The following is a 70,303-nucleotide window of genomic DNA, read 5'->3' on the forward strand; positions in this document are numbered from 1 at the left end:
CTCGATCCGGCTTCTTAGTCTTCCTCGTTATCACAGGCCTTCTGTGATGTCTTTCTCCAGGGACCTGTCCCCCTGATAAGATGCCCCCAGTGCATAAGGTGAAATCCTTCACCAGTCTGGCTTCTAAGGAGCATCCCTCCTGTTCTCCTTCCAAGACAGACTTGGCAGTGACCTTCTCCAGCACCCTAACCCAAAGGCATGGATCCTTCTTGGACTTTCCTTAGGCTTGGCACTGTAAACACTGTGGCTTAGGTCAGGCGCACCTTGGTTCTCAAGGTGGCATCTGAGAAGGTCGGAAAGCAGAGGTAACTAGTCTCTGCCATCTGCACCAGATCTTGGCCTCTCATTTCACCCAGGTGGCCCAGCCCCGTGAGGCAGAATCCCCCAAATCCTCAGCTCCGGGTCCCTGGAACTGCCTGAATCGCCCTGGTAAGAACCTCCCCAGTCAACAAAAATCACAACCCCCAAACTTCAAAGTGCTTCCACCACCACAGCGGAGGTGGCTAATCACCAGCCCTGGGTGGCCAGGGCTCTTCTGCCCTTGTCCTGTTCAGAGATGGCTGCTGCTGCAACAACACAGGTCGGGGAGGGCCCTATGGAGGTCACGTGGCCCAGGCATGGAGCAGCTGGGCCTTGAGCACAGCTCTTAAGATCCGAGACCCCACAGTGACACACAGCTGTTTCAGACAACAGAGTCTGGTGGCAGCTGAGTGCCGAGGGCAAAACTAGGGAAAGAGGTGACACAAGCATAAGACAGGGAAGGAGTGGCTAGGGGGAGGAGGCAGGGGTGATGGAGGCTGAGAGAAGAGGCAGAAAGGGAGAGAGGGCAGAAGAGGTGGGTGCAGAGTCTATGAGAGAGAACAATAGAGGACTCTTGGGAAAGACCTGGTTAAAGTCTGGAAGAGAAATAAAGGAAGTCCCCCTACCAATACTAGGCCTCTGTGTCCCGCGGTAAGGGGTGGGGGTAAGGGGCAGGGGGGGAGGGGGTCCTACTGCCCCCATTTCACAGGTGAGAACACCGCGTGCCCGGGGGCCCACAGGATTCCGAGCCCTGTTAGAAGCCGAGAGGGTGGGCAGACTCCAGTCTTTCCGCACTGAAATAAAGGTGAGGGGAGACAGAAACCAGCATCCCACCGAGGGAGGAAGGGACAGAGGCAGTGATGGCGCACCAAGGGCCGCAGAGGGAGAAGGCCTGGCACGGTCTCGGCTCAGTTCCCCGGCTGGCAACCTCAGCTGATCAGGTGTCACCGAGTCGCCCACGCCTTCTCCTGCCCCCGCGGACCCATCCACTTGGGCGGCTCCGCAGCGCCCGGCCTCTGCTGTCCCTGGCGATGGGGAAGATCAGAGGTGGGGGGAGTGGGCTGGGGATGCGCTCGCGGCTCCTCCCTCCTCCCTCCAGGGCTCCTACATCCGCAGCGTCCTCCGCGCATCCTCCAGACCCGCCCCTCGCCCCCCCCCCCAATCCCGCGCTCTGATGGTACGCTCCTGCCCGCCTGCCTGGCCCGGCTGCAGTGGATGTTGCTAGACCCCACGCGGAGGAAAGGAGAGACACAGGCAGGCTGTGGTCACCCAAGCGGCCGCCCCTGCCTCAGGGACCCCTGCCCCGAGAGACGGCACCATGACCCAGGGAAAGGTAGGGGCATCTCCCCTGTCTGCACCGGTCTCCATCCGCCACCCTCGGGCTCCCTGTCATCCAGAGCAAGAGCATCCTCCCCCAGCTCTGCGCCCACAGCCCTCTGTGGCCCTTGTTGAAGTCAGGGTACCCAAGGGACCATTGCAAGGAAGGGGCCAGGACCTCTTCCCACCCACTAGGCTCCTCTCTCCTTCAGACCCTCCCCTGTCTTCCTCTGACCTCATGATTTGCTGTGTGTGTGTGTGTGTGTGTGTGTGTGTGTGTGTGTGTGTACTGGGAGAGCCACAAGGGGCAGTGCCAACAGGCCTGGCCCCTCTCGGGTTCAGCCCTCCACTTATCTTTCCCACCCTCCACAAAAACACTTCTCATGCAAGGCCAGGTCCTCTTAGTATCCCACCTCAGGACACATCCTCTGTGGATGGAGGTTACTATGGCAACCTTGCATCAGGATGCTCTCATTTTTGTTTTGTTTGGGGCTGGGCCACTGGGTTGCAAGCATCTTCCACCACCCCCCACCCCCCGTTATAGGCCTGAATTGTCCAGGAGGCTGGCCCGGATACTTGGCTGGCCTAATAGGGTTATGTAACGTCAACAGCCTGTTGATTACACAACCACCAGGGCCCAGGGCAAAGAAGGAGGGTCCTCTGGACCTCCGTTTGGGGTGTCAAGGATTGGGCAGAGAAACCCCAATCAACCCCCCTTCTGGTCTCCAGATAAACCTCCAAGCCAATGACATCTTCGCTGGGGCCCCAGGCCCCCCTCTCCCTGCTTTTCAGCTCACCAGGCTTCAAAATGATGTCACTGGGTGATGCCACTCTTGCTATTGGTCAGGCCTCACTGGGGAAGGCCGGATGGGGAGAGGGGCAGGGCCCTGGGGACTCCAAGTGCCTGATGGGGATTGGGAAGGGGAGTGTCGGGCTGATAAGGAGGGCCGGCTCTGGACAGCCTGGATTGGAAACAAGAATCCTTTTTCCCAGAGCTCTGTCTCAGGGCTGTCCCCCAAAGGGCTCCTGATGGGCCTGGGTCCTGCAGGCCAGGACTGATTGTGCCGGGCAGGGCTTCTGTGGTCTGGGTGATGAAAGAGGCTGGAGAGGGGAAGGAAGCTGAGGAGCCAGGGCTTCATCCCCCCAGCCTTGGCTCGGGGTCCTGTCCCCTAGAGGGCCTGAGGAGTGCTCACAGTGGGGGAAATGAAGATATTCATCCATAGTCCCCTCTCCCCACCCTCCCTGACACCCCGCCTCCTGTCACTTTACTGCTGTTGCTCATGTCTGGGTGAGTGACCCAGCTCGCAGGCTTTCCCGGGATGGAAAAGGCCTCTCTAGTTCAGTGGGTCCAAGGCTGAGTGGCCACCAGAGGTCTGGTCCTTTGCTGTATCTGGGCTCCTTCAGAATGGCCCCTTGCCCCTTGTCAACGGCCTCTGGGGTTTAAGGTATTCTTTTGGGAATGGGCTAAGCCCCCTGTGCAGGGTCTGCCCTTTCCTTGCTGTGTCTCTTTTTGTACCACCCACTTCACCCCCACCTTCGTTCTTTGTCTGTTCCGTTCAGGCCCTCGGCGCTCATAGCCTCTCACCCAAGCTAAAGGCGGGGGGTTAAGGGGGGTGTGTCCATAAGTGGGCACAGCGGACCTAGGGTGACAGCCGTCCATTGGCATCTCTCCGTCTGGCCTTCAGTTTCCTCCTTGGTAAAATGAAGGACTAGACCCGATGCCTTCTGCCATCCCCTTCAGCAGTGACATGTCATTTGGTTTTGGTTTGGGGAGAGGCCGAGGTTTGGGTCCAGTGAGGCCAGACCAGGGGAGCTCTTGCTTATCCTCCACTCCACTGCCCTCATTCCTCTTCCACTTCAGCTCCCAGCTCACGCCCTTCCCAGCCCCCAGTGTTATCTTCAGCCCAGGCAGAAGAGGCCAGTCCCAGGGACAGGTGCTCAGGCTTTGCAGCCCAGGAGACCACCTACTGGAGGAGGTCGTTTCTGGAGGAGCCCCTCCTCGCCCAGCTGGTGGATGACAAATTGCCCGCCTAAACAGCTGCTGCCTTTGCCCCGAGCCCAGAAGACCTGGATGGTACCCGACTACTGTTATGGAACATCCGGGTCAAAGAGCCTGTAGGAGAATCCTGGTCAAAAGAGGTGGATTGGGCAGAACAGAATTTATAAGGCTCACGGAAGCCATACCTTCTGGAGGACAGAAGTGATCATCCTTAAACCCTCACCCCAAATTATTCCTCTCCACCTCTTAAAATGAAACAGTCGTTTATCTTCACGCGTGAAGGGGGTCTGCTGTGAGCATTCTATTCTTTTAAGAACCACCTAGGTGGGCTCAGGGAGGAGCCCCGGGGGCATAGGGTTGTGCATTGGCCGCAAATCACAAGGTCAGCCATTCGAAACCACCAGCCCCTTTAAAAGCAGCGGTTGGATAGAGTACAGCGGAGAGGCGTGAGAGGGCAAATACAGCATCCTGGCACAAGGGAGAAGCCCGGGTCTGTTGTGGTTCTGAGTTGGACTGCTAACTGCCAAAATTGCAGTTTGAAACCACCAGCTGCCCCTCGAAAGAAAGAAAGAGAGAGAGAGAGAAAGAAAGAAAGAAAGAAAGAAAGAAAGAAAGAAAGAAAGAAAGAAAGAAAGAAAGAAAGAAAGAAAAGAAAGATGGGGCTTTCTACTTCTGTAAAGGGTCACAGTCTCAGAAATCCACGGGGCAGTTCAGCGTCGCTCGGAGTCAGCACGACTCGCTGGCAGTGACTGGTTTGTCTGTGCTTTGCTTTCACGGAGGCTCCAACCACCAGCGCAAGTGGGAAGATGAGAGAGAGCGCTCTTTGGAGGGCGGTGAGCTTACGCCAAGGGGGGAGAATGACTCAGAGAAGGAGGGCGAGAGGACTGTACGCCTCAGAGAATGTCATCATCTCATTGCAGCCTTCCACGCTTCTAACTGCCGACCGGGTCTGTTTTGTCGTGCACGCTCTCAACAACAAACTCACTGCATGTTTTAAAAACCAGGAGTGAAAAGATGGCCGGTGGAGGAGCCGCAGATTAAATGAGAGCATCTTCCACCCAATGACTATTTCGAGGGCCTACTCGGTGCCCAGCCCTTCCCTGGGAAACAGCAGACCCCAACAGGCCGGCTCCCTGCGCTTCCGGGGTAGTGACCCCCGGGAGTGGTGAGCTCTGCTGAGAATGTCCTCCTCCCTCAGTTGTACTGTGTGTGCTGGCCAGCTCCTGGGGCTCAGATCCTTCCTCTGTGAGATGGGGGGTTCCTGTCTGCACCCCTTTCTCCTAGCACACTCAGGAGGATCCAGGAAAGTCCCAGGCACTGAGGGGTGGGAAAGGAGGGCTTAGGAAGCCTCTCTTCCCACCCCCCCACCCCACCCCCAGGTGACCATCTCTCTCCTCCATTCCACAGCTCTCCGTGGCTACCAAGGCCCCCGGGACCGAGGGGGGGCAGCAGGCGAATGGAGAGAAGAAGGAGGCCCCAGCAGTGCCCTCGGCCCCACCATCCTATGAAGAGGCCACCTCTGGGGAGGGGCTGAAGGCGGGAGCCTTCCCCCCGGCCCCCGTGGCTGTGCCTCTCCACCCCAGCTGGGCCTATGTGGACCCCAGTAAGTCTCCCCATCAAGGTGAGGGGTGGGTTCTGGTGGGAAAGCTGGGCAGGAGGAAGTTTCCTGAGAGGAGAGGCACACTGTGCTGGTGGTTTGCGTACCCGTAGGAGACTCGGGGCGCGGAGGATTCTTCTGAGGACAGACAGAGAAGGCGTCCATGAAGAGGGGGGCAATGGCCGCTGTCAGCGTGTGCCCTCCGACGAGGAAGGGGGCACTTCTCCAAGTCACGGTGCAAGGGCAAGAGAAGGAGTTGAAAAACCAGGGCCCTGCAAAGACCCCTCCCACAAGAAAGGGATGCAGAGAAAGATGGGGTAGGGTGCACAGTAGACCAAGGAGAGGGCAGGGGGGGACGGTGACTGGCCCCAGCTTTGGCAGGGACCGGCACCCATCTGCAGGCCGGCTCTGGAGAGAACGTGTCCAGTGTATACACTGGCTGGTCTGAGATCTTGGGGCAGTCCAGTCTCTTTGGAGGCCCTGGGGTGGCTGAGGGCCGGGGAACTGGGAATGTGTTTCACGGGCCATTTTCCTGGTCTCTTCCCTTCCCCAAACCTTTGTGGGGGGCAGGAAGGCAAGACAAGAGGAAGGAGTGTGGATACCAGCTGGGGTGCTCACGGCAGACAGCCCTGGCTGGGGGCTTCTTGCAGACCAAGAACCCCCGTGGGTAGGAAGCTCTTGGGTTGAATTGAGCTGCCCGTGAGGCACTTTGTCTCAGGGCTGGGAACATACAGTTCCCCCAGCTTCTCCTGCCTCCCAGCCTCTCTCAGCAGCCCCCCAGCCCCCGCATCATCCTCTGCATCATCCTCCCCTATGAGGCCCCACCCCCACCCACTGCAAGGTTCTAGAAGGTGGCCCGGGGACAATGCCTCAGACCGAGCCTCTGCTCGCAGGAACTGGCCACCATGGTCCAAAAATCTCATCGGTCCAGCGCCTCTCCCCACCCCAGCGTACCCTACCGGATGATGAAGCCAGGTCTGGGGTGGGCGGGGTGGGGACCCTCAGCACTCCACCACCCAGCCCACAGACCGGCCCTTTTCTCCCCTTTCACAGCCTGGCCATGGGGCTTTGGGCAGGGGGGGAGCAGACAGAACAGGAAGGGGGAGTGTGTGGGGTCAATGGGTAAAAGGGTGAGGTCTCCCGACCCAGAGCTTGTTCTGGGTTCCCCTTCCTCACTTCCCGAATCTTGGTGGCCTGCAGGAATGTTTTCTGAGGAACTTTAGAGACAGGAAGGCTGCTTGCTTCAGTCAACAGTTGACAAAACACAATAATTCCTCAGTGTGGCCTGGCCGCCTGCTTCACCCTGCTCCTCAGGGCAGGCTCCTAGAGGAGGGGGCGTCCGGGCCAGTCCTGTCTGCAGGATAGTGAGTTACTAGCTGAAGGAAGAGGCAAGGCAATGAGTGTCCAAGGCTGAAGGAGCTGGGTCCCAGAGGCAAGAGAGCCAGCGGCTGGAAAAAATCGACTCCAGTCGGAAGAAATGGGAGGGTGGGAGGAACACAGGGCCGATAAGGCTCTGCTCACGGGAGGCCAGGAAGCTGTGGTAAAGAATTAGAAGCCGACCGAAGTGAGGAGCCACCCAAAAGCTCCTAGCAAAGCCGTGGCGGGGTCGGCTTTGCTCTTCTCAGAAGACTCAGATGGTCCAGAGAGCCAGTTGGCACTCTGAGCAGGTAAACGCTTGGGGTAATTTTTATGTGCCCTTCCCCTTGCCCTTCCCAGGCAGCTCCAGCTATGATGGAGGGTTCTCTGGCGGCTTGGAACGTTTCACCACCTTCAGTTGGGATGACCAGCGAGTCCGCCGTGTCTTCATCAGAAAGGTAGCCGTCTCTCCATCCCTGGGAGGGTGAGCCCGGCGGCACCCGGCTCCCTTCCTGTGGAATCCCCCTGACAGCACCTACCCATAAGCTGGCCCCTAGTGCTCACCCAGCACCCCGTGCCCTGGGCAGCCTGAGCACGTGGTGGCTCTCCTTCCTGGAAGAGCCCCCTTCTGTGGGATGGGCTGGAAGAGGGTCCTTTCTCCCCTTCCCTCGCCCCACCCCCACCCCCAGCTCCATTACAGCCACCCAGAGAAAGGGTAAGGGTGGTGTCTCAGGACAGAGTCTCCTGACTGCTCAGAGCTTTGCACGCTCAGAGGAGTCCCCTTCTGCCCGCCACCAGGTCTACACCATCCTGCTGGTCCAGCTGCTACTCACCTTCAGTGTGGTGGCTCTGTTCACCTTCTGGTGAGTCGGCAGTGTGGACGGGGCGGGGGTGGGGGTGCTGATGGGGTGTGTGTGTGTGTGTGTGTGTGTGTGTGTAGCATTAGACGTCTCATGCAGTGTTTGCCTAAAGAAAATTGTATGGAGACGCATCAGAAATTGGGCAGTGTCCCTCCTGCAAAGGGTCCGCCCCCCTGGCAGAGCCTCACAGAGTGAGAGTGCATGGCTCGGGCTCAGGGGTTCTGGGGGGTCTCTGCTCCTAGCCCACCAGCCCCACTCCAGCCTGGGATGGTGAAATGGGGCCCCCTGAACCCCCAGGACTACACGCTTCATCTCCAGTACTGTGAATGGTGTGGGGCAGGACAGTTATTGAGCCCCAAAGAGACCGAGGGAGATGTGTGACTCTCTCTCTTCCTTCTCTGCAGTGACCCCATCAAGCGCTATGTCCAGGTCAACCCAGGCTGGTACTGGGCATCCTAGTGAGTATGCACGGCCCTCAGGCTTCCTCCCAGGGACCACCAGGGCACAAGGGGGAGCTTTGCCAAGAGACACCCCCAAACCCATGGCATCCCCCAGTCCTGCAGGGAACTGTCCTCGCTGCTGCCCAGTTCTGCTGCCCGAGGACCCTTTAGGGATGTGAAGATTTGAGGGGAAGAGAGAAGGTGTTGCCTGAACCAGGAAGGAAGGGTGGGGCTGGAGCCTTGCATTGACCCTGAGGGGAAGAGGATACTGGGTCACGTTGGCCCACACTAATGACAATGTTGCTCCTCTTATTAATAGTATTGTTATTAATGTTTATGAATTACTAAGCAGAATAACTACCACTTAGGGAGGGCCTAAGAAGGGCTGAACACTGCTCTATGTGCTTGCTGGACAGCCTGCTATCCTGTCCTGTGCTCTACTGGTACGGATTGCTTCAGAAACCCGAGGCTCAGAGAGGCTGAGTCACTTGCCCACGGTCACACAGCTGCTAGTCAGTGGTGGAGCTGAGATCTGAAGCCAGGATTCAAGTTCAGGCCTGTGCTCTTAGTCTTTTCGTCACTCTGCTTAGTTGGCTTCCTTCTGCCAGGGGCCACTCGGCTCCTATTTGCCCTGTATGCTTTAAGGAACCTGACATAACTTGGGTGAAGAGGTTTGAAGGTAGGGGTGATTCAGACCACCTGCTGTGGGCAACCCTTGGGTCCATGCTGAATAATTCCAGGTGAGAACCACCTGGGGGCTCAGAGCAGAAGGTCTCTTCCTGGCCCTGTCCTGGGGCTGCTGGGAGGAAGAGTCAGGTGAGGGAAGGTAGGAGGGAGCCCTGTGGGCCGGAGCCCTATGCTCTGTCCTCTCGGGGTTTGGCACAGACCACAGGCCAGAAGGACGTGGGACAGCATCCCAGAGAGGGGATTGGTTTAAACAAAAGGATGGACGTGGGAATGGAGGGGGTACCACTGGTACTTTAGGATCTAGCTGGCCGAGGGCTGGGAAGCTGCATGAGGGGTGTCTTGGGGACTCCAGGCGTGCAGCGGGGCTGCAGTAGTGGAGGTCATGAATACCCTGCCGAAGCTCTCCAAGGCCTGCTCCTGGAGGGGAGCTCGAGGGAAGTGGGCCGTGGTTCTGGGCCACTGGAGCCCAGAGTGGTCCCAGCATATGCCTGCAGTCAGCACGAACCTTTGACTGACAGAAGGCCACCTCATCCTGGCGCCTCTCTCCAGCTCCTTGGAGGAGCCGGAGCTTGCCTGGTCAGGTTGAGAGGTTATAGACCACACACTTCCACCTGGGGCCTTTCTTAGGACAGGCACCAGACAGAGGGTTGTGCAGACCCGGCAGGGAGGGGTGCGCCTTAGGGAACTGAGAGGCCCGGTGTTAGAAAGTTAATGAGCCCCCAGGGACAGCAAGGGGAGCCTGCCCACATGCCAGGTTGGCATGGCTCCCAGCACGTCAGCACTGGCTGGCAGCCTCAAGCACACCATGAACTGGGGAGTGGAGTCTCCAGCCCCCCCCCCCCAGGCCTTCTGTGGGACAGGCTATGGGGCCCTGGGGCCTTGAGCAGAGAAGGTAGTTGGAGGACAGTCCAGCTCAGGAAGTGAGCAGAGCCCCCACCCCATGTGGTGGGGCAGGCAGGGGGTGGAGAGGCCTTGGTGTAACCCTGGTCTTTGAGGTGTGTGGGAATCCCCTCAGTAGGATGCTCTGTGACCCAGGGAACTGGTGCCAGAGGAACACAGCGTGGCTTTCCTGCACGAGGCCCTGCATTTGCGCACTGTGCATCTCTCCTCTGATCCTGAGCTAGCACTGCCCTCGGCAGACACTGTGCTTCCCTGCATTCACTTTACAAGGGAACGGAGGATCCCGGAGAAGCTGCTGCTGCTTCTTCAGCAGCAGGGGCCCCAATGAACCCTGACTGACCCAGAGGTTTCTGCTCCGAAGTGAGTGAGCGAGTGAGTGCACATGCCCTTGGTGGCCTGCTGCCTTCTCCTCTGGCCCAGGTCCTGGAGCAGGACAGGGTGGGGCAGGACACTTGGAAGGTGGCATTCACCTGAGCCTCACTGCCCTCCAACAGCCTGTGGCTCCAGCCCAGGTTCTGACGTGCAAGTCAGTCTCTCTCTGGTTCCATGACTCATTCTCTGCCCCCCTGGGATGGCAGCTTGCTCAAGGCCCAGCCATCTCCCTCAGCGGGTTTCCACCTGATGGTCTGATCATTCCCACTGAGCCAGGCTGGGACCCGCAGACTCCCTGCAGGGAAGGAGTGAGGCAGGGAGAGAGGGGAAAGCCAGGCTGCTGTGTGACCAGAGCTGGCAGAGGGGTGCCCCAGCTTCCCTGGGAAGCTGCCAGTTGGTCAGCCTCTAATTAGAATAACAGCTCCCAGGCCAGGCCCTTGGCACCAGCTGCCCCCCCCGCCATCCCCACCCAACACCACCACCTGGTAAATATGCACCCACAGCAGGCCTCCCAACAGCCCCGTGAGTTGAGTTGCTGCCACCATTCCTGTTTGACACAGGAAGAAACGGGCTCAACAATTAGGGTGGCTTGCCCAAGGTCACCCGGGAGTGGTGGTAGAGCTAGGGCTCACTGCTGCCTCGGCTGGCCTAGAGCCTTGTTCCTGGCCGGGCACCCCTGCCATCTTGCCCAGGTCTCCAGCCCCTCTGCCTCCTCCCTACCCCCACCCCTTGGTGGCCCTTGTCTGGAGGGCTCACGAAATCTGGACCAGGGGCAAAAGGAGTCCAAGGCCTTGCCCTCAGGAAGCTGTCAGCCTAGCCAGGGTGACAAGGTATTATTATTATTATTGTCATGATTGATGAAGTGACGTGCCAGTGACTCAAGTGAGTGCCGAGGAGAGCAGGCACCAGGGTGTTTCTCAGCTGGGGCCTAAGGTAATTTAATTCCACTGTCCCACACTGTGGGGGGGGGGTTGTCCCCCAGCACTAGATACCAGGGGAGACACCACCTCTCCCAAACACTGTGACAATAAACAATATCAACAACCAAACTCACTGCCATCGGGTCTGCCCGGTCTCATCACCACCCCTAGGACAGAGTGCAACTGCCCTGTGGGTTGCTGAGACTCTAACTCTCTTTGGAAGTAGAAAGCCCCGTCTTTCTCCCGAGGGGCTGCTGCTGGTGTCAAACTGCTGAGCTTGTGAATCACAACCCAACGAGTAACCCCTATGTCACCAGGGCGCCTACAGTGACAATAGCCCCTCGTTTTCTGAGCACCATTGATTGAAGAGACCGAGGAGTGGGAATGGGTCAGATAGTGGGATCTTGGATTTGGGGCAGAATGAGGGTGCATGTTTGTATTTGATGGAGGTTGTGGGTAAGTGCCCAGAGCAAGGTCCAAGAAGCCTTCCCAGATTAGCCCTAGGAGAGCAAGACTTACTGGGCCCCTATGGCCAGGACACCTCCTCTCTCCTCCCGCTACAGTAGTGGTGACCCTCTCCAGGAGGGAGGGGCTCCTCTGGGCCTCCCTGCTCAGCTAAAGCTTCAGTTCTGCTGGTACCATCTTCTCCCCACCCTCCAGACAGCTGGTCTGTCTTGGAGATAAGAGAGACCTCTAGATGCAGTCCTAATAATTAAAAACAAAAACCGACTGCAAAAGGTTTGGGCCGGGTTGGTTATCTTTGTTTTTGCTTTGTTTATTACTAGCCAGGAGTTAGAATTCTTTTTTTTTTTTTTAACCAGGGATCAGGCCTCAGGTGAGATCTTGGGGATACAAATGGATGTTGCAGGCTGGCCTTCCTCAGATGTCCCGTGTGGGTGGGGAGTCAGATGAGCAGGCCTGCAGGGTATGGGGGTGTGGGCTTCAAGGAGCCCCCCCCCCTCCAGCCCAGGCATCGGTGTCTTGGCCAGCCTGTCTGCATCCTGCCCGGACAGGAGTATCAGAGGGTGGGAGGCCCATTAAGAGAAAGGGGTGCTGTGAGGAGAGGGCAGAATGGAGGGGTAGAGAGTGGTCAGAAGCAGGCTGGGGAGGGGGCAAAGCTGGTCACTTCAGGAATTCTAAGCAGGGGAGTGGTGAGATCAGTCTGCAGCTCAGAAGGCAGAAGGCAGGCCTGGACGCAGGGAGATCCAGTAGATTCCGGCCATGTTCTAGGTTAGTGGATCTCAACCTGTGGGGCCCGACCCCTTTGGAGGTCGAACGACCCTTTCACAGGGGTCGCCCGATTCATAACAGTAGCAACATGGTAGTGATGAAGTAGCAACGAAAATAAGTATGGTTGGGGGGTCACCACCACACGAGGAAGTGTGTGAAAGGGTCACGGCTTGAGGAAGGTTGAGAGCCATTGCTCTAGACCCTTCCTAAAGTGGGGGTGAGGCGGGTCGGATTTGTGCACCATTCAAGTAGGAGGAGCAATAGGTCCAGGCGATTCATTGACGAGCAGGGAGAGGCAAGAGTGATACCGAGGTCTCCGGAGGCATGAGACCCTCTCCTATCGAGGATGCCCATGAAGTGGAGAGTTCGGTTCCAGCCTGTTGAATTGTGTGGGGTTCTGAGTAACCGGCTCTGCCCCCACAGGCTGATGGATTTTCAGGTTTGGGGCCATGAGGGAAAGCTTAGGTTGGAAATAAGGATGATTCTTGAGAGTTCCCCTGGTAGAAGGAGCCATGTGAATGAGTGATCCCCACCTCCCGGGGGGAAAAGGGGAGTGTGAAGAAAGAAGAGTCCCGCCTGATGGTACTTGTAGGGACCAGGCATATTCGGATGCCCTAAGGTTAGCGGGAAGGGGTGGCCCCAGTGGGTCCCAGTAGAAGCAGGGAGGCAGTGGAAGTGATTAGATGCCGTTTCAAAACTCACTGCCGTCGAGTTGATTAGAAATCGGGCAAGTTCAGGACTGACACGTGTCAAATGGACCCAGCACGGTCACAGTGACATGGCTAAACCAGCTCTGATCACGAGGTCTGAGGCTGGCCCTGTGGAGCTGAGCGGGAGATGGGAGATGGGAAGGGAAAGCTGAGTGGAAGCAGGTCTTCTTAAGAAGTTTGACTGTGAGAGAGGATGGCAGCTAGAGCCAGGGGAGATGCTGGCAGAAAATGTAAACCAGAGAGGTGATTTGCGTGGAGAGAGGTGGCCGGTGGAAGAGCTTTGAGCTCGCTGTGGCGGTTGAGGTCCAGGAGATGCAGCCTCAGGTGGAAAGGAGGGACCAGAGAGCACACAGCCGTGACTCAGAGAAAGGGCTCCGCCTCGTCGTTTGGGCTTTTTCTGGGGCGCAGTAGGCCAGGCTGTGTGGTGAGAGGACTGAGGCAGGGAAGGACAGCAGGGCTGTGCTGAGGGCCCCCTCGGAGTTGGAGACCATGCACGAGTAGTGGCCTCAATCTGGGTAGGCATGGGCGTGCCCCATCCTTGGGTCCCCAGCCCTCATCTTCCTCCAGAAGACCCCCAGGGCTCACTCCACAGCAGTGGGCACCCCCCTGGGCCTCCCCCAGCTTCCCACCAGACACCTGCCTCTACCCCAGCATTTCTGTCCCCAGACACTTTCTGCTGCCCGCAGTCCCTTGCTGAGCTTGCAGTCCAGGAGGGTAACCCAACAACAAAGGAGCTAAGGGTACCAGATGGGCTGTGGTTCTCAGCAAGGACTCTGGAGGCAGAGCAGAGTGCCTGGCTTCAGATCCTGCCTCTGCGTGTCATAGCGGTGTAACCTGGGATCAAGCGCCTGACCTCCAGAGCTTCAGCTGTTAGGTCAGGAACATGCAGCCAGCCCTCCACAGCGGGTGGAGGCGGACCTAGAAAGTGAAAGTTGAATTCGAGGCATGCCGAGCGAGATCGAGTGAAGCAGCCTGTGTGGGCAATGCTGCTGAAGCTTCTCCAGGCCCCGGATCCGGCCTCAGCCTCTTTCCAAGACAGCTGGTGTCTGGGAAACATGGCCCCTACTGAAGCAACCAAGTGGCAAATCCCTCTCTCCGAGACTCAGCAGCGAGTAAGGTGCTCTTTATGTAGCATGTCCGTTGTACCAGGGCTCGTCCGTAACCTGGCGGTGGTGTACAGCATCGTCACCCAGGACGGTGCGCGTGTGTGCATGGCCTGTCTGCAGCCGCCACACGAGTTCATACCATCTTTCGGTGACCACCGGGGAGGGAGGCCGTGGGACCCATCCCCCATGACACTGAGGGGCACCTGCCCTTCCCAGAGAAGATGAGAGATAAATGAGTTCACGTGTGCCAAGCGCTCATAGCTGCCGTGTAGCACAGTGGGCGAGAGCTTTTGGGTTTATGTACTGTGCACTTGGGGCGGGGGAGGGGCAGTCACTTTGGTTGGCGTGGGTAAGGACAGCTTTCCCAAGGCACTCGAGGGTCACTGCTTCTAGAAGCAGGCTCCCAACTCTTTCGGTGACCTGGCCCACCGCTCCGCCCCTGTTGGGATGACCACAGGCTTCTCTTCCCCCACCCCACCCCCGCCTCCACTCTGTCCACCCTTCTGGCTGCCTTGTGGGCTGGGGTGGCAGAGAGGGGGATGAACAGGGGTAGTTGGGTGGAGGGGCCACAAAAGGGTCCGGCTGACGCACCCCTCCCTCCATTTTCCTCAGTGTTGTGTTCTTTGTCACCTACCTGACACTGGCCTGCTGCTCTGGACCCAGGTATGACATCAGTTGGTGGGGACATGAGCGGGATCTGGGGAGCTGTGTGCTGTGCCTCCCTGAGATGGTGCGGTCCCTCTCTGAGCTTCTATTGGCCTCTCTTCTTGACTTGGTACCTCTCTGAGATACAGGGAGGGTAGACAGCTGAGGGGAACCAAGGAGGAGCAAAGTGGGGAGCAAGCAGGCACCCATTCCTGCAGGGAGGGGAAGCCCAGCCCGCAGCCTCCTCTGAGCCTCACCACTTGTCTTACAGGAGGCACTTTCCATGGAACCTGATTCTTCTGACCGTCTTCGTAAGTGATGGAGGGGTGGGGGGCGGATGCTGGAGGAGGGGAGCTTTGAGGGTTGGGAATTTTGAGGGGACATCCAATGGGAGGTCCCCTGTGACCAGGAGCATCCCCCCACTGTCCACTTATGCCACAAGGGAGCTCTGAGGCACAGGTGGTTAAAGTGCTCACCTGCTCATGTAAAACAGCGGACACTTTGAACCCTCAGCTGCCCCACAGGAGCGAGCGTGCGGTCTGCTCTCAGCAAGGAGACAGCCTTGGGACCCGGGGAGGGGGGGGGCAGTGCTCCTCAGTCCCACTGGGCTGATGGGAATCAAAACCAGCAAGTCTGGGTTTTGGTTTTTTTCTGCAAAGAGGTTCTTCCCTCTGCTCCTTGCTGCCCCTGCACATTCCCACGCTTCATTGTGTTTCAGCATGGGCCATCCTAGAACTATGGACAGGACTGGGGGTGGCGAGGGTGGTCTGTGGCGGGAGGGAGGGCGGAGAGCGGATGCCAAAGGAAGCAAGAAACACTGCTGGGCGGGTGGCCTTTGGAGTGGCTTCTCAGCCCTGCCCAGTTCTGGAAGTAAATGGGTGCAGGGGTGAGGGGGCCCAGGCTGGTAGGATCTGCTAGGGGTGAGTACTCAGGCCCGAGGGCTGAGTTCTGGAGCATTCTGTCACCCTGCTTTCTTCTCTCAGACTCTGTCCATGGCCTACCTCACTGGGATGTTGTCCAGGTAAAGGCAGAACCGAAGGGGAGGGGGCGGGGCTTAGACTAAACTGGCTACACCCTGAGGGCAACTACATCTGAACACTCCCTGGAAGCCCTGGGTGGGGGGGTGAGGGGCGGACGTAGTGGGTTATGCATCCCCTCACCATGTCAGTGGTTCAAAGCCAGGTGCTGCTCCTCAGGAGAAAGATGAGGCTGTCTGCTTCCATAGAGTTGGAAACCCAGAGGGGCAGGTTGCTGTGAATCTGAGTGGGCAGCAAGTTTGGTTGGGGGCTTGAGAGCATCCGGGGTAAGAGTGGTGGTGGTGGCCCACAGACAAGGATCTTCCCGAGCCTTCTCCTCCTGTCCTCGCTGGACAGTGACCCCAGGACCTGGCCTGGGCAGTGGGGTAGGGGTGGGAATTGTGGAGGGCAAAATGACACCTTTCAAGCCACAGTTTCCAAGACCCTAGACTCATGGCCATGCAGACCCCCCTACAGGGACCAGCAATACCTGCTTCCCACCATGCACCCCTGGGAATCTCCCACCTCTCTTAGCTCTCTAGAGCCTTCTGATATAATTTTCCACGCCCGCCTGTCGGGAGACTGGACGGGCAGCCCTGATGGGGCAGCAAGTGCAGGGAGAAAGAGGGCTGGGGCTGGGGTGGGCTGGGGGTCGGGCAGAGGCTGTGGGGTGGGTCGGGTCCTGGCAGAAGAGGACTGATCTGTGAGGAGGACTGAGGGCGGGGAGGGGGACTGCCCGGAAGCTGACCACCGGCCTGACGGTCCTACAGTTACTACAACACCAAGTCTGTGCTGCTCTGCCTGGGCATCACGGCCCTCGTCTGCCTCTCGGTCACCATCTTCAGCTTCCAGTCAAAGGTCAGCCCTGGGACCAGCGGACAGTGACCTCTGGCCTAAAGTGGGGGTAGGGAGAAGGAAAGGGGGTTTGGGCAGCCTGCCAGGCTCCTGCCTGGGGCAGGAGGGAGGGGGTCTGAGTCCTGGGGCTGAACCGGGAGGATGACCTGGGGTCCAGGCTTCAGCCTCCGGCGAGCAGGTGGGCGGGCAGGGGGCCTGGCCGCTGACACCCCCATGTCCCCGCAGTTTGACTTCACCTCCTGTCAGGGTGTGCTCTTCGTTCTGCTTATGACCCTCTTCTTCAGCGGACTCATTCTGGCCGTGCTCCTGCCCTTCCGATATGTGAGTCCCTGGAGGCCGGGGGGGGGGGGGGCGGGGGGGGTTTACAGGGCGTGGGGAGGGAGGCGAGGGCGGGGCCTTGGGGAGGGAGGGAAGAAGCCAGCAGACCTGCAGTCGTCGGGCACCGGTGCCAAAGCCCTGGAGCTGGCAGGCCTGCCCGGCCCTGGCCCTCCTCGTGGCACCTGCCGCAGGCTTGTTGACGGTGTGGGCAGCTACAGAGCTAAGCAAACAAGCTGGCTTTTCTTGGCAGGCCCAGGCCGCCTGCCTGGCACCCGGAGCTACATCCGGCTTCACCTTTCCCAGCCGTCCCTCCCCCTTCAGTTGAGTTTAGGCTGGGGGGAGGGCGGGAGCATTTTATCATGGGCAGAGGTGGGAGCCAGGCTCAGGGGTGCCCAGGGGAAGGCTCCCTGGGGCTGTCAGAGGGCAGAACCTAGCCGACTGGTCAGGCCCTGCACAGATCACCCACCCACCCCTGGCCCACTACATCTCACACCCCACCACCCAGCCAGTCCTGGGGAAACCCCACCTCTGTGACCCATGGGGAGCCTAGGTCACTGCAGGTGGGGGCAGGGACGTCCTGGGAACACCACCAGAGGGCCTGGAGATTTGAGTCCCAAGAAGCCCAGAGGACTCTGGGCCCTGGCTGGAGCCTCAGTGGGCAGGCAGATGCCCCTCAGCACAGAGGTCCCCACTCTTAGCCACACTGGCACAGGCTTCACCCCCACCCCCTTCTGCCACCACCCTGACTAGCCCCAGCCCCAGGGCATCTGGCTCCCAATTGGGGACATCAGGATTGGCCTGGCATTTCTTTGGCTCTTCCCAGGATCCTGTTGACAAAGGGAGGGGCCGGAGGTGGCCTGGGAGCCCTCTGAGTATGTTTTGAGGATGGGGAGGTGGCTGCAGAGGGGTTCCCAGAGTTCAAAGAACTCTTTGTTGACTTCAGTCGGGCTGATGCGATGCCTGTATTTCCAGGAATCTTGTAGGGGTGCACCCTGAGGACCTGGGCGGGGGGTGTGTGTGTGTGTGTGTAATTTTAGACACAGCTGGGTGCCCCACTGAGGCCGCCTGGTGGTGGGGCACCACAGGCAATCCCAGTGTGCTCCCCCCTGGAGTTCAAGTCCTTGTGTCCTTCCACTCTAGTCACTTGTCCCCATAGATTGGGCCAGGGAGCTCTCGGACAGAAGGACAGATTGACCCTCTACTAGGCAGGGTTGAGCACCCACCCAAAGGCAGGAGCAGCCTGCAGACCCAGCCAGACTGGAGAGTGCTGGCCCCATGGGATGCACTAGACTGTCTGCCTGAGCCTGGGGCCTGATGCTGCACAGAGATGCTTCCCTGCCTGCCCCTCCACCATCTCTCCCTACCCAGTGTGAGCACCCCGAGGCTCAAGGACCCTTCCTGGGACAGTTGGGGAGGTGGGATGGTGAGAGAGAGACCCTGATGGTAAAGGAGGGGTGTCCTCCCTCCTCAGCTCTCTGGACTCCACCCTCCCCTTGCGCCCCACCCCTCTAAGCCCATGTTGCCTCTGCCCGCAGGTGCCCTGGCTCCACGCAGTGTATTCGGTGCTGGGAGCAGGGGTGTTTACATTGGTGAGTAGCCTGGTTCCCTGAGGGTGCTGCCTTCTCAATCCTTCACTTGTCTTCCTTCTGGGGAGAAAGATTTCTGGCCTCCCGAGGGGGCAGTAAGTAGTTTCTCTCCTAGGGGTTATCTGGGAAGACTTCTTGGAACAGGCGAGTTTCTAAGGTCCCCTGTGAGTGACCGGGTTTTAGAGCTTCTTCTTCGTTACCCTCCATCCTGGGAACTCCAGAGCCCCGCGGGAGAAGTGGCTTAACCACAAGATTAACTGTTTGAAACCACCAGCCGCAGCTCTGCGGGAGAAAGATGAGGCTCTCCACGCCCGTAAAGAGTTAGTCTTGGAAACCCATGGGGGCAGTTCTGCCCTGTCTGACAGGGTCACTGTGAGTCAGCATGGACTCGACGGTGGGGAGTTTGAGCTTGGTAATCCTAGGAGCTGAAATTGTATGACAACGATGAGAATGACGGAACGGGAGCAGCGAATACTGACTGAGCACTTGCTTTTCCCCATGCGAACTCTCCCAGTGCATTTCAGCTTCACCATAGATCCGTGCTGTCATGTTACACATGGGGCTGCTGACTGCAAGGTCAACAGTTTGAAACTTCCTCGGCGGGGGGCAAAGGGGGAGACAAGACTTTCTACTGTCCTTAAGAGTTACAGTCTCAGAAACCCAGACAAGGTCTGCCCTGTCCTGTTATATACGGAGGGCGTTATGAAGCGGGATCGAGACTCGCCAGCCGTGATTTTGTTTGGTTTCATTTGGGATCTTGGTGAATCTGTAAGCTGGGTTTTCTTGTAGTCTCCAGGCCCCTGGGTGGTGCAGAGAGTTAAGCACTCCGTTAGGCCAGGAATAGGCTTTAGAAAGCCCTCGACTATGACACCCGAGAGGAGCCTAGGTCTACCCCACACACCTGGGGTCACCACGGGCCGGAATCAGCTAGATGGCCATTGGTATGGTATTGTCATCATCCTATTACATCGGGGAGGACACCGCTCAGGAACACCAAGCACCTGCCCCAGGACAGTATCCCCGGAAGTGGTGGCGCTACATTAGGCACCTGGACAGTCTGTCTCCGGAGCCCCAGGTGGGGCTAGGTGGGGAGAGTGGAGGAAGGTACCTTGATCCGCCCAACCCAGGCCCTTGGGTGCCAAGTATATGACTGCGGGGTTCTCAGGGTCCATCTAGACAGGTTGACCCAGAGTGGTGCCCTCTTCCAGGGAGGTCCCGTGGCAAGCACGTGTCTTGCTAGTAGAGACAGTCACTAGACTCTCTTCTTCACTCTGCTCAGTCGGGCTTCGTCACGGCCCTAGAGGTTCCTGGGTGACAGGCTGGGGGTGCAGAGATGGGGGAAGGCAGACCTGTGGGCCAAGGTTTGAGGTTTGCTATATGGATCAGGTCAGAAACGGGGGTTCATTCACCCATCTTCTGCACAACCTGTGGACTGAGCCCCGTGTGGGAAGGACTGGGCTGTAGCCAGGAAGCCAGCGTGGTGTGTGGCGTGCAGTGATGGCTCAGTAAAGATGCGTGGAGGATAAATAAATGACTCCCCACTTGGAATTTGAGGGCGGGGAGGGATGGAAGCGGAGTCACCTAGTGAAACTCTGGTAGCCAGCGAGGTGGGTTACATGGGGTCGAAGCCACCAACCTCCTCGGGAGAAAGACTGGGCTTCCTACCCCCGGGAAGAGTTGCCCTCTCAGAGGCCCACAGAGGCAGCTGCACCCGCCCGCCCACTCCTCCAGGGTCCCCATCTCTCAGGAATGATGCTGTGGCAGTGAGTTTGAGTGAACCTCCAAGCCCTTCCTTACGGATGGACAGACCTGAGGCTGAGAGAAGTGGGGACATTTGTCAAGGATTTCATGGGCCCAGTCTAGGACGGCTGTCTGATCTCAGTTGACCCAGGGGAGCCCTGGGTTTCGTGCCCCAAGTCCTTTCTAAGGGAAGCCTGGCAAACAGGGATGGGTGGTGGAGGTGCTAACTTTAATCTGGTTCCAGACCAGAACTCAGCACCTTCCAAAGAAAAGCTTCCATCTAAGGGACAGGGTGGGCATGAGACCAGGAGGAAAGTGGAAAGGGTCACTGTTGGGGAGGCCTTAGTGGGCAGCTTGTGCCGGGGCACAGAAGCACCCTCAGAGGAGGGACGTGAGGCTGGAGTCAAGTGGTGGGAGGCGGGCATTGGTGGCGAGCCTGGAGCTTGATTGGCTTCATGCAGATCAGGTCTCAGCACGTGTGAGCCCCAGAGGGAGGCTGAGTGTATTAGTGGGCTGGATCAGCAGTAATCCCTTAAATTTGTTTAATAAGCCCTTGTATTATTAGGATCATAAGAATAATCCCAGTCATCTGTTCCACCCTTCATGTCTTACAAAGTACTTTCACACCTCTTGCTTCATTGGATCTCCACCACAAGTCAAGGAGGGAGGCAGAGGATCATGGGTGACATGCTTTGGGCACCGGAAACACCGGGGTTGGCTCAGAGCCCCACTACCAGTAAGAGGCTGATTTAGAACCAGGACCAGGTGTCTTGTGTCCAACCTGATGCTATTGTCAGTACCCCAGTGATCTGCCCTCGAAGAGGACGGCTTCTCTTGGCTGGGGGTTGGAGCAAGACTGGGGACACCCCCCAGCCAGCCTCCTCTCCTGCATGTCTTTCTCTCTGGCAGCGGTTCTCAACCCCCTCTGGGGGTCGAATGACCCTGTAACAGGGGTCGCCCGATTCATTACAGTTATGAATGATCAACAAAAATGTTATGGTTGGGGGTCACCACAACATAAGGAACTGTATGAAAGTGTCGCAGCATGAGGAAGGTTGAGAACCACTGCTCTATGGGATGATTTCCACCAGCACAGAAAAATCCTACAATTCCTCCTGTTTAAAAAATATCACAAAACACTTTTAAAAAATTATTTTATTTGGGGCTCTTATAGCTCTTATCACAATCCATCCATCCATCTGTTGTGTCAAGCACATTTGTACATTTGTTGCCATCATCATTCTGAAAACATTTGCTTTCTGCTTGAGCCCTTGGTATCAGCTAATTCCCCGCCCCCCTCCCTCATGAACCCTTGATCACCTATAAATTACTATTTTTTCATGTCTTACACACTGAACACTATCTCCCTTCACCCACTATTCTGTTGTCCGTCCCTGTGGGAGGGAGTTATATGTCGATCGTTGTGATCAGTTCCCCCTTTTCCCCCCACCACGAAAGTCTTGGTTTACATAACCCCTCTACCTTCTGCCCCACTCACAGAAAAACTCCTTAGAGACTCTACACTCATCATTATCTTCCATTTCTCTCCCTCCCTCCCTCCTTTCTCTCCTCCAAGTTCCCCTCCTTTCACCTTCTCTTGAGCCCTCTTAAAGACACTCATCAGCCCCATCGGCCTCCGTGCTGCCCAAACCCGCAGGTAATTCTCCGTTCTCCTCCTGCGTGGCCCTCAGCAGCCCTGCCCGCAGAGGAACCGTCTACGCCTGGCTTCCAGTTCACCCTGAGCCCTGGGAGCCCTGGTGACATAGTGGTGCCCATTAGGCTGCTAACTGCAAGGTCAGCGGTCCAAAACCACCAGCTGCTTCTTGGGAGAAAGACGGGGCTTGCTGCTGTAGTCCCGGAAACTCACAGGGGCAGTTCTGCCCTGTCCTGCAGGGTCACGGTGAATCACGACCGTCTCTATGGCATTAGCTACTCCCCTGTTTTTCTCCTGCCTCCCTGATCAGGAGACCTCATCGCCCAGACCTCCGAACACCAGGGCCTCCAGCCTCTTCTCTTCTTTCTATCACTCCCTAGAGAGCTCCGGCCAGTCTCCTGGCTTCGTGCACAACCTCGCACACATACTGAAGACTCTATCCAGTTGCCTACTCAGTACCCCTTCTTGGAAGGCAAATAGGCATCAAGGGGCATGAAGGACTTAGCACAGGCAAGACTGAGCCCCTGCCTTTCCCACGGCCTCCCCCATCTTTGTAAAAGGGCAAGGGCATCCAGTCATTCAGGCCAGATGCCCTGATAACCGCCTCAACCTTTTGCCACGCCCCCACCGGGCTCCACCTTCTAGCTAGCGTCTGACCACGCCTCTCTACCTTCGCACCATCTGCTCCTGTTCATGGTTGCCATGGCTTCCATCAGTGATGCCCCTTGCTCCCCGACAGTGTGCTCAATTACAGGGAGCCTGCTGAGTGAGTGTAGATTAGGTGAGCTCAGGCCTGCCTGGTCTCTAGCTACTGCTGCCCGCAGGTTGCAAGTCAAAACAGCCCTCTGCCCAATAGAGCAGGGTAGCACTGCCCCTTAGGGTTTCCAGAAGCAGACAGCCTCATCTTTGTCCTGCAGAGAGGTTGGTGGGTTTGAACTGCTAACCTTGTGGTTAGTAACCCCATGCCTAAGCCACATCTCCATCAGGGCTCCTCACAGTCTACAGGGCCCCTTGGTCATCTGGCTCTCAGTGACCTCACTGCCTCCCACTTTCCCCTCCTCTATTCTGCTGCTACTCAACGTGTCAGGCACATTTCCAACCACAGGGCCTTTGCCCAGGTGGCTATTCCTCCAGATAGGCTCTCGGCTCCCTCCCCGCTGCCGCCAGTGTTTGCACACCAGCTCTAGACCCCACCAAGCACCTCTCAGCCCCTGGCAGGCCATCTCTCTTCTCCTTGTTGGCTGGTGGCCTCACCCCCACCCCCAGCAGAATTTAAGTTCCTGGAGGGACAGGGGCTTGGGGCTTTTTCATCCCTGCGCCCCTACCTCCCCCAACCCCCCCACCAGTGCCTGGTACACAGTAGGTGCCCACAGATGTTTACCGAGTGAATGGGTGCCTTGGAGGAGTGGTGAGGGGCAGGGGCAGGGCCAGGCCTGTGAGGTACTGTCTGAACAAAGGCAGAAAGCCCAGCTTCTGACTCCCACGGTGCTGCTGGCCTGTCAGTGACCTCTGAGTCACTGAAGGAGCTCCCTAACGGCCCAGCTAAAGCCTCCGTACCCTCCTGCTGCTGGTTATGGAAACCGTGGTCTGGGCCTCTGGCCACCTTCATCTTCATCAGCTGGGAAGAAGACTTGTGGCAGGTCCCTAAGTCCCCTGGGGGAGGGGAATGTTGAGGTGGGTACAACTGGATTGAACTCCCTCCTGCCTCGGGTCTTTCCCTGGGGCAGGTGCACAGAGACCCTCAGAGACACAGCCCCATTGTAATTAAGGTCTCCAGACCCTGCTGTTCACCCCACTCCCAGCATCAGTTGTGTTGGGTGGAGTCATGTGCCCCACACACCCCCTGCTCCCACACATCCCCCACCCCATCCACCCCTCCCACCCTAGTCCGATGAGGGATTCACAGTACAAAGGAGGTGGTGGGGGGCTCAACACTGCTGTTAGAGAAGACTTTCTGTGAGAGAGGGGTGAAAGAAATGTGAGAAGAGGCCCCAGACCCTCAGGGAGGACCACCCTCACAACCCTCACCAGCCCTTTCCCCTTGGAGACCCTGGCATCTCTGAGGGCAGCTCTCCCCACCCACCCCACCCAGCAAGCTGGGCTGAGACTGAGGGACTGAAGAAACTAAGGCTTCATAGGTCCCTGACCCAGCTCTTGGGGGCAAGCCTCCCCCCAGGTCTGGCCCTGATGTAGGCCTAACACTGGGACACCACCACCACCCCACCCCCTGACTAGATTTCCAAAGACTGAGTCATCAGGAGGCTCTCCCAGCTCAGAATGGCTCCTTCCTCCTCTCCCTTCCCATGGCCACTCCTTGATATCTTCAATAGAAACTCATGGACACTCCGGCAGGGGAGCACGTGTCTGGGGCAAGTGGAGGGGAGGGACAGTCCACCGAGGGAGGCAGCAGGACAGAGGGCTCCTAGCAGTGACTGACCGACCAATGCATACCTGGCTTGGTGCAGGTTGCTGTACCTGCAAGTTGGCCCTTTGGGAGGAAACAAGGCCTCCAAGTGTAATTCCGGAAGAAAGCAGGCATAGGACTTCAGAAATGAGGCGGTAGGCCCATGAGCTGCAGCCAGTTTGCGGCCCTCAGGAGACGCGGCCAGTTGTTAGACATCAAATTCCAAACCCACAGGCACGGAATCTCTTCTTGCTTAGAGCTCCCTTGTCCAGGCCTTCTAAGACTGTGTTTCTTGTTTAGGAGCCCTGGCCGTGCTGGCGATTAGGAATCGGCCTGCTAAAACCACAAGGTCAGCAGTTCAAAACCACCAGCTGCTCCACAGGAGAAAGATGAGTTACAGTCCTGGAATCCCACAGGGGCAATTCTACCTTGACCTATCAGGTCACTATGAGTCAAAATCAACTCAATGGCAGAGAGTTTCGTTTTAGTTTTATTTCTTGTTTATAGGAGCAGACAGCCTCCTCTTTCTCTCAAGACGCAGCTTGTGGGTTTGAACCACCAACCTTTCCTTTAGCAGCCCTGTGCCTCACCCATGGCAACACTATAGCCATAGTTAAGCAGAGAAGAGACATCAAGAGCCACATGAATGGGCCTCAGCCTGGGAGGCCCCGCCAGAGCCCAGAATCGGGCAGGGTAGCATGTGTGCTCAGGGCAGACTGCTCCCAGGCCAGGGGCGTGGGCAGAAAGATGCTGGAGAGGGGCCAGGTGCCCCTCAGGGAGTGTGCCCTGAGCCATGTTGGCAGCCAAGCTAGGCGGGCACCCCTTTCCAGGCAGAGGCCCAGCATTCCTCCAACTGTCTCCCTGATCATTTTTCAGATGCTAACTCCGAGGGTCAGAGAGCCAGCCCCTGACACCCCCAAGTCCAGGCTTTCAACAGTGATGGGGAACCGTCCCACCAACCAGCTAGACAGCCAATTCCCTTCACCCCCCACCGCTCCACCCCTCTCTCTGCTATAGAGTCAATGCTGACTCATAGTGACCTTTCGGCCAGGGTAGAATTGCCTTGTGAGTTTTGAAAATGTAAATGCATAACTGTTGACGGAGTAGACCGCCCATCTATCTCCCTCAGTGCTTCTGAGTCTGAACTGCCAACCTTGTGGGTGGCAGCCTAATGCATAACCACCATGCCTCCAGGACTCCAAGCCAAACCCAGAGCACCTGGGAAATTGGTGTGGAGGGGGAAGGGGAGAGAGAAATAACTCAAATCCCCACCCCGCAACCTCCCCTCACCTGTTAGCCTGCGTTTCTAGTGGGGGCATGAATAGCTGCTGCCCTCTCACCTTCCCATACAAGCAGCAGAGCCTGTCCCTCACGGGGCAAGTGAAACCCCACTCCCCCTCCAGGCAGGTGGGTGCGTATTTCATCCGGAACTTCAAGCCTCTTCCCAGAAAAGCTTACTGGAGCTAGAGAGGTGGCGCTCTTCCCCCACCCGCACAGCCCTCTCCCTCCAGAGGCTGCTTGAACCCCCTGGGAGGTCAGTGGGTGCCTGGGGCTGGGCCCATTGACAGGTAATTGCTCCTTCAGGGGAAAGCTGGGCCGCCCTCTCCCAGGCCACACCTCAGCCTCCATCCCTCAGCCCTGCTCCCAGGAGCTGTTTACTACCAGGCAGGGGGGAAGGGGAGAGAAGGGCTACCGGCCCTCCCCACCCTGGGGTGGGGGCCTGAAGAAGGGAGCAGGGCTGAGGAGCATCTGTGCTGGTATGCAGGGCCAGGGCAGGGAGGGTGCTGCTCTCCCCCTCCAGCACAGCCAGGAAGAGGCCTGGCAGGCCAGCTGGGGGAATGTGGGAAGAAACTCTGCAGGGGGTCAAGTGCACCCCACCTGGCTGGAGGGGAGACCCAGCCTGCTCTCTTGCTGCATATGACCCTGAGCATGGTGGGAAACCCTGCTGGGCCTCCTGTGCCTGATCTTTCAAAGGTAGGGGGCTAACATTACCTATCTCACAGGTGACTGTAATGATTGAAGGGGGGGATGGTGTAGGGGAGGGAAACACACACACACACACACACACACACACACACAGAGAGAGAGAGAGAGAGAGAGAGAGAGAGAGCGCTTGGCACTTGGTACCTCGCTGTGCCTGCACACCAGACTGTGGCGCTAGATTCAGACCCTGCCTCTGCCACATGCCAGTTATGTGGACTGGTCAAATGACATAATCAGTTGGTGCACCATTCTCAGCTGTCAGATGCAGCTAATGCTGGTGCCTACCTTAGAGGTCCTCAGCCCGCATGCATTTTTCAAGAAAGCGCTGGTGCCCTACAGGTTACTGGGCTGCTGACAGCAAAGTCAGTGAGTCGAAACCACCAGCCGCTCCTCAGGCGAAAGATGAGGCTTTCTACAGCCTCATAACCCATGGGCAGGTCAGCCCTGTCCTATAGGGGGGCTCGGGTCGCCACCCAGTCAATGGCAGCAATGAGTCGGGTGAAAGGCCCTTTTATTTTTATTTATTTATTTTAATGTATTTTTAAAATTATTTTATTGGGAGCTCTTACAACTCTTGTTACAAACCATACATCAATTGCATGTGACATATTCGTACATATATTCCGTCATTCTTTTCTAGACATTCACTTTCCACTGAGCCCCCCCCACCCCACCCCCATCAGCTCCTCCTTTTTTCTCCTCCCTCCTCACCCCCTACCCCTAACCCTCAGGGGCCCCTGATTGAAGATTGCCCTTCTGGTTTCTCTTGTTCTCCCCCACTGAATGGGGGTGCATGGTTCTGTGCCATTTATTGTGATCAGTGACCCCTCCCTCCCCACCTCTCCCCACCTACCCCCTACCTCTCTGGTATCTCTGTTCCCATTCCTGTTCCTGGGTTCCATGTGTTGTGAGTTTTCTCTCTTGCCTGAACCTATGGACACGCTCCCGTCTAGTCTAGATTGGGAGGCGGCACTGAGGTCGTGATAGCGGGAATGAGGAGGCCTCCAGGGATCAGAGGTACATTGTGTGACCCATTAGTGCTCTACTGCACCCTGATTGACTCACCCCCTCCCTGCAACCCCTCTGTGGGGGATGCTCCATTGTCCATAGATGGGCTTTGGGTCTCTGCTCCAACCCCCCTCTATTCTCACCAATGCATTTTTGTTTGTTTGTTTGCTGTTTGTTGTGAATCTTCTGATGCCCATTGCCTGGTCTCAGTGATACCTCACAATCGCACAGGCTGGTGCGCTTCTTCCATGTGGGTTTGTTGCTTCACTGTTGGGTGGCCATTTGTTTAACTTCGAGTTTTAAGACCCCAGACACTATTATCTTTTAATAGCTGGGCACCATCCTCTGTCTTTACCATATCTGCTTATGCACCTATTTTGTCTTCAGTGATCTTGTAGTGGGTGTGTGTGTGTGTGTGTGTGTGTGTGGTGAGCATCACAGAATGCCAATTTGTTAGAACAGAGTGTTCTCGTATTGAGGGAAGGTATGAGCCGAGGCCCAAGGCCCGTCTGCAGCCTCAGTGAATTGCCTTATAAATATATGTACATAGGCCCATACCACTGTTGTGGATTAATGTATTTGCATAAGTGCACACTTCTGTTAATGTCCTTATCTATGCCTTTGCTTCCTAGAGCTTGCCCATTTCCTTTTGCCTCCTCCTGTCCCACTATCACTTTTCCCCTTCTCCCCCCTCTTCGTGCGTCCTCTCCACTAGCTTGGTGTTGCTCTAATACTCACAGGATCTCTACCCTCTCCTAGATGCTGGTTCTGCTTCCCTGGTTGTTCCCCTGTCCGTGACCCTGTCCGTTCACCATACCCTTCTCCCCACTTCCTCCTTCCCCCTCTACCTTCTGGGGCCATTGGTCCTAGTGCCTTTTCCCCCGGGCTTCCCTCCCATGGTCCAACCCATATAATTAGGCAAACCATCATGTCCTAGTCCAAACAATAAGAAAACAAACGGCTGAAGAAGGAAAAGGAAAAAAAAGATGAGAAAAAAATAAGGAAAAAAACCCTACATAGGTTCAGGTCTGTCTGCTGGTCCCCATGAGACCCTCCCCCCAGTCCTGAGGGAGATTCGGGGGCTGCCCCTCCTCGCCCAAAGTCCATTCTTGGGGCTCCTCAGGAGCTCTGTGGCTCGAGTTTACTCCAGATGCTGATGGGGTGAGAGTTCACTTAGGTAAAACACTTTTAAGCGGTGCCTGTCGCATAGTCTGGGCTGGGCATGGAGTGGTTCAAACGCACCTGCCGCTCTGTGGGAGAGACATGAGACTGTCTGTTGCTGTAACGATTTTAAAGCTTCAGAAACCGGAGGGGGCAGCTGTCTCTGCCCTGCAGGGCTGCCCTGAATCAGAACCAACTGCAGCGAGTGGCGGGATCAGCCCTGCTCCTTGTCCCTCCAGTCTCGGTCTGGAAACCCACAGGGCAGCTCTGCTCCCTCCTTGCGAGCTGCTGTGAGTTGGGACTGGTCCAATGGCAGTGAGTCTCAGCCTGGTCGTTAGTAGTAAGGAGGCCCTGATCGTGCAGCAGGCTAGAGTTGCTAACCTTAAGGTTGTCGGTTCAAACCCATCAGCCGATCCACAGAAGAATGATGAAGCTGCCTTCTCTTGCAGTGGTAGACTTTATGGAAATCCTATCTGGAAATGCTAACCCCACACAGGGTCCAAATCGGCTCAAGGGCAGTGAGTGGGTTTGGGTTTGACGTTGACTGCTGACCGAAAGGTTGGGGGTTCAAGTTCACTCAAAGGTGCCTAAGAAGAAAGGCCTGGCAATCTGCTTCCCTGAAATCACCCATGGCCAACCCTGAGCACCATTCCATTCTGACCCCGAGTTAGCCTCTCACGTCTGACTCATTCGCTGGCCAGACTCTGTTCCTTCTGTGGCCTCCCCCGCCCCAGGCCTGCCTGCAGATGGTGCCGCTGCCTTATCCATTTGCTGGTCCAGGAGGAAGTGGGAAGTGCCTTCTGTTGGCACCGCAGGGGTCGGCCTCAGCTCCCCTGCTCCATCACCTTCTCTCTCTCTCTCTCTCTCTCTCTCTCTCTCTCTCTCTCTCTCTCTCTCTCTCTCATCCCATCCAAGGCCACAAGGACTCAAGGCTGGTGGTCTCTTTCCAGAGAATCCCCAGAAACCCAGACTCCCTTTCCAGCTCTGAACTTGGCAACAGGACCTACTGGACTCAGGGCCCCTGCCCACCCCCACGCCCCTGCCAGAGCCCTGCATTGCTTTTGGCCAGGAGCTCTGTTTGCTTTCTCTCCATCTTGAAAAAACACACGCACACACCACTACCACCACCATGACCAAGCAAAGTCACATCTACACACCACTATGACATGCACAAAACACACACACACTTAGAAAACACAGATCACCATCATCATCACCACACACACGTATACACACCCCACCACCATCACCAAGTACAGTCACCTACACACACACTCACTACTGCCAACTTAACCAAGTACACTCACACACATTGCCACCCTCACCCTGCATGGGAAGCCCACACCACACCTCACACATACCACCACTACCACCATCACACCTGTAACACACGTAGGACATACACACACATGCATGCACACACAGCCCAAAGCAGTGTCACCAGGGGAAAGAGTCTGGGGCTGGGGACTGCCCTGTCCTGGCTGTGTGACGTGGGCAAGTCCCCTGTGCTCATGGCACCTCGTCTCCGACTCACTGAGACTGCGACACCTGCTGAGGCTTGTGTTGAGGAGCACGCGGAGGTTTAGAGGTGGCTCCCACGTTCTTCTTCCTCTTCTTTTTTTAAGTTGACTGACACGGTGTGAGCAGACATTTTCTTCATGGGAAAAAAAAAAATCCTCATGCAGGTGAAGCAAAAGGCATTTCCCCTGCCCTTCATTGCCCTCCCTGAGGGAGCCGCTGTGGTCACTTGATGTCCTTCCAGGCCTTTGCATGCATTCCTCCAGGAATGTATTCTCCCTGCTCCTACCAGGGGAGCCCTGGTGGGGTAATGGTTGCGCATTTGGCTGCTAATCATAAGATCAGCAGTTCGAAACCACCAGCCGCTCCAGAGGAAATAGTGGAGGCTTTCTACTCCTGCAAAGAGTCACAGTCTCAGAAACCCACAGGGCACTTCTACCCTGTCCTGTAGCCTTGCTGTGAGTCATCATGGGCAATGTGAGTGCGTGGGTGGGCCTCCTCCGGCAGCTGGGGTTTGTTTTGGGAAGTTTGTCCATGAATGTTCATCTGCAGGATCTTACAAGACAGTCTTCCTGGGACTCGCTGTTTTCATCATAGCCTGTTTCCCTGGTAGAGCCTTGCCAGGGCCGCCCTGTGCCCTGCTGCTGGCCCTTCTCTAACACAGACATGGCCCACGTGCTACTGTTAATGCTGATTCAACACTCTGCAGCCTCAGCTTTATATAATCAGAGCCCAGCTCCCAGTGACCCTGAGTTGGCCTTTCCTGGGCATGGATCCCCTGGAACACCCTGTCCTACCCACTGTGACCAGATCAGCAGGGCCAGGCCATTGTGTGGCTCCTTGAACAGCCCCCTCCCCCTGCCATTATTGCCCCTCCTCACTGCAAGCCCGCCACTCCACGCCCAGCTTGACCAGGCTAGGAGACAGGGCCTGGGAACCATCCGCATGCCTTAGCAAGCTCAGAGACCGCTGCTTCACTGCAAAGCACGAGCATAGTACCCACTTCCTGGGCAACCCCAACCAAGTCAGCTCTGACTCCTAGCAGCCCCATGTGTGACAGAGGCAAGCTGCTCCATAGGAATGTGTTGGCTGTCCTCTTGACGAAAGCTGATGGCCAGGCCTTTCCTCTGTAGCACCGCTCTGTGCATTGGCACCAACAACCTTTCTAATCGCAGCTGAGCGCAAAGGGTTTGCTCCCCCAGGGACCCATGTGTGAAAGGGTAATTAAGTTACCTGGGGTCCCAAATCCTGGGGAACCTGGGTGGCATAGTAGTTATACGCTGGGCTGCTGATTGTAAGGTCAGCACTTCAAAACCAACAGCCACTCCACAGGAGAAAGGCTTTCTACTCCGTAGAGTCGCAGGGACAGGTCTACCCTGTCTGAGTTGGCATGTACTAGATGGCAGTGAATTTGGTTTGGTTGGTCCCACCCCTGGCTCTTGTGCCAACCCACCTGCTCCTCATGCTGGGTCTCTTATCCCAGTGACTATGGACTAAAGTCCCTGCTGTCCTTTAAGGTGTTAATCATCAGCAGTCGTTGGCTCTCAACTCAGGTGAGTTTTTTCTTAATAATGGATTCAATTTGCCACTGCCGTTAAGCAATGCAAAGCCACACATAGACCAACTCAACAGTCCCTCCGTGTCCAGTCAAGTGACGTTGATGATGGCCTTTGGATTAGACAATGGTTCATCACCTGTTCTGAAATGTTCCTCCTCTATAGATAAATCCACTGTCCTGCAAGGTTGCTATTTAACTTGGGGGTTGCTGTTGGCACGGTTAGCAGTTCAAATCTACCAGTTGCTCCTTGGGAAAAAGATGAGGTTCTCTGCTCCCATAAATAGTCAGTCTCAGAAACCCACAGGGGCAATTCTACCCTGTCCTATAGAGTTGCTGAGTCGGAATAGGCTCGATGGCAGTGATTTTGTTTGGTTTAGTTTGGCTTGGTTGGCTGGTGGACAATTTAGGGCCCCTGGTGGTGTAGTAGGTGACACGTTGGCCTATGAACCACCAAGCCAGCAGTTCAAACCCGCCAGCGGCTCCAGGGGAGAAAGATGAAGCAATCACCTCCTGTAAAGGTGGACAGTCCCGGGAACCCTGAGAATCAGTCCACACTGGCCTATCAGGGTGCTACGCATCTACATGGACGTGATGGCAGTTGGCTTGATGTGGGTTGCTTAGCGATGTGATTCCCTATGGGTCATTCTTAAAGTTCTTTATAGAGCATAATGCTCTAGACCAGCGGTCTCAACCTGTGGGTCAAGACCCCTCTGGGGGTCGAACCACCCTTTCAAAGGGGTCACCCTATTCATAACAGTAGCAAAATGACAGTTATGAAGTAGCAATGAAAATAATAATATGGTTGGGGGTCACCACAACATGAGGAACTGTATTAAAGAATCGTGGCATTAGGGAGGTTGAGAACCACTGCTCTAGACAGACCTTTAACGATCGAAGCTCATGGGTCATCTGGTTGTAAGAGGACTTCCGGGGATATGTTTGGTTTAAGGTTTAGAGATGATCGATCTCAGGGCAATAGTTTGAGGAATTTATCCAGACTCCCTTGGCTCCAGAAAGTCCTCAGTTCCTGAGAATTTGAAATCCAATTTCCCCTTTCTGAGCAGGATTCTCCTGTAGAATCTTTGATCAAAAAGTTTCATAACAGAAGACAAGCAACCATCAATTCTTCTGGTCTCAGGGCTAAGACCAAAGGCAGACAAGCCAAATCCACTGCTGTCAAGTGGATTCTGACTCCTAGCCACTCTCTAGCACAGAGCTGAGCTGCTCCCTGGGGTCCCGAGACTGTAACTTTGTTTTGCATTTTTTCTCTCCCCCCCTTTTTTATAAATCATTTCATTGGGGGCTCTTACAGCTCTTATAATTCTTTATGGGAGCAAAAAGCCCGTGTCTCCTAGCACAGGAGACATCCATTAAGATCTTCAACTGGAAAAAAAATCTTCAACTGACAGCTAAGGCGTTCATGATAACCAAGTTGTCCGTTATCAACGCCAGTTGTTAGTTGCACTGATGGTGTAGTGGTTACGAGTTGGGCTGCTTACTGCAAGGCTAGCAGTTCGAAGTCACCAGCCGGTTCTAGAGAATGAGGGCTTTCTAGTCCCATAAACCGTAGGGGCAGTTCTGCCCTGTCCTGTAGGGTGGCTCTGAGTTGAGGGCAGTGAGCTTTGCCCCGGGTGGCACCATGTAGCCATGCATCCATGGCCAAGGGCAAGAGCAAACATCAGATCATTTCTTTTCTCCCTGAGAGAAAAACCAGCTGGCTGCTCTGGGCGGCCTCCCGGGTGGCTGCGCCTCAGAGGTGGCCGCCTCCAGGGCTGGTCAGGTTCGAGACTTTGAGGTTGAGAGACTCAATTTCATTAGTTTAGCCAGGGGTGACGAGGCTCTGGGAAATCAACCAAGCAAGCTACTGATTGATAAGCCAGATCGGCAATTTATTAACTCAGGCTGGCAGCTGTGACCATGGCGCAGCCCATAGCTCTTTCTCTGCTACAGAAGGAAAATTTACTTGGGAGAAGGAATCCAAGTAAAAAGAGGGCAGGGCAGAATCGGAGCGGACTATTAATAAAGAAGATGAATAGTTGGTGCCCCGGGATTCGGGTCAGCGGCAACTCTCAAAACCACACCAAGCAGGGAGGCGGGTGGGGTTTTCAGGGGGCATCAGCATCTACCCATTTTGTACTTGAGAATACTGAGGTCCAGTAGGTACCTTGGCTACTGAGGGATGGAGCCGCGACTCACCCCAGGCTTTGGGACGTCTGTGTCCTCCCCTCAACATAGCGGGGCTCCCACAGCCTGATAACTCCCCTAAGAAAGTCCCCAGCCCTGGCGGCCGGCTCCATTTTCTGGTGTCACTTAGACCCAGGTCCTCCTCCTAGGGCCACACAGCTTCCCCTGGTAACCCCACGGCCTCCCTGGTGAGGAGCAGGGGCCACTTGAGTCCCAGCCACAGTGGCTGCAGCTCCCCGGAGGGTACCTCTCTTCTGCATATGATAACCATAAAGCAAGCTAATGGCCACCATTTAATAAGGGCTTGCCATGTGTCAGGCACCGTGCCAGGCACTTTGCACCCATTAGCTCACTCTCAAAACAACCTTGTGCGGAGACACCACCATCTCCCTCTGACGGATATTGGACTCACAGGTTGAGGGAGGCAAGGTGCCGTGCCCAGGGTCATAACGCAAGTGAGCAGAACACCCGAGGCTGAAATTTAGGTGGGTTAAGACTGCACTCCTAACTGTCCCCGAGGCCCACCACACCTTGGAGAGTAACGTGTCTCAAGTCCACATGTTGGCATCTCTGGCCTCCTGAGCACTGGAGCTGGGGGCACGAGGCAGGGATTCTCCCAGGCTTCCATGGGGCTGCATCCGACCCCACCCACAGGAGTCTGGGGCCCAGGAGCAAGGGGCTGTTGGCTGGATGAAGAAAGGGGGCTGGGAATGCCCCCAGCTTGCAGGAGGACGGGCAAGCTCCAACTGCCTGCCTGCTCCCTCCACCCCCATCCCTGTTTCACCTGCCACTGAGCTCCTTGGATCCCACCCCCATCCCCCACCCCCAGACACACACACACACACACACCTCAGGCTTTCTCAGTCTCCCCAACTCCTACTCATCCTGCAAGCGCCAAGTAAAGACTCCCACCTCTCCTGGCACTCCTTCCTCCTGGACCATCAGCAGCTCCCTTCTCCACAGCCCTTACAGCACCATCCGTGCAATTGGCCAGTTTCACTCTAGCCCCCACCCTGGTGCCTCAGCGCTCAGGTACTTAGCTGTTCACGGAAAGGTTAGTGGCCCAACCAATCAGCCACTCCTTGGGAGGAAGATGTGGCAGCTGGCTCCCATGAAGATTGCAGACTCGGAAACCCTGTGGGACAGTTCTACTCTGTCCTGTGGGCTTGCTAGGAGTTGGAATCGACCCCGCAACAACAGATGTGTGTGTGTGTTCCTCTTTGTCTCCTGGGCGCTCAGCAAGTACCTGGGCCACAGCTGCTGTTCTCTTTATTGATTGTGTCACGAACACAGTTCAGAAGACTCAAAAGCTGAGGCTTCCTGCACCCGCAGAGAGCCGCGCACCAGCCTGTTAACAAGAATGGGATTGATTCAAAGAGTCCGACTCCTGTGTGACCCGGGATTCCTCACCTGTGACAATACTGGCTTCTCTCCCTGGAAAGGCACACCAGGCTTGCCAGTTTCACTTGCTCCTCCTGGGCTTGGATCCTGGAGGCAAGCTGTGCCGACGGGGCAGGGACCAGCGTATACAGTGGCAAGGACTGGTAGGGGGCTGGGGCTGCAGAGAGGAGCTGTGGCTAAGAGACTAAGCTGCTCATGGTCCATGAGAAAACGAGGCACGCTAGGCGAGAGCGTGGGTCCTGATGGGAGGGTGTGCTCACCCAGCGTGCACCCTGGGCTGTGCACATGCAGCTGAACAGGATGGTTAAATGTGGGACCTCTGGTGCAGGCCTGCTCAATTCAAAGCCTGCCTTTTCCACTGCCTAGCTGCATGGCATGACCGTGGGCATGCCATGTCACACTCTGGGCTTTCATCTGCCCTAGCAATAGCAGCATCCATGCTGGAGCGGATTGTATCAGGCAAAATGGACGGATGCAGGCATGGCTCCTGGCCTGATAGCATCTCTGCTCTCAGCCCCACTCCCTGTCGTCGGCTGAAGCACCCATTTATCCCCAAAGAGCAGGAAAACAAGACGACCAGGGCCTCAGCTCCACCCCGTGTCTGTCAGTCCATCCAACCATGGTGGCTTGTGTGTGGCTGTGGTGCTGAAGCTACAGCACTGGTATTTCAAAAGCCAGCAGGGTCCCCAGAGTGGACAGGTTGCAGCAGAGCCTCCAGACTGAGAACAGTCTGAAGAACGGATAGGCTGCCCACTTCAGAGGGGTTAGCTGCAGAACAGCTGACGGACGGTAGCAGACCATTATCGGATCATGAAACCTGGGCGGCTGCTGTTTCGTTCTGTTGTCTGCAGGGTTTCTAGCTACGAACGGGAACTGAATTGAGAGGCACCTAGCAACATCAACAACCACAGGGCCCCTCCTCCAGGCAGCTTTCAGCCACTGCCACAAATCCAAACCCAGAGTCACTGCCAGCACTTCCCCACAAGATAGGACAGGGTACAACTTCCCTGTGAGTTTTTGTATTTACGGGGGCAGGAGCGCAGTCTTTCTCCCGAGGAGCGGCTGGTGGTTTAGAACTTGGGACCTTGAGGATCACAGCCCGACTCGAACCACGACACCACCAGGGCTTCTTAGGTAGGGTCTTTTGTCAGCAGTCCCCTTTGCACTGGGTGGCCCTGCCCCTCTGCTCTGTCAGCGCTGTGAGGGGAAGGGTCTGTCTGGCTGGCTCCCCGTTGTCTCTTCGTGCTTCACACATAGCAGGTGCTCGGTCCACTGGGGTGGAAGTGAATTAGGGGAAGGAGGGAAGTTCCAGATTCCGACTGTCACAAGAGGGTCATTGAGCACCGAGGCAGTGGGTGGTAACTAACTTGGGCGTGGGGCTTGCTTGTCTGACAGAATCAAAGCCATAATGTGCATAAAGAACTTGCCACTTTACAGACAAGCAGCATGCTGTGAATTTTGCCTCCTTTCACCTGTCTTCTACAAGGTGCGGCCATCGATAAATACTCACTGCGCAGAGTCCATGCCGACTCCTAGCAGCGCTGAAGGGCAGTGCAGAATTGCCCCCAGGGACTTACCAAGACGAGCATTCCCCCTATGGAGCAGCTGGTGGTTTCAAACTGCTGCCCTTGTGGTTAGCCATCTAGTGTGTAACCCACTCTGCCACCAGGGAACCTGCCACATACTGGCCAACGATAAGTATAGTTACTGATCACTTTGGAATATGCAGATACGTTTCAGAATGCTAACCCTGCACACACTGAGTATTCTGCTGTGAGTCTCAAATGAGCATTTTCAGGGGTTGGTTTGTGTCCCACAAAAAGAGGTCTTCCAACCCTTACCCAGTAGCTGTGGGTGACCTCATTTGGAAAGAGGATTTTTGCCGATGAAATTAGTTCCCATCACATCATCCTGGTGTAAGAAAATTTTAACCTAATCTGACGAGTCTCCTCATAAGAAGAGACAGAGAAACAGGCAGAAGGCAGTCATGTGAAGGAGGAGGCAGAGACAGGAGTTCTACCTTTAGCTGATAGAAGCTAGAATAGACATGGAAAGATCTTCTCCTAGAGCAACGGTTCTCAACCTGTGCATCGCAACCCCTTTGGGGGGTCAAACAACCCTTTCACAGGGGTTGCCCGATTCGTAACAGTAGCAAAATGACAGTGATGAAGTAGCAACAAAAATAATTTTATGGCTGTGGGGGTCACCATAACATGAGGAACTGTATTAAAGGGTTGCGGCATTAGGAAGGTAGAGAACCACTGTTCTAGAACCTTCTGGAAAAGTATAACCAAACTCACTGTCATTGAGTCAATTCTGGCTCCCAACAACCCTGGAAGACAGGGTGGAACTGCTCCCGGTGAGTTTCTGAGACAAATGTTAGGGGAGTAGAAAGCCTCTTCTCTCTCACAAGGAGCGGCTGGTGGTTTTGAACTGCTGACTCTGTGGTTAGCAGCCCAACTTATAACCACTATGCCAACAGAGCCCCTTGTGAAAGAGCATCTCACTCAGTGCTAACTCATAGCGACCCCTGAGGGTTCCTGAGCCAGTCACTGTTTCTGGGCGTAGAAGCTGCTGCTGGTTTCAGAGTTCGGACCATGCAGATCGCAGCCCAGCATGTCACCACCACACACCAGGCCTCCCTCGGCCCCATCAAACTCCTGAATACAGACTTCTGGTCTCCAAAAGGAGAACCACAATGGTCCTTAGCAGCAAGGATGGTGGGCTGCCCCACCTAGTGTGGCATGTGATCGGGAGAGGCCAGCCCGGGGAAGGACACCATGCATGGTGCAGTGGAGGGCGGAGGGAACGGAAGACCTCGCCAGAACGGATCGGCACCATGGCTGCTGCACTGAGCTCAAAGCTAAGCACAATGCACTGTGAGGATGGCTCAGACGGGGCAGTGTGACCGTCTGTTGTCCTCAGAGCCGCTGCGAGTCAGAACTCATCGGACGATGGTCTCTGACAACAGCGGCCTTCAGAAGTAGGAGAGAACAGATGGATGTTGTTTTAAGCCATTTTTTAAAAATTTGGTATGGGGTCGGGTGAGGACTGTGGGCCCCCTTCACCAGGGTCTTGGCTACCATGCCTGCTGATGATTGGTCTCTCTGTCTCTCTCCCTCCCTAGTTCCTGGCATTTGACACCCAGCTGCTGATGGGGAACCGCCGCCACTCCCTGAGCCCAGAAGAGTATATTTTTGGAGCCCTCAACATTTACCTAGACATCATCTATATCTTCACCTTCTTCCTGCAGATTTTTGGCACCAACAGGGATTGAGGTGCCCCACTCCCACCCCAGCCCTGGCTTCCTCCAGAGAATGCCCCCCTCCCCGGCCGCTCCAGCCCCCTAAGTCCTCATAAACCTGTATCTAAACCTAACTGCCAGCTCAGTGCGTGGCCAGCGCCCACCCCCCAGCTTGTACATATGCCATTGCCCTCGGGTCCTGCAGAGCCCAGGTCCAGGCCACCCAGCACAGATCCTCTCTTCCCGCTACCCCTCCCATCCTGGACTTTCCAGGCTGGCGACGCCCTTGCCAACCGATCCTCCAGGTTTGAAGACCCTAGGGTTATGGGAGGAGCCTGGCAGAATTGCAACTGTGGGAAAGCCTCCCAGGAGCCTGGCAGCGACACACACACACACAGCCACCAAGGTCCCCCCTGAGGATGCAGCGGCAGCTGTGTGACCTGGGGGAGCAAGCTACCCCGTGTCTAGCTCACCTCCCTCCCTCCCCACACCCCCAGGCCTGGCAGTGACGCTTGGCAAAGAAGGGCACCTGTGGGGCCATGTGGGTGACAGAGTGGCTGCCTCAGGCTGCCCACCCTCTCTCATCTCTCATAGGAGTCGGTGCACCCGCCACTGGCCTGGGCTTCCTCTCCCTGGTTAGATACTGCATGGATAGGGCAGGAGAGAGTGGGGTGGAGGACTGCCCTGGGACCCCGAGGGAGATATGGGCAAGACAGCCAGTCCGAGGCCTGGACCCTGCACTGACGCTGTCCCGCCTGGCCAGCATCCATCCTAGAAGGCCTTGGGGTTGCAGGACGGAGTCCCACACCTGCTCACCTCTCCTCGCAGTCCCCAAAGGCCTGAGGCTGAGTGTCCCAGTCTCTGGAGGGCTGGGTGTCCCTGGGCAGAGGGCTGTGGCCTGACACTTTCTGCACAACTCATTCCTGAGCCCTCCCCTACTGGCTGGCTCAGCCCCTGCCAGGCCTCCCGAGGAGGCCTCCATTGGCAGTGTCTACATCCCTGCCTGGCCCTAGCTTTCCTGGTCACTCTGCCCAGAGTCCCTCCTTATCACTCCATCTCCCAGTTTGGAAGCTGACCAGCTGATGTTAACAGCCGTGGCCAGTGCCTCCAGCCGGTCCCATGTGATGAGGCCTGTGAGCCTTATCAGCCTCCAGGTGGCTGGGCTCTCAGGCTCGTGTGCGTCAGCCCTCCGCTGGGCGCCTGCAGGGAGGAGCCATGCCGTGCCTGGGGGGACCATGCAGCCTGCCTGTGCAGCAGCTCTGGAAAGTTACTGGGTGGAGCAGAGACATTTCCCTCCCTGGACCTCTCCTCTGGGCTCTCCTCCCCATCCCAGCGCAGGGGGCTCTGTTTACCCCTGGACAGGGTGACTAGGTATACTCTATCCATCTGTCCCCTGTCTGACTCCTCGCCAACCTTTCTATGCCTGGCTTTCAAGAAGCACTGTCAGAGCACTTGAAGTTTTGTTTCATCATGGGTATTGGAAGAGAAAAGGGATCTAGGAGGAGTCGGGTGAGGACCAGAGATCCAGGCCATGGTGAGCATGGGGGACTGCCCCCTAGATGCTGGTCTGGACTAACCCGTCACAGCTGCAGCCCGGCAAGTCCCTGCTCTGCATGGCGCCGTGACTGCAGAGAAAGCCCAAGGTCAACCCCAGACTCAAGGATGCTTGACTCAAAGCCTGGTTTTGAACCCCAAGAGGGGACTTGAGAGTCCAGAGAGGCAGTGGTGAGGCCTGCTGGCTCTGAGGATTTGTTCCCAGTGTCAACCCCGCAGCCCCTGCCAGGGCAGAGGCTAACCAACCACCCCATGAAGTCCATTCTGACCCTGGAGGACAGAAGAGAGTAACCACTCCCTGGGGCTTCCAAGGCTGTAAATCTGTACAGGAGCGGACAGCGCCATCCTTCTCTGGACCTTTGTTTACTGGTTCCTGTCCTCACTGGCAGCAGGCGAGTGTTTCTCTCTGAGATCCTGTTCTGTCAGCGAGATGAAAGACCATGTCCCGGACTGGAAGGGGTCAGGGAGGCTCTGGGACACGCATTCGTTTCCCAACTCATAGCGACCCTATTTAGATAAGCGCATCCGAGACTGTAAATCTTTACGGGAGCAGACAGCCTCCTCTTTCTCCCGCAGGCGGCTGGTGGGTCTGAGTGACCGATCATGCAGCTAGCAAAGCCCAGCACTATCCCACAGCCCCTGAAAAACCCCTTGAGATACCACCCCACTCCACCACCACCCGCCGACCAAGCTCCCCCAAATCTGTGGCTCAGATTCTAAAGGGGTTACCTCCCAACCCAGGCCTTTTCTGGTCATGCTTCCCAGAATCCACTCTGCCCCTTCCTGGGATAATGGACGCAGAAATAGGGATGGAGAAGCTTCTCCAAGACTGGGTTCCACACACCGGGGGAGGGGGGGCGGCGGGGAGATGCCCTCCGGGATACACAAGACCAGGGCTGCGGTCCCCACCTTGTGCAGCCCTGGGAAGGGTGGCAGTCTGCTGAAGACAGAAGACACGTGGGGTCAGGAGAAGGGGGAGGGGTCGAGCGCTGCTAGCTGAACATGCAAAAGAGCCCAGGTCCCTGTGTCCCACCTCTGGTCTGGGCAGCGAGGAGCTGCCAAAACACCTGGATGGGTCTTGGGAAGAGGAAGGGCGGAGGGCAGGAATGCAGGATTATGAGAAACCAGAGCTGGGCAGGTGCCACCAGCTGAAGAGGTGGAAGGGAACTTGCTGGTCTCACATTGCTGGCAGGGACTATGGTTTGTGGGGCCAGGGAGGCCCATGGAAGTCTCCCCTAGTTCTCAGGTACACGGATGGTATGTTCTGTGTCATTTGGGGGGAAACCCCAAGAATCGGGTTTCTTCTGACCCCTGCTCTTCCTTCCACAAAGTCAGGACCAGACAGGCACCCTGGTTCCATAAGGCTCCGTCCCTCTCCCTCCCTGCTGCTCCTGTGGGCCCTGCTGGGTGGGTTGAGATTTCGCACAAGCACTTTGCTGCCCCCATGCGGTTATTTGAGGAAAAGCAGTCTGTGGAGAGGACAAGAGGCCGGATGATGCTCCAGGTGTTGGGAGCAAGAGGTGGCCACCTTGGTGCTCAGACCGGCCCTTGCCAGGCTCTGGCTGTTCCCTTTGCTCCAGCCATTGTCATATCTCCCGTTTACTCTGTAGGCTGCTCAGAGCCAGCCACCTGCAGCGTCCCGTCCCCTGAGTGTGTGTCACACCTCCAGGCACGACTGTGGGTCTGGCCTCCCCGCCCCCAATGTCCCCAGGGTACTGCACCCGTCCCTGTCCCTGGCCTGCCTCACCTCCCGAGTCTGTGCCTGGATATAAGAATAAAAGCCCTTATGACACCTGAGTCCTGTCCCTTGCCTGCCTTTGCTTGCTAGCGAGGACACTTCCGCTGGGGCGTGGAATACATGTTTGCATGCATGCGGTTTACCTCCCTCCGCCGGGAGGTCCCACAGCGGTGGCTCTTCCCAGTGGGAGTCCGTTGGAATGCAATCTCCATGCCTGTCTTTATGGGGAAGGGAGCACTGGTGGTGGAGTGGTTGTGCTTTGGGCTGCCAACTGCAAGCTCAGCAGTTCGAAACCACAATCGGGGTACTTAACAGAGGCGGCTCTTCCCTGGACAAGCTACGCCAAGTTGACATCCACTCAATGGGGGGAGGGGAGAGAGTGACATGAGTCTTTCTGCTTCATGCATTATAAACTTAGACAGGACCTTAGGAACACACCCCACCCCTCCCACTCCCAAGTCTTATACATAAGCTACAGGTTCCTCCCAGACAGTGGGATCTCCACCATCCATGGAAGCCTGCTCTTCCGTTGGCAGCTAGCTCTCAGTGCTGGCAGATTCCTCATTATAAGCCCAGCTCTGTCTTCCTGGAGAGAATTAGTTGTATTAGAATCTAATCATCTAATAATTAGGTAGATCTGCAGCAGTAGCATGGTAAGGGCCGCGCCTCCTGCGAAGCTTCTCGGTCCCTACCGCCCAGCTTCCCTGGCCAGTCCCTCTTCAGACCCCCTCTCCGCCCGGTGTCACTGAGCTGCATTTTCACTCCGACTGCCTCCTCTCAGGCTTGAGCTCCTTGAAGGCAGGGCCTGGGACTTGTTCACCCTGGATTCACGGTGCTATCCAGCCGGGTCCGACACATAGCGGCCTTGGAAGGCAGAGGAGCCCTGCTCCATAGGGTTTCGGAGGCTGTATAAATCGTAACAGGAGTAGACTGCCTCATCTTTCTTCCTCGGAGCAGCTAGTGGATTTGAGCCGCTGTTCTTGTGGTTATGCCACCCAAACCCCACGCAGTGCCACCGAGTCGTTTCCAACACGTAGCAACCTGATAGGACCGGGTTGACCTGCCCCTGTGGGTTTGCAAGGTGATAACTCTTTATGGAAGTACACAGCCTCCTCTTCCTCCTTCACAGCCACTGGTGGTTTCAAACTGCTGACCCTGAGGTTAGCAGTCCAACTCATAAGCACGATGCCACCAGGGCCCCATAATCTCAATGAACAGCTGCTGAACAAACGGTGGCAGGAGAGAAGGGACGGGTCTACTCTGAACCTTTCCTTCCAGCCCAGGGCCACTGGCTTGAATGACGCTGACCCAAGTTGACCCCTTAGGCCAGGGTAGAGCTGCCCCCATGGAGTTTCCCAGGCTGTTGTCCTTTCTCCCAAGGAGGGTCTGGTGGGCTCGAACTGCCAGCCTTACAGCGAGCAGACAAGTGCTTGCCCACCGTACCACCAAGCCCCTCCCTTTCATTCTACCTCCCAGGAGACTGGAGGGCAGAGGCAGCAGAATTGCGCACAAGCTGGTGGCCAGGAATGGGAGCCGAGGTCCTTCCTGAAGGCCCTGGGGGAGAGCCGGGGCTGGGCGGGCAGCGCTGTGGGAGGCGCATGGTCACCCGTGCAGTGCAGTGCGAGGCCTTCTCCTGCCTCCGGGAAGGGCCTGGTGCCCATTTGGCGGGAGCAGGGAGAGAAACAGCTAGGGGACTCAGGCGAGAAGGGTGACCAGTACTAAGCGGGTGTGAAGCATCAGCCGTCCCGGAGCCCTGTGGCAAAGCGCGGTATGAGTTGGGCTTGCCAATCAAGATTTGAAAGGCTTTCTACTCTCGTGAAAGTCACCGCCCCAGAAACTCACTGGGGGCAGTTCTACCCTGTCCTGGAAGGCCGCCGGGGTCGGCATCCACTGGATGGTGGGTGAGTGAGGGTGAATCTCGGGCCACACACACAGTTTGCTCTCTGAAGCAGGAAGGGGGCCAGCGCAAAAGAAGACAGCCCACCAGGAGAGGGCCTGCCGCGCTGGGCTCAAAGGGAACATCAGTCCTGAGGATGACTTGGGACCGGCAGTGTTTTATCCTGCTGAGAACAACACCCTCACCAACGGGGTGAACATGCGAACCGGCTTGGAGCGCCGCGGAAAAAAGGGCTGAATTGTCTCCTGTGAAGGTGACCACCTGGAGAACCCTCTGTAAGACATGCCTTCGGTGGCCACGGGACCACCGGACGGCAACGCGTGTGGGAAGCGCGTGCGGTGTGCTCACAGGCACGGTGAGATGGGAGAAGGAGGCGACACTGACTTTGTGGTGGGGGAGAAGACACTGCAGTGGCTCCAGACCCCGGGCGGAGAATCCCAAGTCAATGCCTATGTGAGCGACCCCTGTGAAGGAGGGAGCCCCTGAATCAGGCTTGGCTGTGTGAAAGGGGCCAGGGCAGGAGCCGGTGGTCACAAAGGGATGGGTGAGCCTAAGGAGAGGCTGGGACGGCACTGAGCGCCCCTCTCTCCCCACCACTAGTCAGCCCCTCAGCCTCATATGACTCCCCCAGCCCGGGTCCACCTGTACTAGCTTCCTAGGAGTTTTGTGGCAAGTGAATACGGACCTGCTGTCATTCTTAGGTGTAGTGGAGTCAGTACCACAAACTGGGCGGTTTAAGACAAGTGTGTTCTCTCGTAGTTGGGGGAAGCCAAACACCTGAAACCAAGCATGGGCAGGGCTAGTTCCTGCTGGAAGGCCTGAGGGAAAAACCCGCCCCATGCTTCTGTCCCACCCCCGCAGGAGGTGCCTCTGAGGCAGTCGGAAGCACGCCTATGGATCTTAAGCTGTGCGCTGCAGACGCCCCTTTAAACAGCAAGGCTGCTGAGGATCTGAAGACTCTTATCCCGTAGCAGCCTCACGAGGGCTCACGATCAAGGGAGGTCCCGGGAGAAAGAGTTTCATGAGTCTGCTTTGTACCTCACGGGGCGGTCCCGAGAAGAGTCACAGGAAACCACGGGGTTGTAAAGACGTCGTACTGGCAGAAGCACCATCCATTTGGACCGAGAGCAATAGCAACCATGTATAAGAAAATGAGATGTTTGGGTTTCTGAACTTCTCTGGGCAGAAAACAGGCTAAGGAGACGACTCAGATGCCGCGAGGGACAAGGACAAAGCCAGGCAGAGAGAGGGTCGAGTGTCGAACTCGGAGTATCAGTGTGGAGGGCAATATGTCTATGTTGTGGGGGTGATTTGGAAAGTAAGGGTGAGAATGGTTGGTCAACTTTTAAAAGAGTAGTCAGCATCCCTGAGCTCCACGTGGAGATGCTGCTGTGTATATTTCAATAACAAAAAGGTTTGCTTTGTTTTCAAAAGAGCAGGAGCTGCAGAGGATCCGTCTGGGCAGTGACACTGAACTCTAACTCAGGAGCTGGAAGTATGCTCAGCTGGGGCTCAGAAAGCTCTTGGCAGCCACTGTGTGGGCCTCTCATTTCCTCTGCTTTGAACCAGAGCGTCCACTGCAAGTATCCCACCCTGTGTGTTCGGAGCCTGGTGGCACAGTGGTTGGGAGGTGGTCTGCCATCCACAAGGTCAGCACTTGGAAACCACCGATGGCTCTGTGGAAGAAAGACAGGGCTTTCTATTCCCATTCCTTGGAAACTCACAGGGGCAGTTCTACCCTGTCCTGCAGGGTCACTATGAGTCCGCGTTGGCTCGACAGCTGTGTGTTTAGTTTTGATTTTAATCCCTGTATGTTGTGTATGGAGGAAGGTGGGCCAAAGAACTGGTCTCTCTGGTCTCCAGTCTTCCGGTTGAGGATATCCAAACCCAAGGAGGCGAGTACCCACCTGCCAGCCACTGTCACATCGATGCCAACTCATCGGGGGCCCACGAGTGTCAGAATAGCCAACTGTGCTCCAGAGAGATTCGACAGCTGATTTGAGGGAAGTCCGTCACCAAGCCTTTCTTCCTTATAATCCGCATTTATTCAGGTGGAGAACTTTGGATTTAAGGACTCTGGAGTTAACCCTGTAGGTGCCAGAGTAAAGCGAAAGCAGAGAAGTGATGACATCAGATCTGTCCTCGATGGGGGAGAGGGGAGTCTCCATCTCTTCTTATCTTCACCACTTCTTTGCCCCCTACGAACCCCAACACAGTGCAGCGCCCACCCACTGCTTCCCCTGCACAAACCTGGCCCCCACCATGTTAAACCCACCTTGTGAGAGTCTTGAATGCATGCTATCCCTCGGGTTTAAAAGATAATCAATGAAGAGGTAAGCTCCTCTGGGTCTATAAAGTGATACTTTCCACAGCAGAGGGACCTTGTAGAACACATTATGCGTAAGCATCAGTGCTGGCTGAAAACATAAGTAGGTTCAAATAGCATTTAGAAAAATTATTAGATGTGAAGTCCATGGTGAATTCGGAGGGAGAGTGCAAGGTGCTTTGAGACATGGCTCCTAACCTTTTCTGTGTGTGTGGGTGCGTGCATTTTTTTCTGATTATAAAGCTAATACATAAACATTGTAAAAAGCTTAGAAAATGCATTCATTTGAAGAAGAAATCAAAAGGGCAGTGAGAGAAAAAAAGTCAGGAAGGATTAAAACTAAGCTGAGAACAACTAAAAAATACACTGTGTGGGCCATTCCATCAACTAGCACAGCAGTTCATAAAGAGAATGTTCTACCTCCCACACTGATGAATAGGGATTGGGGTCTTAAAAGCTTGCAATGGCCATCTAAGATACAACTATTGGTCTCTGTCCACCAGCAACCAAAGAGAAGGAAGGAATCAGAGACTCCAGAGGCTAGTCCACAAGACTTAAAAGTTCACACTAATCACTCCCTCATCTAGCCTGAGACCAACACTAGATGGGACCCAACAAGCACCAACAACCACCCTGACCATGGACTCATTAGAAGGTCCCAAATAGACTGGAAGAAAAATGTAAAACAAAACCCAATTCCTAAAAGAGCCCAGATTTACCGGACTGATAGAGACTAGGGGCACTTCCCCTAAGACTTTCATTCTAAGATAACCTTTGAACTTGGAATTAAAGTCTCTCTCTGTGGTCAATCCATCCCAATAATAGATTGGCTTTAACAATACACAACATATCACCTGTGAATACTGAACTCCTTAAATAATCAAGTATATGAAACCAAATAGTCAACATTTACCCTAAAGCAAAGATGAGTAGGTAATGAGGTTCCAAGGATGTCAGGTTAATGGAAGCAAAGAGAATATCAGCACATGTTGGGGGTCGGGGGTCAGGCATGGGGTGGGTGATTAGCCAATGTCAGAATGATTTGTATAAAAAAATTGTTCAATGGAAACCAAATGTACTGTGAAAATTTCACCTAAAACACAAATTTTTTTAATTGTTTTTTAAAATGTCTTAAGTGCAATGAAGGGAGGGTGGGCGGGCAGGGTGAGATGTCCCAAAGAGCAGGAGGAAGGTTCCAGAAGGAGGAGGTGGTTAGGACTGACAAATGCAGAAAAGAGCTCTGAGAAGCAGGAACGGACCCTCGGATTTGTTCTTAAAGATGACCTTGATGGCTTCTGAATGCAGTTGTAGGACAGGGTCAGGGACTTAGCTGGAGAAATGGTGGCAATGCATATAAATTAGCTCCGGATGAAATCAGGTCCTGGAGGGTAAAGAGATCTGCTGCTGCAGTTACAAACCGAGCCAAGCGCACACACTTTAAGAGAGGAGGGAGTTGGGTATGGTGGAAATCCGTGGAGGCGGACTGTGGAGGTGACCAGAAGCCTAAGGCCTAGCCAGAGGAGAAGGCCATGGTCAGGTCAGTGGCAGAGCCTCAGTTGGGGGTGGTTATTCAGGACTTGTTAGCCGCTGTGTAGTCAGGTCCTGACTCATGGATAACCCAGGCCCAATAGGATTCAATCCTTCCCAGTCCTGCTCTGTCCCGTGCTTGGTTACAGATCAGACCATTGTGATCCATTGGGTTGCTAGTCTGGGTGGACTAGAGAAACAAATTCATAGACATTCATATTTGTGTGAGAGAACTTTATATCAAAGAGCAATTATACATTAAGAAAACATCCCGATCCAGTTCAGATCAAGTCCATAAGTCCAATGTTAGCCCATATGTCTGATACCAGTGTGTAAATTCCTCTTCAGACTCACGTAACCCATGCAAGGACACTGAGTACAGGATGATCATAGGCCAGTGGGTGGAAAGTCTTGTGGATCCAGTGGCGGTGGATACATCTTAGTGCTGACATGCACAGCACATCTGGCTTGTCACCAGGAAGATGAAGCAGAGAATATGTCTGCCCTCCAATGACCTAGGAATCTCCTTCGAGCCATCAAGCCGAGACCAACAGGCTAGACTCCACCCCTTCGCAAGTTGACAGGAGATTATGTGACTACTGCAGGGCTTTCACTGGCTGGTTTTCAGAAGTAGATTGCCATGCCTTTCCTCCTCGACTGTCTTAGTCTGGAAACGCTGCTAGAACCTGTTCAACATCACACTAACATGCAAGCCCCTTGATGGATGAGTGGTGGCTGCACAGGGGGTGCACTGGCTAGGAATTGAACCAGGGTCTTTGGCACAAAAGGCAAGAGTTCCATCTTACCACTACTGGCAGGACTTACGCCAATGGGTATAAAGTTTGATCCAAAGAGGTCAAAGCAAAGGGAGGGTGTCGGGTAAAGTTCACGAAGGTCTAAGGACGGCCTCGTGTGAAGGTTGAACAAAACCCAGACTGACTACCTAATGTCATCGGCGTCCTTCTGTTCTCATCGGTCGCTCTGCTCAGCTCTCTCCTTGGGAGGAGGCCTGATTTTTCCTTCCTAAATGACCGTTCTCCACGTGTCGGGGAAATCCCACCTCTCTTTATGTCCCTGCAGCAATGTGATGCTGAAGAGAACCCTAGTTTAACCCCAGGAATTCCTCCTAATGTACCCAGAGGGGCCAGGGGAATTCGCGTCAGCCTAACCTAGGTCCCTTCCCACAACTCAACTTCTGCAGCTGGACGAAGGGATGCCCTGCATGGCCAGCATGCCCTGCTGCGGACAGGGAGGTACAGAAGCAGGGTTCTGTGACTGAAACCCCTCCAGAGCCTCAGGAATAGGGGAAGAGCAGCCCCCCAAAGGGAAGGAAGGGAGTGCGTGAAAGCCCCCGCTGTCTCCTACTGGGTGGGAGCTGCGCCAGACTTTGGAGAATGCATTGCGTGAAGAGCAAGGAAGAAATTGTTCCAGGATGAGGAACAATGAATATAGTAGATCTTCCGCCCCCCCCCCCCCCTCTCTCCTTTTGTCAGCTGCCCCGCTGATCCTCCATAAGGCCAGGACCCCAACACCCTCTGTTCAAGATGACCATGCCAGATGCTCTCACACACCACCCTCCCGCTGCAGCCTGGGCTCGAGCCAAAGCAGGCTCTGCCAGCGTGCCGGCACACTCGCAAATAGCTGCAGTCGGTGTTCAGGGTCGACGTGTTCAGGGATGGGGTCCAAGCCAGGCCACCTGTGCCGTGTGACCCTGCCCTTGACTCCTTAGTCCCTGCCCACTTTCTCTCCTCTCTTCCTCCAGTCCTGCTCTCCCTGCCCTCCCCTCCCGCTGGCCGCCTGCATCTCTCTCTCCACCCCTTCCCTTGCCTTTCTATTTCAGTTTTAAGCCCTATAAAAGTTAATCATGCACATAATTTAGAGACTCAAGAAGTTTCAGAGAGCCTGTTATAAAAAGCAGCGGCACTATATTTCCTATTTCCCAGAGATAACTGGTTAAGCCTCTTTTAACTGCCACCTCTAAATCTTCAAATAGCACGCTTAGCTTGCCATTTCTTGAGTTAAAAAAATCGATTGGCTTCTACCACTAGCAATAAAGACTTCCTCCTCATGCACACATAGGCACACTAGTGGGTACATCTCTCTCTCTTCCTCCCTCCCCGCGGGTCGCTCCCCCTCCCATCCTTCAGATTTGCTTATATCTGTGATCGTGAACCCACTGCCTGGTGGACTCCTAACTACGGCTGCAAAGGAGAACGATGAGGTTTCTGCCCCGCACACAGTGACCAGAACGCCCAAGCCTAACAGGAGTCAGAATCGTCTGTACGTTTCCTGGTGCTGGTTTTACTATACACAACTATGGATCAATCGATATTTCACATGTCATGTATTTAACATATTCCTGTAAATAGTCAATATTTACAGTTTTGAAACTATAAGCCCTGTTCACCACTGGACTATGTAGTTTACAGCGATTTCTTTCTTTCTTTTTCATGACTTTTGTTTTTCTGGAAACTAACCATTGCCAATTATTTGCCTCCTTGCTTAATTTTCTACAGCCTATTAACAAGTTATTTGTGAACTCTGTCCTAGGAGGGAAAAAGTCCCCTCAATCTATTGTTCAGCTATGTCAGGCGCCCTCCTTCGTCCTCTCCAGCCAGCTCGGCTCCCTCTGAAGCTCTGCGGCCCCACTGTTGTCCGTCCTCTTGTCCTGGGGACCCCACTCACCACGCTCCTGTTAGAGTTCTGTTTCTTGATTCAAGGAGCCGGCCATTCCGGCTTTGCCACCTCACTTTGGTGGAAAGCCTTCTCCGAGAGCTTCCTGAGAAAGAGTTCGGGAAGACTATGCTTTGCCTCCTGGCGTGTCTGGACATCTCCCTTCTGTCCTCACGATTCGTTAGTTATCTGGCTGGGGATAGAATGAAAGGCTGGACGTCATTTCCCTTTGGAATTTTGAAGGCATTGTTCTATGGGCTGCCAGCTGCCAAGGAGGCTGTTGAGCAGTCTGCTGGTGCTCGGATCCTTAGCGTGGTGCATTACGGCTGGTTTGCTTTGCTTTTCCTCTTCCTGGAAATAGATAAGATTTCCGCCTTGTCCTCGATGTTCTGAAACTTTACCATGATGTGTCTTGTTCTAGAATTGTTTTCACTTATCTTGAATTCTCTCTCTCTCTCCTTGTTAGGGTGGAACAGAAGGGGGTTTTGAATAACTTCTTTCACTGGTTCCCTCCCCTCTGGAACTTGTATTATCTGGGTGTCAGACCCCCCGGCTGGGGCTCTGGCTCCTTTGGTCCATTTCCTTCATACTTGGTCTAAGAGTGCCGCAATCCTGTCTTCTGGCTCTTCTATTGTTTCATTTCTGCTCTGTTGATGCCGCTGCTGCTGGAGTTTAATACACATAGCATATCATTCCATATTTGAATTGTGTCGAGTAGAATTGTACAATTGCTACCAAAATCAGTTTCCAGCTCTTTTTTAAAACTGTCCAAGAGTTTCCTGTGTTTTTATTTTTTTCTCCCCTGTGTTTTTTAAATATTATTTTATTCCTGACAGCTTATTAAGCAAGCTTTCAAACGTATAGAAAAGCTGAACGAATTTCAGGGTAACAACCTTGGGCGCATCACCAAAGCTGATGTTCTTTGTAGACTGCTTTGTGGACAGCGATACCTCTTAATCTTTCCCGCCTTTCTGCTTTCTTCTCCTTGAATAGTCTCTGGTTCTCTGACCTGCTTTGTTTCTTGACCATTGGCCTCCACCTTTCTTATTAGAGACTTTCCTCAATGGTCTGGTGCCCTGGGTCCGTCTGCTTTACAGTAACAGTGGGCCCGTGATGGGATGCAATACGAAGTGTAACACCAACACTCCACCCCCACCCCAGGGAGTTCTCCTGCTAAAACCAAACCTGAATCTGATGAAACTTCTAGAAGGAATCCACAGTATATTGGAAATCCATTCTGTTTTCCCATGAACTTTTTGAAGACCCCTCAGATAAGGGTGAAGAAATGCATCACATGTAGGAGAGGCCCAGAGTGAGCCACACTAGTTCAGTGTGTCGTGCACAGGTGGGTCCTGACCTTGGGAGCTTCCAGAGCCACGGGGTCATCAGGCATTCCTATAATCATACAAATAAATGTGGAATAGCAAGCTACAAAAAGAAAAATAAATACATAAATGAGGATAAGTAAAAAAGACATTGTTTCAAAATCATAGAAACTTCTATTAAGCCAAAATATCAAAATGTGAAGCTCTTATTTCTCAATATATTCTTCATCCAGATCCATTTACTTCTTGAAGCAGGGTTTCCATCTCGCTGACCCTTCCCTGAGGAATCCCGTCCTCGTCAATGTGCATCACACCCAAACAGCAACTCTAGCATCCTCCAAGGACCCAAATCACAGTCCTTTTCAATGGTCCTTGAGGTTTTGAGAACAAAAAAAAAGGGGGGGGGGGTGTTCTGAAGAGGCAAGCTCAAAGCAGTAGAGTGGCTGGGAAAAGTTTCCCAATAAAATCCTGTAGGACGCCTTGTTTCCCTCAAGGAAGGAACGGGTACATTGTTCTAATGGAGACAAAATTCCTCAGTACAACCTTCCTGGACTTTTTCTCACCAGTGCAACTTGCGATTCTTTTAGAACATCTTCCTAATAAGCCCCCCTGGGATTGTCCACTGCCCTGTAAGAAAATCTATCAAGATTCCTCCTTTGGCATTCCAAGAAAACAGTTGTCAGACCTTCTGTGCTGACCTTTCTTACGGTGAACTGGCCCAGCAGATGCCCTCCACAGACAGTGTTTTGCTTGGGCCTTCTTTTTGTCAGGTACTCTACTGAGACTCAAGAAAGCCCTGGTAGTAAACGAGGCATTGAGGTGCTAACCACAAGATCAGAGGTTCAAAGCTACCAGTGGCTCCGAGGGAGAAAGATGAGGCTATCTCTTCCCGGAAAGATTTGACGTCTTGGAAGCCCAAAAGAGCAGTCCTACTGTGTCCTACAGCGTCACTCGGAGTCAGAGTTGACGTCTCACAGTGAGTTTGCTGTTGGTGGGCGGGTGTTTGCTTGAAGAAGACGAAGGTGACTGTGTTGCTGAGAGCACTGTCTGCGGCCATCAACTGATAACAGAGACGTGTTTCAACAAGTCCTGTTTGGGAACAAACCTGTGTACATAGGAACTGTAACCCTAGTAGCAATCCATTTCAACTGCTACGTGTGTGTGTGTGTGTGTGTAAATCAGGGAAATGTTGCCACTTTATAAGATACACTTGATATTTTAAAAATTATTGTCAAAATATCTTAGGTAATGACAATTAAGGCTATATTAAAAAGTAGATTCCTTATCTTCAGAAAGACCCACATCTATGAGAGTCATTATGATCAAATAATACAATACCTAAGATATGCTTCCAAAAATCTCAAGTGGAAGCAGGGTGAGTAGAAGGACGGGTTGGGTGATGTTGGCTGTATGATTCAGGGGGAATGGTTGTTTATGTATATGGTGTGAGGTTCATGTCGAAGTTCATTTTTCATCTAATTCTATGTGATCCAAGTGGAATTTTTGTTGTTATTTATATGGTGTGAGGTGGAGGTTGAGGCTCATTTTTTCATCTAATTTTATCGATCTCTAAGAGTTGAAGCACCATTTGTTGGCAGAAATAATTTCTCTTTCTCTAAGACACCACTTCTCATGTATCAGATATCTGCGGCCACCAAATGTTGAAAATGTAGAGGACTTCGTAGTGAATTGTGTTGCAGCTGACTCTCCCCGTCAGTGCCTACGGCTTCTTAGTTGGCTAAGTCGGTGTCCTAGGCTGAGTTCTCTAGAGAAGCAGAACCAGTGACGTTTATATAATGAGACTAATATAAGAGACTAATGGAGTCCTGGCTGTAGAATACGTTATGAGCTGGGTCGCTGACTGCAAGATTGGTGGTTCAAATCCACAAGCTGCTCTGAGATAGAAAGAGGAGACTTTCTGGTTCCATAAAGCTTTGCAGCCTCAGAAGCCCACAGTCCTATAGGGCTGCTATGAGTTTGAAGCAGCTTAATGACAGTGAGTTAGTGAGTAAGAAAGAGAAACGTCCTATCTCAAGGAAATGACTCACATGCTTGTAAAGGCTAGGAAGTAAGTTCCCAGGCTGTGAGTCAGATGTCAGGCTGGAGGCTTCCCCTGACATAGTGGCAGAGGTGAATGAACCCAAGATGAGCAGGTCAAAGAGTACATGGCTTGTTTCAGATGCCCTCTTACCAAAGGTGGCAGGCTACTGACTCAAAAGCTGCGGAGGCGGACAAATCCCAAGATCATTGGGAAATACGGCAGGCTGATGCCTTGAGTTCAAAGACCCAGAGGTCAGATACTAACAAGCCAGGTAAGGAATCCAAATCTATCAAAAAGCAGGATTCATATATCTTGGAAGTAGGCCACTCTCCCAAGAAATCTTCCTTTCAATTGATTGACTACTATAAAATATCGCATCTTGGAAGTGATTATACCAGATCTCATCATGGGTGATAACTACAATATAACTGCCAAACTACTGAGAATCAAGGACTAGTCAAGTTGACACACAACCTTAACCATCACAGCCACTTACTACTCACCATCTACCTTCCATTGTTCCATATTTTGTGGCCTTTTCTGCCATTTTCTTTGTCCTTAATCAAGTTTCAGGGAGAAAAAAAAACAACCAATTTATATATGTTTGCTTTCAATACACCACCTTTAATTAACTGGTAGTCTCTTAATGTGTATTCTCTCAATAAGCCCTATTTCAATTTGTCAACCAGAGTGTCTTTCTGTTGGTTGCAACCCAAACCATTAACTGACAATGAAGGTAATTTTATTTCAGAGAGAAAAAAAGGAAGGGGTCTGAAAATAAATGAGGGGGTAGCTATTAATCACCTGTGAGATTTCCAAAGGGACAAGAACATGGTTGAAGCTGAGAACAGTAGGCTACAGAAAATCTGTCCTAAAGATCCTCATCTACATTCTCCTTCTTCTTAGTACCGTATAGACTCCTGTAAAAGCCAAGTTGGGTTTTTTCCCAGCACATTTTTATGTAGTTTGTGTGGTAAAATTAGGTGCGTCGGCTGATGTCTGGGTTCTTCTTATACTTGAGTATATAGGTAATTAATAACTGTGCATTGCTAACTTAATGAGTGACTTGAACATCTAAAATGTGTCTTGCTAGAGAGATGAAAGATGAGAAATATCCTGTTTGAATGTTTCCTTCCATGTGGGATTGAGGTTTAAAAAAAAAAATCCAAGAGAGTAACAAGGAAAACCTGAAGTCTGGACTAGATTACATTAATTAAATAATCTGCAAAAATCCAGTGCCCGTGTCCTGCTCAGTATTCCACCAACAGGCACTCCCTGCATCCTCATTTACCCTTCGTCTGTTATCAAAGCTAGTTCCTCTTCTTCCAAATGCAAGCTTACTTCTTCCTGGTTAGGCTGCTAGTCTGTGCTCCCTACTCCTCTGGCATCCAAATGAACAGGAGACCGTGTTCTGCTCGAGGATATGTGTTGGAATGGTGAATGCCTCTTCTAGACATGACCCCTAAATTGTCCCTTGAGACTGTCCACCCTCACGCCTCCTTCAGAGGCAGAGGACCCAGGGGAGCACTCCAAGGCTTTATTGGAGAGTTGAGCCTTGGTTTCCCAGAAGCAGAGCTCCCGTCCTTTCCCCCTCCACCCACCTTGGACTGTAGCTCCCCTATTGTGGTAAATCTCTGTGGTTTGGGGTAAATCTCTGTGATTTGGGGTAAGTCTCTGTGACTAGCCTACTCCTGCTAATCCAGTCTTTTCTTGGGAGAAACTGCCTTTACCTGCTGGGTCTACACTTCCTCCTGTGAAAACGAGAGGTTTAGTCCAGTGCTTTTCAGCAGTAAAGCTCTGTTTATAAATGGTACGGTTATTATCTCTAAGTGGCTTAAAACTCTCAAAAGGATTAATTGTAGACATTTTCAACTATAATAAATAGCAAATCTCCAATTTATAAATGGGTTCTATTCCAAAACTTCAGTTGTGAAATCTGTGCTGGGACATTTGTGTCCAGGAGAAAACAGAACTTCAACTTTATATATCTCAACCCTCAATTCTGAGGCTCCCTGGCTCCCACACTGGAGGTGGTGAGTGAGCTAGGAGCTGGCTGGGCTGAGCTGAGGATCGGGAGTGTCGTTCGAGAGGGACAGGACAAGAGGTCAATACGGGTTGGCCAGATGTTAATTGTACAAAGTTTCCTGAGAGGCAGTGGACATCATGTAACCATCCCTGGGTACCTGATTTGTGCAGGGAAGAGAGGGATTTGTATGGACCAAATGAAGAGTACACGTCCTGGCTCTCACTTACACGCAGGATCCTTCCAAGGACCTAGCCTCGTGGTCACACCATTTCCATAATACTTTCAGAAGTAAGATGCTTCAGAGAGAGCTGGTGAAGGTGCTGTCCATGTCTACTTGGACGTCGTCCTTTGCACACTCCCTTTTGCATTAGATGGCCCTAGCGTGGCCACGGACATTCGTGGCATGCTGCTAAGGCGACATGCCGTTGGAGCTGCATGTGGTCTGGGTTCTACTCACCTGGTTTATAATCACTGCAAGGCATGCCTGCGTGATTGCGCCTCACCCAGGTGAGAAGGCACTGTCAGACATACTGTGATCCATGCACCGCACTGACCTGCTCATTGCTTGACCTGCAGGTGGAAGGCCAGAGGGCAAGTCAAGACACAACGACCAAGTCCAAGTCTGGATGATGATGGACCATTCTCGCCAACATGCTGGTCACGTCGCTCTTTGCATCACTGTGCGGCCCACCACAACCCCACGAAGCAGGGACGAGAGTGGTACTTGCCCTGTCGCAGGGCTGCAGGGACAGAGAGAAGTGCGAGGGGCCTTCACGTGCTACCTCGTCCCTTTTTTTCCACAATCATTTTATTGGGGGGCTCTTACAGTTCTTATCACAATCCATACATGCTTTGTGCCAAGTACATTTGTACATGTGTTGCCATCATCATTTTCAAAACATTTTCTTTCTACTTGAGCCCTTAGTATCAGCTCATTTCTGCCCCCTCCCTCATGAACACTTGAAATTTATAATTTTTTCTCGTGTCTTACACCAACCGCTGTCTCCCTTCGCCCACTTTTCTGATGTCCATTCCCCTGGGAGGGGGTTACATGTAGATCATTGTAATCGGTTCCACCTTCCCCTTACCCTCCTGGTATTGCTACTCTCATTATTGGTCCTGAGGTTATCTGTTCTGGATTCCCTGTGTTTTGAGCTCTTATCTGTACCCTTGTACATGCTCTGGTCTGGCCAGATTTGTAAGGTAGAATTGGAGTCATGATAGTGGCGGGGAGGAAGCTTTAAAGAACTAGAGGAGAGTTGCATGTTTCATCAGTGTTATACTGCACCCTGACTGTTCATCTCTTCCTTGTGACCCCTCTGTAAGGGGAGGTCCAATTGTCTACAAATGGGCTTTGGGTCTCCACTCCAGCCTCCCCCCCTCATTCACATCGATATGATTTTTTGTTCTGGGTCTTCTGATGACTGATACCTGACGCCATCGACACCTATGATCACACAGGCTGGTTGGTGTGCTTCCTCCATGGGAGCTTTGTTGCTTCTCAGCTAGATGGCGCACCTCATCCCTTCTAACCCTTCACAGCTTGCAGTGCAACTGCACCTGGATTTTTGCAAGTAATCTATTTCTCAAAGTCTTCCTGAATAGGGTCCAGTCTAGGGGCTGCTTTCTTTTCTAGTCCCCAAAATAAAAGTGGAGATGTACTTTTTGTGCCCCCCCACCTCAAAAAATGCACAGAAGACGTAAGCATTCCTCCGGTCGGGAAAGTATGGATGTGGAAGTATTCTGTGGCCATTTGCCTTGATTCTTTGGGGAAAAACCTGAGATATCTTTTCCTTAGCCCCTGAGGAGCTAGTAACCTTAACCCAACTTTTCCATTCCAGAGGCTTTGTTACATTTGCTAGATCGATTGACATTTTTTGAGTAAGTTGTAAATAACTTGATTTGACTCCCCCTACCCCCCACCCCACCCCTGGTCCTGGGCTGAACTCTGCCCCTGTGATTGGTATGCACCTTGCAGGGATTAGTCAATAGACCATGTGAGAGAGGAGGGGTTGGTTTGTGGTCCTGCTGGACGTGCCATGCCTTGACATTGACAAGGAGTTTGTGTATTTAAATAGCCAGCCCCAAAGACGCTTTCTGTCGGGCATAAGAAGCAGGAATGAAATAGAAGAAGAGAGAAGAAGCAGGAGAAGAGTCAAGGAATCTCCTTTACAAACCAGTCGCATGGGCCAAGAGTTGTACGCTGAAGATGGCAACAGGCCTGGCAGGGAGTTGGTGTCTCAGCCTCCAGCAGCAGAAGGCAGGCCACGAGGGGCTGGTCGTCAGGGGTCCAGGAGGAGGCCTGTCCTCCGGTGGCTGAGAGGAGGCCCGCTTGGTTGACGGGATCTGGGAGAGATGTCCTGCACGGAGGAAGGGAGACTTTGCCTACATGCTTACTGACCCTGAGTTGTTCCTTATTGATTTTGATCTTGAGTTGTGCCCTGTTCCTAGTAAACTACTCAACTGTAAGTCTGGTCTGTGAGTTCTGTGGCCATTGCAGAAGAGAAGTAGAGAGCCAAGAGAGGACTGGCTGATGTCAATGTCAAGGTTGATAAAAAGATTGGAGGGTAGAGCCTCTGCCTCATAGGAATTAGCTTTGGGCTGATTCTGGTCATTCTCCCTCCCGAAGTTAGGCTCAGTCTGATGACATTTTACAGCGGAAGTGCTGAAAAAGCAAGGCTTGAAAATGTATGACTATTACTATCCAGAAAAAAATTCTCCCGATTACTAGACATGTAAAATGTAAGCAGATGATTTTATCCTGACTGATACCCAGCTAAAACAAATGTTGTCCTGTTGGCAATCTACTCAACAATATGGCGTAATTATGGATACACCATACCTTCTTTTCTGTCTTGATGAGAATTGTACAAAATAACATTTGTCGGAATTGCTACTAATTTTCGGTGGTTTTACAAAGATTACTGGAATTGACAAGTGTATAACTCATATACAGTGCTTATAATGAAATTTTCAAAGACAAAGTGACTAATGAGCATGGTCAGTTTGGAGAGTTTATATAAGACTATTTTCTGTACAGGAAAATACGAAATGTCCTGAAATCGTACAAGTCATAGATAAGGGACATTTGATCATGGTATTTCCCCAGCTTCTCAGCAAATCCAACCACTTGCATGGCATTGCATACTTGGTTTTGAACCTAAAGAAACCGTTTCTAAACTATCAAATTACAAAAGACCACCGGGCTAAGAAAAGACTACCATTCTAGTCTCTCTATCTAAATATTAGGGTCAAGTTATTATCATATCACATGAAGAAACAATAAAAAAAGAATACAACCAAAAATATAGGGGAAAAGTAATATTTAAGTATTAATCACTAGTTAATCAAACTATTCTTGGATTTTTTAATAGTTTTGTTGACATAATTCACATATCATATACTTTAATAATTTGGTCTTATCAAAATCATCAACACAATCATTTCCAGAATATGTTCTTCCCTCTTGTACTCATTGCTACTAGCTCCTTATTTCCCTCCAACCTCCCCTCTTATACCCCAATATGCCATTAATCCTGTCACTGTCTATATTCCTTTATGTATCCTGGATTTCTTATACTGGAAAGTCTACCAAAACAAAACAAAAAACACCCTATTCTGGGATTTTTGTTACATTATAATTCTTGTCCTTCTCAACTCATAGTGACCCTACAGGAAGGACGGGGCAGCACTACCTCTGTGTGGTTTCCCAGACTGTAACTCCTAACAGGAACAGAAAGCCCCATCTTTCTCCCAAGGAGCTAGCTGATGGTTTTGAACTGCTGATCTTGCTGATCACAGCCCAATGCATAACCACCATGCTATCAGGGCTGGAGTTGGGCTACAATATAAAAACAAGGTCAGCAGTTTGAAACCATCCAGCTCAACAGGAGAAAGATGGGGCTTTCTGCTCCTGTAGAGAGTTGCCGTCTGGGAAACCCACAGGGCCGTTCTGGCCTGTCTTAGAGGGCACTTTTAAGTCAGAATTGACTCAGTAGTAGTGAGTTTGGATTTTTTTTTCTTTATATGGTACTCTTTTAAAATTTGCAGTTTGCTATGATTTATTTTCTCACTCTAAATAAATATTCCCTTTTTTATCTATCATTGTGGTTCTACTTGGTTGGGTTTTTTTCCTTAACGAGTTCCCTCTCCCGATTGTGTCAGACTCCAGGAACCCTGGCCGAACCCAGGCAGAGTGCCCTCTGCAGTGCTGCTGCAGCTGTTTGAGGCGCTGCACCTGGTACTCAAGCTACAGGCCTAAAAGCTGATCGTGTGAATTGATCAGATTTATTGGCTCACCCCTGACGTATTTTAGGTCATTGGTGACAAAACTAGGCTCATTCTTCTCTTTGCTTCTTCTTTTTTTTTAATAAATCATTTTATTGGGGGCTCTTACAGCTCATGTAGCAATCCATACATCCACTGTATCAAACACATTTGTGCATATGTTGCCATCATCCTTTTCAAAGCATGTTCTTTGGGCCTGAGCCTTGGTATCAGCTCCTCTTTTTTCCCTCCCTCCCCCACCTCTCTTTGCTCCTTAAGGCGCCCTAGGATCAAGAGAAACCTACCTCTCTCCATTTGGACCCATTGCTGATTTTCTGATGAACAGAATTTGAATAGAAACATGTTCATGTCCTTAATCCAAACAAATTATTTACTGTGCTTAAACAAGCAGGCATCTTTATAAAAGTGAAGTGATTCTGGCTCCTTATTTAATAAGAGCTGTCAAGTGCATGTACTGGCATTATCTAGTGACAATGGGGGGAGGCTCAGCTCACCAAAATCTGCCCAAACCAGAGAGCGAAATAGTGTCAGTACTGTTTTTCCTCCTCTTTCTGGAAGCTGTGGTTTCCGGAATTCCACTGTGACTTTTGGCCACTAATGTGTGTCCCTAAGCCTACAACAGTAAAAGGGCAGAGCAGGTCCAGCTGGGGAGGAAAGAGGACAGGAGGAAAAGGGATACGCCTATTTTAACCCGTGATGGCACTTCAGTCCCTTGGAAGAAATTCAACAAAATGCTGGCCTCATGGAAGCAGTAGGCCTCTTTAAGATGAGCCGGCCACAACTCCACTGCCCCCAACTATCCCTGCCAGACAGCCTGAGACACACTGGCTAGAGATCCTTCCATCTCTTCCCTTACCAGTTTTTTTGGTTGTTTTGTTTTGTTTTCTTCTCATCTCTGGCTTGGCCCACAGCTTCCCTAGCTCCAGTCCACCATGTTTATTTCCATGCAGCTCTTTTCTCCAGTCTGTTTTAGTTTTCCCAAAATAGAACCGCCACCCATGACTTCCCTGCATCCTCTATGGAGTGACCAGTCAACAGGTATTGAGCAACTTTGCACCAGGCATTATGCTAAGCACGGGGAAGTCAAGACCAAGACTAACAGTAGTTTGCAAGCACGCCCTTTGGGGCCAACTGCCTAGCTTCCACTCCTCCACTGTGCTTCAATTTCCTCTTCCATGTAAGTGGGATCAAGAACCCTGGTGCTACACGCTGCTAGCTGAAAAGTTGGCTGTTTGAACTCACTCCAGGTTGGCAGAAGAAGAGAGAGGATGATCCACAAAGAAACCCTATTGGGCAGTTCTGTGACTCAGAAGGCTTAAAGCCACATACTAGTATTGAAGGAATCTTGATGATGGTTGGTTCCTCACAGGTGAGGGTTGAGTTAATACATGTAAAGGGTTTAAAACCATTGTCTGGTACTCAGAAAGCACTCCGTGAGTGCTGATGCTTAAGGCACAGGTCCTTGCCTTTCAAGACACTTGATCTGCAGCGGGCCCTCCCCACCTGTCACTCCTGGCAGGCCGGGGTGTCACTCCCTAATCTGGAAGCACGGCATCCACCTCTCTTAGATGAGTCAGGTACAAGTCACAGGCCAGGCTGGCTGTGTGCACCTGGATGCGCTGTTCCTCTCCTGATCTCACCGTAGGCCTCTCTAAAGGAAGCAGGCTAGACCACAAAGGAATTCAAAGATTCCCAGCAAGCTGCCTGAGTTTCCCACTTGGACAAATCACTTGACTTCTCCGCACATGCTGTAAAACGGTCATGTATTCCTACGCACCTCCTAAGGCTGTGATTAAGAACTGTAATGAAGATAAAGAAAACAGGCATCCTCACAACTGCACCGAGCGACACCTCTCGGTAAGCAAAGCCAAGACCGACGTTGTCAGGTTTTCATTTTACTTGGCCCCCAATCAACCCTCATGGAAACAGCAGTCAAGAAATCAAACGTCGTATTTATTGCCTCAGGCAAACCTAGTGCGCAAGCCCTCTCTAACCGGTTGAAGGTGCAAAGACGGTACTTTGAGGACTGAGGTGGGCCTGACCTGTCCCATGGCATTTTCCGTAGCCTCATATACATGTGATAGCGAGGCACTGAGTAAGGCAGGCTAGCGAAAATCCGGTGCGGGGAACCAAGACTGGAAGCATCACTGCCTCCCGGAACAAACCAACCTGCCTCCTTCAAAGCGAGGACGGTGAGATTTCCTCTGAGGAACTTCCAAGTGCCCTCAGGAGGAACGAGCCCCTGGAAATGAGCACCCTGCCTGCCCGGTGGAGGGTCTTAGAATGAGGCCCACCCAGACAAGGCGGATTTTGAGCCCGTGGCTGCAACAATCCGCTCAAACATAACAATTGCGAGGATGGCGCAGATCCGGCGTGTTTCCATCTCACAGGGTCGCTAAGAATCAGAGACCACTAACAACCCCTAAAGTGGGGCTCAATAAAATCACGCCTCAAGGTGGCGCCGCAGGCGCCCTCTGCACCCGGCGGCGCGGCGGGCACCGGCGCATGCGCACTGGCCGCCACCGGCTCGCCGACTTCCGGTTCCGGCGGGACGCCCGAGGCGGAGCTGACGGTCATGGCGGCGAACTTGAAACAGCCCACTGGGGGTGTCGAAGGGGCCGCGGCTGCTGAGGAGCCGCGACGTCCGGAGCCCGGGGCCGCTCCGTTCGGAAATTTCCCCCAGTACTCCCGCTTCCACCCTCCCGAGCAGCGGCTCCGCCTCCTGCCCCCGGAGCTGCTTTGGCAGCTCTTCCCGCCGGAGAGCCCCGGCGCGAGGCCGATCCTAGGGCTGGACGTGGGGTGTAATTCCGGGGTGAGTGGCGGACGGAGGTTGGGTTCGGAGGAGCCAAGCGGTTCTGTCCCGGGCGTGGCATCTCACTGTCCAGACTTCCCCCAAACGAGCTCCAAGGCGGAGCAGTGACAGGCCCCACCACTCTCTCAAAAATCTTGGGGAGCAGTCCTCGACTACGAGTTCCCACGCGTCCACCCCGCCTTCGTAGCCCCTGCGGCTAACTCCCAGTGGAGTGGTACAAGGTCGGGGAGCCCGGGGTTGGATGGATTTGGGAGAGAGAAGCAGGCTGGACCCCGGAACCAAGACTCGTGTGTGTGCCACACACTGCAGGGCGGCCCCTGAAGCCCAGTGGGCATTTTAAAAGCAGTCACTGAATAGAGTACAGTGGAGATGTAAGGGCTCTCTCTCCGGGACTAGATTTTAGCCTCGGTCCTTGGCTCGGTGTGAGAAAAATTTCATGCCGAAGCCAGGCTTCTGATCCAAGTGAATTTAATGAGAGTTAAAAGAAGTTTCAGGTTTTACGAGGCACCCATTAGGATTCCTTTGACCATGCGGCCTGGTAGAGACTGCTCCGGGACACGCAAGGATCTCTCCCCTCCCACGAAGACGACCAGACCACCCAAGCAAGACCCTCTTCCTCTGGGTTCCTGCCGCCTTAAGGGTTCCCTGGGGAGGCGTGGTGAAGGACCCCAGGTCGATCCCATTGGCTAAATTGCAGTCACCTGGCCCATGTGGGCTGCTCCAGGTGTAACGCCCATCCGACAGCTTTGTCCTATGCTGGCTCTCCTGGGCATGCGTAAATGGACTTCCCAATTCCCTAGGCTAAGCTACCTAACAGAGAGGCATCAGGAGGAAATTACAGCATCCTGGTAGAACCCTGGTTCCGTAATGGACTGTTAACTGCCATTCCGAACCACCAGCCGCCCCTTGAAAGGAAGAAAGGAGGCTTTCTACTCCAGTAAGAAGCTCACAGGGGCAGTTCTACCCTGCCCTGTGGAGTCGCTGTGAATTGGCAGGGAGTTTGGGTCACGTGACGTATATGCCAATAACATGATGGCAGTGAGTTTGGTTTTTTTTGTTTGTTTTTTGGTGAAGGAAGTAGAGAAGGGAAGCAGTACCATGAAGTTTTAAAAAATCATTTTATTGGGGGCTCTTACAGCTCTTAGAATATTACATCAGTTGTATCAAACATTTTTATATAAGTTGCCATCATCATTTCTAAGAAATTTTCTATTTGAGCTCTTCTTATAAGCTCATCTTTTCTACCCCTTCCTTCCATACCTTCCCACCCTCGTGAATTCTTGATCAATTATATATTGTTATTGTTATTTCATATCTTATACTGTTCATTGTCTCCCTTCACCCACATTTCTGTTATTTGTCCCCTTGGTGGGAGGGGTTATATGTCCAACCTTGTGATGGGTTCCCCGTTTCTCCCCCTTCCCCCTCTGGGATCATTCCCCTAACCTCATGATATCGCTACCCCCACTACTGTTCCTAATGGGATTATCTGCCCTGGATCCCATGTGTTGAGGGCTCTCATCTGTTCTCTGGTCTAGTCAGATTTGTAAGGTAGAACTGGGTCATGGTAGTGGGGAAGAGGTAGCACTCAGGAACTAGAGGAATGTTGTGTGACTCATCAATTCTTAACTGAAAATAACTCTTAGGCATAGTCATTGTAGTCAAATTAACAAAAGAACAAGATGTCTCTCACACCTTTTTGTAGTCACTAGGGAAGCAGACAGTCTGACCTTAGGACTGTAGATGCGTCATAAATCCATATCTTCCCCAATTCACTCCAGAGGCAGGAGGGTGTGGAAACAGATGGATTCACTGTGATGATGACCCAGACGTTGGAGGTGGGTCTGAAGCCCTGACGGATGAAGTTGCCAAGTACCAGGGGCACTTTGGGATACAAACTCAATGACTGGGTGTCCAGGTGTCCCTGTTTCTCCGCTGTGGTGTGTAGGCAAGACAGTGGAAAAGAGAGACTGAGTTTAAGGCTTGGGGTTTCATGGGAGGCCTTAGAAAACGACAGATTTGAAGATTGAAAGTAGTACAAAAACACCTTTGAGAAACAAAGACATAGTTGCAGTTAGATGTGCACTTAGGGGAGCTTTTTAAATTTCACACTTTAAAAAATACTTGATAAAAGAAACAAACTCAGCTGATAAAAGTATAAATAGTGAAAAGTATGAGGAGGCTTCAAAAAGTTTGGGGAACTGGAATGAAAAGATAATGGGATTTTCCCATCAACTTTTGAAAGCCCCTTCATAAGCTCCTACTCCTGATCCTAAATCTTCCTTTTCCCATGCTCATCCACTGTTTGTAATTTCATGGTTGTCCATACAAGCATTTGTGTGCGTGTGCCTGCCTTTTGTTTTACAAATAGTAAGTAGCACGCTATTTTGAACCTTGCCTTTTCCTTTAAAAATGTGGAGCTGACACATATCACTGCATTCTCTTTTGATCAGTGTCACATTGCACTGCGTAGAAAAGCCATAATTGGTGGGGTACTATCAAGTAAGCATTGGACTGCCAACTGCAAGGTCGATGGTTCAATTTTACCAGCTGTGCTGTGAGAGAAAGCTGAGGCTGTAAAGATGTATAGGCCTCACCTTATATAAGGTTACCGTGAGTCAGAATCAACATGATGGCTGTGGGTTTTTCTTTGTTTTTTAATTGAAAACAAAACTTTAACTTCAAAATGCTTTTACTCTAGGCCTACTGAATTAGAACCTTGGGGCATGATGGAGCCTATGAGTCTCTAGGCCTGAGAACTTAGGATGCCAAAGATAAAAGATGTGCTGGGGGAAGAACTGATCCAGTTGATGGATCACGCCCCAGATCAGATGGGAGGAGGGAAGCCGTGAAGAAAAAATGGAGATGGGGAGAAAACCCAGACAGAGTGTTGTTTGTAGTACCTTGCTACTCACAGACTGGTTCTTAGACTGCAGTATTGGCATGGCTTGAAAGCTTATAGAAATTGAGAATCTTAGCTCCCATTCCAAATCTACTCAGTCAGAATCTTCGTTTTAACAAGATCATAGGCGAATTGAATGGCCACTAAAGTTTGGGAACCTTGGGATAAAAGAAAGAAATCTTGTCAGGTACTACTAGGTAACACCGAGTGCTGTCCAGAAGATTCCAACTCCTAGTGGTCCTATGGGACAGAGTAGACCTGCCCCCATGGGGTTTCCATTGGCTATAATCCTTAGTGTAGAAGCAGACTGTCCCATCTTTCTCTTGCTGAGTGGCTGGTGGGTTTAACCCGCTGACCTGTTGGTTAGTTGCTGAGTGCTTAACTACTGTGCTAACCAGACCTCTTGGACATTGGACAAGCAAGTCTTGAGAATTTTAAAAATATACTTCTGTTGTGAATGACGTTGTTGTTCGTGCCCTCAAATAAGTTGCCTTGCCTAACAACCCACCGGGCACAAGTCACTGCCCAGCTGTGCTCGAGGCCCTTGGCAGAGCCACTGCTGTCAGTCCATCTCCTCGAGGGACTTCTTTTTTGCTGACGTTCTCCTTTACCAATCATGATGCCCTTGGTGTTAGGCCGGGTTGACTAGAGAAACAAATCCAGTGACTCTCATATATGTTTAAGAAAGAGCTTTATATCAAGAAGTAGTTATATATCAAAACAACATCCAGCCCAGTCCAACTCAGTCCCTAGTCCAATGCTTGTCCCTACTTCAGATTAGGGAGGTTCCCAGAACCTTCCTTATGAGAAGGCCATGCCCATAAGGAGTTGCAATCTAGCTGCAACCTGATTGACAGGCTAACCTCCCCCACTCCCTCCCGCACACACATTTTTATGTATCTCTTATTGACATAAAGTTTTATGTCCATACCCATCTCCAGGGACTGGTTTGCCTCCAAAGTATGTGAGGCAAATTCTCCCCATCCTTTCTTCTAAAGACCCTTCTGACTGTGCTTCTTCCAAGACAAGTGTGTCAGTTCTTCTGGCAGCCTATGGTATATTCACTGTTACTGCCAACACCATAATTTAAAAGCATCCGTTCTTCTCGCACATGCACTGAGATGACTGAAAATACAATGGTTTGGGTCAGGTATACCTCAGTCCTCAGAGTGACATCTTTGCTTGTAAACACTTTACAGGAGATCTTTTATACTAGATTTGCCCAATGCAGTATGGTCTTTTTTATTTCCTAACTGCCGTTTGCATGTTAATTTCTTGGATAATCCTCTCAACCTCACCTTTAGGAGGTTTCTGAGACTTAATTTTAGTGACAGGTCTAGCGGAAATAATGGGTGGCGAGGGTGTTTCCTGGGTGCTCTCAGCAATATCTTGCGAGGCATCTTCCTCAGGTAATGCTACTGATGCAGCCCCACCTGGCATATCAACTTGAATCGTTTGGCTAATCTGCTCAGGTGTTTCTAAGGGCTCAATATCCTCTTCTTCTGGATCATCAGCCCATATGTTCCCATCCCATGTTTCAGGGTCCCAACTTTTCCCAATTAATGCCCTTACTTTGGTTTCAGACACTACTCTAGATCTGCAATTCAGCTGCTGTTGTAATTCAGCCACTCGTATAATGAGTCTCTGGATCTGGTTCTCAGCAATGTCAGCTCTTTTACTAGAGGAGAGAAGGCTCTCCTTTGTAGCACAGATGGAAGTTTTCAAATCTGTTAGTCTGCACGTGAGGCGTGCTTTTGAAGCTCTGAGATCATCCCTGTCCTTAATAACACTTTCCATTGTACGAAGGACCAGCCAACCAGCTTCCCTATACTTGTCATCACAAAACTCCTGGAAAATATCAAATATACGATTGCCTAGAGCATCTCCTTTATCCAGCACGTCATCTACTTTAGGTGCTACTTTAGGTATTATCTTTGCTATTTCACACCATGGATTAGGACGGGTAGTAGACGTTTCCCCGTCAAGACTAAATAGGTTGGAAAACCAATTTAAGAAATCCATATTTATAGTTTATTTCTCTAGAAGCACCCCACTCCTGGTACCAAAATGTATTGGACAGGGTTCTCTAGAGAGACAAACCAGATTGCTAGTAATTATATATAAATATATTTATAAGGATAGATATATAATTCAATAAATAAACCGTTAAATAATATACAGATAGATAATACAAGAAATTAACAGTTAAATTTTAAAGCAGTGAGATACTAGCAGTCCTTCAAGTTTTGAGTGCTGCCAGGTACCAGTTTTCTTCTGTAGAGAGAGCTGGGCTATATATACCCAGGCAGCAAACTGCAGGGCAGGTCCCCAACTGTCATCAACTGTCAGTCCCCAGCTCCAGAGATGAACATTCCAATCATGTGGGCTCGAAGGGACCTCACCTTACAGCGACACAGTCCACAGGCTAGGCATCCCACAGGTAGTGTACCCCTTTAAACTGAGGCACAGAACAAGCAAGCCATTTATCCCTTTGCCCTTCAGTTAATCCTACTTGTGTTTATCGGCCAGGCTGGCACAATAAACTATAGCAGCATTGATTGTGGATCCAAGTTAAATGAAACCCTTGACCACATTCATTTGCTTTCCATTTGTCTGCTGTTGTTTAGTGGTCCACTTATGAAGGGATTTGTTTTCTCATATGCTGAGGTTCACTACATACCAAAGCTTAGACTCTGTTTGTCATCACTAGTGCTTTAAGTCCAGTTATGTAATGTGCATGCCATAGGGTGTTAATGAATCTTCCTCCAATCTTGATGCTGCATTCTTCTTCGTTTCAGATTATATGCCCCTCATGCAGACTGAATAAGGAAGGTGATGGGATACAACTCCGGCACACCTTTCCTGAGTTTAACCTACTGAGTGTTCCCTTATTCTGTTTGAGTGGCAGCCTGTGTACAGGTTCCCTATGGACACAGTTAAATGTTCTAGAATTCCCACTCTTCTCCGTGTTGTCCTTAATCTGTTAGGATGTATACAGTTGAATGATTGTGCATAGTTGATAAAACATAAGAAAACATCTTTCTGGTATCCTGCACTTTCTGCCAAGCTCCATCTTCACCTCATCCCATGCCCTCTTCTGATTCTGGCTTGAATCTCTGCCAATTGACGTCCTGCTGCAACCATTTTGTATCGTCAGCAAAATTCTACTTTCGTATTAGTGGTATGGTTTGATCATTTTTAACACTCTGTTGACTCACCTCTCCTTGGAGTGGACGCGAACAGTGGATCTCTTCAGTTATATGGCCAGGAAGGTGGCTTCCAAATTTGGCATAGATAAGTTGCATCTGTTTGTGGACACACGTCAGTTGGCTTTCCTGAAGCCTTGTTTTTGCCAGTGTCTCGGTGCCATCGGAACCTCTTGCTTCAGTACTATCCGTTGTGCTCATACAGCTTCCTGAGCTGGTTGAATGGTGGCCGGTTAGTTGTTGGTGTAGTGATGGAGTCTTCCTCCTATATTTTTTGATGCTTCCAGCATCCTTCAGTCTTTTGCCCACATAGTCCCTCAATATTGCCTGAGGCTTAAATTTTTTTTCTTTAGTTCTTTCAGCTTGAGAACTTCTGATCATGTGCTTCCTTTTGACTTGCTAAGTCTTTGCACATTTCATTGTCATACTTTGTCTCCTCCAGCCGCCCTTTGCATTCTTCTTTTCGGCTCTTGTACTCCATCATTTTCCCCATTTGCTTTATCCACACTGCGTTCAAGAGCTACACACAGGGAAGTGCGTAAACCCACCAATCGCCAGTCTATGAGTAACTAAAGCCAGACACCTATATGACTACTGTCCAGGTCAAGAATGAAATAGCACAGCGCCTGAAAGTCCCTCAATGCCTTTCCCTGATCTTGAACTACTGACTTTTTAAATTGTCATTTCCCTGCTTCTCTTGCAGCTTGAGTACATTATGTTTATCTCGCTAAACACCATAGTTTAACTTGACCTGTTTTTGAACTTCATGTAAACGAAGCTTGCCATCTATTATACTTGGTGTCTTGCTTTTCCACTCAGCATTGTGTGTTTGTGGAAGTCACCAAGCTGAATTAACTCTTAAATACTTTCATATTCCATCTTAATATTTACTGGTGGGTACTATTGTTATTGGCGAGCCAAATTGTTTCGGGCCTCATTTTCTCCACCTGCTGAAAGGCACACGTATTTTCCACACGGGATTGTTGTACCGCACAAATGAGGTCATGAATGGAAAATACCAAGAAAACTCTGTAGAGCCACACAACTTTGAGTTCACTGTAATGGTTATAGAAATCCATGGTAGAAAAAGTAGATGGTGTCTTGTTTAGGAGCAAAAAATTTCTCAGCGAAAATCGTGAATCATTGAGTTTGGCTAGGAGGAGGTCAGCAGTGACTTTTGGGAGTGATGGGTACAAAGGCAGAATAAGTGCCAGAGGGGCTGGGAGCAAAATTAAAGCTGCAGCGCTAAGGCTGAGTGTGTTAGTCAGTAGACAAGAGAAACAAATTCATGGACACTCCTATTTGTATAGGAAAGAGCTTTACATATAAGAGCAATGGAATATTGAGAAAACAGCCCAGTCCAGATCAAGTCCATGTTTGCTATTAGCCTATATGTCCAATACCAATCTTTAAAGCCCTCTTCCGACTCATCAAACATATGCAACGATGCCAAATGCAGGAAGATCACAGGCCAGTGGGTGAAACGTCTTGTGGTTCCAGTGGCGTAAGCATCTCAGCACTGGCAGGGGTCTCCACGTGGCTTCTCCAGCTCCAGATGCCTGCTCCATTAGCCTCTCTCCATGTGTCTTCTCCACAGGGATGTCTCACAGAGAATGAGTAGAGAGAATGTTTCTTCCACCACCAAGGAGGAATTACAGGAGTTCCCAGCATCCTCAGGAGAAGGCCATTGCCCACACACAGGCCTCATTGACTATATCCCGATTGATAGGTTAGACTCTACCCTGACACTCTGAATCCTCAAATTGACCCCAGACTATGTAACTACCACACTGAGTGAGGACTTTGGGTAAGCCAGATCTTCCCAACTACAGGCCTTAGAACTAGGTTTTTCTCAGATGCTTTCTTCATCACCTTCTTGGCAAGGAACACTGGTTATGCTCTGGGACCCTTCCCTCTCTC

General features: G+C 52.6%; 2 protein-coding genes across 2 annotated transcripts in view; both read left to right on the forward strand.

The window, feature by feature from the left end:
* Positions 1-1,618: 1,618 nt before the first annotated feature.
* FAIM2 (Fas apoptotic inhibitory molecule 2) lies at positions 1,619-38,246 on the forward strand. The gene is made up of 12 exons (XM_075552979.1): positions 1,619-1,633; positions 5,024-5,219; positions 6,930-7,027; positions 7,368-7,432; positions 7,834-7,887; positions 14,407-14,457; positions 14,711-14,750; positions 15,423-15,460; positions 16,226-16,313; positions 16,536-16,631; positions 18,164-18,217; positions 37,953-38,246. Exons 1-12 carry the CDS (start codon positions 1,619-1,621, stop codon positions 38,100-38,102), a joined length of 945 nt encoding a protein of 314 aa, XP_075409094.1. The 3' UTR covers positions 38,103-38,246.
* Positions 38,247-62,021: 23,775 nt separating this feature from the next.
* BCDIN3D (BCDIN3 domain containing RNA methyltransferase) overlaps positions 62,022-70,303 on the forward strand; it is a 9,957-nt gene continuing 1,675 nt past the window's right edge. The window contains 1 exon segment of the mRNA XM_075551718.1: positions 62,022-62,275. Coding sequence (XP_075407833.1) covers positions 62,039-62,275 — 237 coding nt within the window. The 5' untranslated portion in view covers positions 62,022-62,038.

Source organism: Tenrec ecaudatus, chromosome 6 (genome assembly GCF_050624435.1).
Source record: "Tenrec ecaudatus isolate mTenEca1 chromosome 6, mTenEca1.hap1, whole genome shotgun sequence".
NCBI classification, from domain to species: Eukaryota; Metazoa; Chordata; class Mammalia; order Afrosoricida; family Tenrecidae; genus Tenrec; species Tenrec ecaudatus.

Coding starts and splice junctions, on each gene's coding strand:
- FAIM2 (XM_075552979.1), top strand. Junction 14,458..14,710: donor GCCTGCTGCTCTGGACCCAG/GTATGACATCAG, acceptor CTTGTCTTACAG/GAGGCACTTTCCATGGAACC. Junction 14,751..15,422: donor TGATTCTTCTGACCGTCTTC/GTAAGTGATGGA, acceptor TTCTTCTCTCAG/ACTCTGTCCATGGCCTACCT.